This window comes from Argiope bruennichi, chromosome 8 (genome assembly GCF_947563725.1).
Source record: "Argiope bruennichi chromosome 8, qqArgBrue1.1, whole genome shotgun sequence".
NCBI classification, from domain to species: Eukaryota; Metazoa; Arthropoda; class Arachnida; order Araneae; family Araneidae; genus Argiope; species Argiope bruennichi.
The window spans coordinates 132,442,714-132,514,802 of NC_079158.1; the positions used below are offsets into that span (position 1 = coordinate 132,442,714).

At 32.3% G+C, this 72,089-nt stretch overlaps 1 long non-coding RNA gene across 1 annotated transcript; it reads right to left on the bottom strand.

Moving 5' to 3' along the window:
* Window positions 1-31,291: 31,291 nt before the first annotated feature.
* Window positions 31,292-59,147, bottom strand: LOC129980880 (uncharacterized). Its single transcript, XR_008785270.1, has 2 exons — window positions 58,899-59,147; window positions 31,292-31,550 (listed from the first exon to the last, which is right to left on the bottom strand). It is a non-coding gene; the product is annotated as an uncharacterized LOC129980880 (long non-coding RNA).
* Window positions 59,148-72,089: the final 12,942 nt, after the last annotated feature.

Genomic DNA, 72,089 nt, shown 5'->3' on the forward strand with positions numbered 1-72,089 from the left:
TCCTTTAAGTGGCGCTTTAACTAAAGATACCTGGGTGGAAATGTCGAAGACTGCACATAGAATTAGCCCCTTTGGGATGGACCGCTTTTTTATTGACTTTCTTCGGCTCGGTAAACATCAAGAGGTTATTTTCACGCAACTGAGCACATCCCCGAATAAAGCGCCGAGAGAAGGGTTTCCAAAGCGTGAGTGACGAGAAACGGCGAATGAAGTATCTTTTAAAACTGAATTTAAACTATGGAATACACAATGTGCAAAATAAACATTTGGGCTTGTTTCGATTATGCGTTGTTATACCCCATTCTAAGTTCCACTCTTACTATTATACCCACATTTTCTTATTTTCAGCATTTTCTTAAAACCAAATCTTTCTTGTGCAGCAATTTCATAAATTTGTCGTCAAAATCCTCTGATGGTTGATCTTTAATTTTCTTAAAAAGAAATAAATTTTTCTCAAATCCAGTTTTTCAGTTATTCAATTTTTTAGGTTTTTATGTTTTGTTCAGCATTATCATATACCTATCATTTTCACTCATTTGGTCAAATTTTAAAAAAAAACGTTGAGTTTTATTCCAAATGAGTGAAAAATTTCGATTTTTGTTATTTTCTGACTGCAGTTATTATCTGACATTAAGAAGCTCGCAAGTGTTAAAATTATTTAAAATTTTGAATCTTAATTATTTGAGAGAAGAATTTAATCATCAATATGAAACTCCCCATTCGTTCAACTCTTCCATTTGTCTAAAAAATGAGAGACACCCCCATTGTAAGAATTAGGGTCACATTCAGGATTCACTTATTCAGCCTGAAACTGTTTCTTCTCCCAGCCCCCCCCCCCCCTAATTCTATAACCTCAGGCCCGCGTTGAGTACACAAGCCCGAAGATGAATTCAGAGTCTTCCATGTGTTCTGAAATATGCTTCCACTCATTAATTCCATTCATGAAGAAATCACTCGGCTATGTGCTCGTTGTTTTTGGAAAAATAACTAACATGGCAGATAATCAAAATTCTTATAAGAGCAAAAACAATTTCTATTTTATTTTGATACAAATTGTTGAACTATTGGAAAATATCGGTTATGTTGTCTACCATCTCTCGTGAATGATCCATCAGATTTTTTTGGACTGGGTGCTTAATTCTTTCATCCCTAGATCTGTGATAATATTGGGTAAAACATCAAATTGGATAATTTCTCTCTCTCTCTCTCTCTTTTTTTTTTTTTAAAGTTTACAGAGTGATGAATTTTCTTCACCCGAGAACCTTAGTTGCAGTTGAATTCTCCCCATTGTCATGTCCTGAAAACGCTTTTCTTTCATTTTGACGGAGAATATCTTCAATACTAAATTGCGAAGAAATTTCTTGAAAAAATATGATAGAGATATTGTGTGTTAAAGCTACAAACTTTACAAAATCTTACCAAAATAACCATTTATCTTTCCAAAATAAACGAATTATCTCCAAACAAAAAAAATAAAAATAAATCATTATTAAATTATCATATAGTACATTTTTCTAATCTATTTACTAATTAAGTTAAGATTATTTATTATGTTAACTATTTTTCTAAATTTATCTTTCTACTTTTTCTAAATTTATTATGGAATCTTGTATTTTTATTTATAAGATTCATAAAATTCAATTTAAACTAATTTCAAACTGTAATTAATGTAAATTGACCCTTTGCACATGATAAAGTAATTCGATACAAAATTATTCATCTAATGCAAGGGCTTGCTGATCGTTCCGAAAAATAAATACAGTAGACTCCCGATTATCCGCGGGCGGGTTATCCGCACCTGCCGCGCTAAGGGTTTTTTTTTTTTTTTTCCAAGCAAAGAGAAAATGCTTCCAAAGCAAGAAGCAAACACAAATGACTGATTTCTTCAAAAAGGTGTAGTTTTACAATTATGCTTTTGTAACTACATAATACATTACAGTATTAAAACAGTACATATGTATTCATTTTTCTGTGTATCCTTGACGCCTCCCGTAAGTACAAAGCACTTTTCTGTTTTCATTAACAAAATGCATTTTAGGTTAGTTTTGAGTGATATACTAAAATATTAAGCATTAGTTAAACATTTCCCGCTGTTTATTTTACGTTTTATTGTACATAAAACGATTTTTCAAAGTTGAAATGACTGTTTTCTTTTTTGCTATACCCGTTTTTAGCTTTTTTCGAATTATCCGCGATTTTTGTTATCCGCGGCGGCCGCGCCACCCAATTCCGCGGATAATCGGGAGTGTACTGTATATATAATTGTTTCAAGTTGAATATCAACGAAAAGTTAATTTACATCTTTTTTACCATTCTGCAAGTATTTTTAACAATCAAAATTGATAAATAAATAAATAAAACATCAAAATGATGCACTGTCTTGAATGGTGACCATGAGGTACTCTCGTATGCAAAGGGTTAATAGTAAAATATAGAAAAAAAGGGTTAATAGTAAAAATAGAAGAAACCTGTAGTCTTATGTGACAGCAGTTAATAGTACAAAAAAATTAAATCATCAGTACGTTTATAAATATAATTTTTGCTTGTCTTATCATCATACCTATGGACTGATTCAGAACTCTTTACTAAGAAACGAATTTCTTTCAGCTATGTCAGCGGATTTTTTTTTTTTTTGGCTTGTCTCTTGTGTGTACCGCTAAAATATGTGCGTTTCCTGTTTAATACTATTATTAAAAAAACTGTTCCTCAGTATTGAGATTTAGTAGCTTGGCTTGTTCTAATGAGCCAGAAGAATTTGGACGAAAGCCATTGTCAGGAAATTATGTCGAGACAATGAATTAATCATCGAAATAGTCGCAATTGATCCCCAGTTTTGCCTGGAAACCTTCAATTTTAAATGGTCAGTGTAAAGATTTTATCTGGTTTTAGCAATGGCGCTATTAATTACCCATTATTTACAAGATTCCTTTTTTATTCAATTAAAACATTTCTAAATAGATGAATAATTTCTTTGAATGAATGCATGACTTGAATAGTTTAATATAAATATCGTTTATGAAGTTAAAATTTTCAATATTTTAAAATGTCTTCAGTTAAAAAAAAAATGCGATATTCGTTTTCTCCTGACTCAGGGGCTCCTCAACTCAGGCTCCGGGGCACTGTCCCCGCAGTATTTACGGCTCTGACTGACAATGAAATAATTGCCCATTGAGGGATTAGCAATTTTGCCCTTAATATCACGCATTATAAATTCATTCATCTGCCTTTCAGAGTTTCTGATCCATCACGTTCAAAAACATCCAGAAAGACAGGCTGACAATTATTCTTCTTTTTCGATACAGATCAACAAATCTATAGATAAAATCACTTGTTGGATTTCATCTACTTATCTCCTCGCATTTTAGGCATTGTACTCACGCGGACACGGACGAGTAAACAGAGAAAGTTAGCATTGGGGAAATTTGCCCGAAATTTCCTAAAAATTTTCATCTCGTTCGTTAAATTCATTCCGTATTTCAGCCATCTGATTCAGAAACGGCATTTTCACTCTCAGGGTGATTTGAAGATGCGGAGATCTCCAGGTGAGATGTCATGACGATTTCAATGCTTCCCTACTGGTACATGGTATAAGTGAAATTAAGAATGGTTTTTTTATTTTCATTTCGATTCTCTTAAGACACATCCAGTGCTCCTACGTTTCATTTCACTCCTGCAGACTTAATATTCTATGAAAAAAAAGTATTTTTTTTTCTTCAAACAAGAATTTTAGTTTAATGTAACTTGCAGAAAACACCATTGATTGATTGTGTTATTAATATTATCAAATGAAAAGCTAAGTGCATTTTCAGTGAATTAAATATTTCGTACACTATGCATCAGCGGCATTTATTAGGTGCCTACTTTCTTAATGGTACAGGCCATTATTTTAAAAACCGAACATATCTGGTTTTTTATCAGCACAGTTTTCTCATAAAATGGTATCGATGGAAGAGAGTATTAGGCGTTCGGTTTATTCCAGTCAACAAACTGATTAACCGAGTTCTGTCACTCGAAACTCTTCCTTTACAGAATTCGAGATTTTCAGTGATTCAGCATGATTTGAAGAAATAGTCCAAATGTTCCTTAGCGATTTTTATTTTTTATAAATTCAAAGAACTAATCTGCATTTTTAGTTTTATGAAGATTTCTTTGCTTAAGCCTTTGCGAGTACAGAGAAGCGAACGGAATAAAAGGGCAAAGAGCAGGAAATAGAGAGACCACGAAAAAGTTTTCGGAGTTTATCTGGTTTTAGAAAGTAATTTGTCGACTCAGCGTTCCAATTCTGTGAGGAAAATATTATTTCGGGAAACTTGGAAGTTAAAGTGACAGTGAAGCCCGAGCTCGAGTGATTAGAAATATATATATATATATACATAGTTTGATCGATAAAGTCCAACTACGCCCTTTAAATGCAAAAGAACATCTAGAATTAGAACGTCGTCCGGAGAATAGTAAAGTGACTATGCTAGATTCAATGTGAAAGTACAGAGTTCCCAGAGGCGAAATAAAGAAGTTACAATAAAATAAGGAACATGAAGGAATTAGGCCAAAAAGTCCAGTTAGAAAAATGTGCTCTAAACCATAATTAAAACTCAGAAAAAAGTTTCATGGAATTATCTGAAAAATTGACTGAAATATTGCAATTGAAACTATGAATTTTCTGTGATATGTAAAGGGATTCTTCCTAAATTGAAAAATATATTCGTTGGTTTTATTATAAAGTTTTTCGGATTTAAGTAACGGCGAAGTTAAATTTAAGCAACTAAGAAAAGGAAGAAAGACAATTAAATCTCCCTCTCTCTCTGTTTGTGTGTGTGTGTGTGTGTGTGTGTGTGTGTGATAATTCAGATTTATAACAAATTCTTTTTTAAATTAAAATTTAAAAATTTTTTTCTGATTTCTTTATTATTAGCTTCGTTAGTTGATCCTTCCTCAAAGAAATTAACGGCCATAAATTTCTATTACGAATAAAATACGCCGTTTTATTAGTTTTTTTTTTAAAAAATTGCCGAATGGAGATATATATATATATATATATATATATATATAAAATATTAAAATGCTTGCTAATAATAATGCTAATATATATATAATATTAAAATCTTTACGATTGAAATGAAAATAAATCACATTTGGAGAATTATTGTATCATCCTAATGAACAACTTTTGTGCTGGAAAGTTTCGGTCATTACATTTGCTTAGAAGGTAGAGCTCAAAAATGATTTTTAGCTATTTAATACGATGTGTACACATAAAAGCGAAGTGCCGCTCATTCATAACGACATTCCCCTCATCATTAGGCACAGATGCTGGAATGAAGGCAGGCATCTGTTTCTTGGATAACAGGTGCTGTCTAAGACGGTTTTCAAAATTTCATTTGACTGAAAATTACATGAAATTGAAATGATTTCTCTCGATAATTTCGGAACCTATTATTGTATCACACCAAATCGTTTTTATTTCCTTTTGTAAATTTAAATAAAAAAATACTTTTTCACTGATATCAATTTATATTCATGCAACTTGTTAATTTAAATTTAATGTTTTCAAGAAAATTTTGTAATAATACTGTTCTTGTATACAATATACGCGCAACGAAATATACGGAATACTTGTATATGCGTGCAACGAAACAAGACTCTGAATAACACTTTTGAAAATGTGTGGGTCAGTTGGACACAAAATATTAAACTTTTGTAAATCAGAAACATTTGACTTTTATTTGTTTGTTTTTAACTCATGCTTTGACATTTGCATCATTTTTTTAAAATTTTAAATTTTTTTAAATATTTCCAAATGTAATTTGTATCACAAATTCTTTTATTGAAAAAAGATTAAAATGAATTATATTGTTTCGTTCCGTCCTTTATTCATACACTTTTTTTTTATTGAATCCCAGTAAAAATATTGTAAATGTTTTCCCTTTATATCTTTTGTAGATATTTTCTCGCAACTTATATTATTAGACCTCTATTACGAATGGCAAATGTTGAAAAAAATATTATGAATTCGGCGAAGAGACATTTCCATTTCCTAATGTCTAACCATATTTATTGTTTTAACGAAGATTAAATTTTAGAAATAAGAAAAGTAATTAAAATATAAGCCATCTATTTCTTGACGTTGTATTGATAACTAAGCGATTTTTTTTTTTTTTTTTTGACGAAATCAGTATGCAAATTTCAAATGAAGCATGCAATTGTTGCTTGTCCCTGACCGAACATTTCTGCTCTTTCTTGTTTCTTAATATCTGATGCATAAAAGTTTCTTTTGGATTTTTCATTGTTTTTGGAGATAAAATGAACCTAATGTCGTTTTTTTTTTTGTCTCTCTTTCTACATATACTTATTAATACTTTCTTTTCCTTTCAAATTTCCCAAAAGGAAAATTTCACATTAGCATAGTTATCTTTTTTGTAAGGTGTCAAAAAGAGTGTAGATTCCTCTTTATGTGTTTATGTATTCCAATGTTTTGTTTTTGTAATTATCGTGTATATTTCATATGTTATTTATTTATTTATTGCCTCAAAAGCCATTCTAGGTCGCAGTGCGCCAAATGTATGCTCTCAATATATACCGGATTATTAAAGATGAGTTAATTAAAGTATGAAAATAGGCGACTCAAGTAAAAGAGTTTGATGAAATAAAATTCAGTAGACTTTATAAAATTCAGCAAAAAAATTAAAAGTAAAATGTGCAAATTTGATTCGAATACGGAAGTAAAAAGGGACAGTGAAAGATAATGTCCTTCCAAAAAACTATCACGCAATTTAAAACCAATGATAAAATGAATTACATACATGTAAAATTGCGAATAGTCTTTTAAAAGATGAAAATATTTAGATGGTATATCACACTTACCAAGTCTGATAAAGCTAAGGACAATGAATTAAAGAAAGAACTCTGTGGAAATTAAATAAAGAACATTCGATCATAATGAGTTTAACACTTAAAACGACACGACATATGGTACGCATTCTTCTCCTATTTCTTCAAAAATGAAGGCTTAGGCATGAAACGTGTGGATCCTATGCAGAAACAACTAATGTGCATATTTCAAAAAAAAAAAAAAATGTTAACAAACAATGGTTTTTTTTTCTTTCTGTTCTTTTATATAGTGTATTTGTTAATACTAAGTGCCATTTATTTTTTTTTTTTAAAAATTGCAATGTTTGGGAACTACTTTTAAAATTATTTAGGTACATTGTAAAATACAGAAATCATTTTGAAGATGGATTTAATTTAATTGTCCTAAATCTATAAGCAGATTGTGCATAGTTTTAAACAAGTTTGTAAACAAGATATTACCTTATTTAAAAAAAATCTTTTTAGTAAAATACATCACATGTAATCAGTGTTTGCTTAGGAAATTTTAGGAATTCATTTTATTTTCATATATATATATTCGAAGAAATTCCCTTTGTTCAGGCGGTATGAAACGTTGCTGCAATAACGAATGCATACTCTGACGTCTTAACTTGGCAAAAATATTGAAAAGAAAGGGGCAATTGATGGCGTACTTAAAAGTAATTTTTAGTTTCTTCATTTCTCATGCTTTGATATTCTAATTGAAAATATTTTTGTATTTTACAATTTAATTTTATTACTTTAATTTATATTTTCAAGCTATAAATTCCTAAGGTTATTTTTTAACAATTTGAATGTTAAAAAGTTTCGCATGAGTTTTGAAGCCGATGAATTGTCCTGCGTTTTGTTCACAGTAATTCTTTCTTTTAAAGAACTAGTTGTTTCAATTTCAAAATTTGAAAAATACAAATAAATACTTATAAAAATATTTATATACAGAAATTTATCAAAGAAATATTCTTCCAAAAATAAATTTAACTAAAACATTTTGGTATTAATAATTTAGCTTTAATTAAGAAAAGGTAAATATATTTTAAATAAGTGCTGATTTACTTCACTAAAAATAATAGTAATAATTACAATTGAATATTTATACTTTGATGAACAATTTAAATTTCCTTTCGGGGAGTTCTTTAGCATTTGATTTGATAGAGTCCATTTAATTAGCAAAATGTCATTCATTTAACTAAAAAATATTGTTAAATATTAAGAAACCAAAATGTTCAATCAAATGATCAAATTTAATGAGAAATTAAAACTATTTATGCATATTTTTGTTAAATAATGATATAAAAACGTTTTTTCCAGTTTCATTAAATTACACTTCATTTGAGAAGTTAGTTTTTTTTATTGCTTGTTATTCCATCGAAAAATTCTTACCGTCCAACACCATAACCATAGTTAATTATTACAAATAATTATTCAGAATAATTAAATTACTTATTAATCAATTAAGAACCTTTTATTAAGTACTAAATTAATTAATAGAATTCATTTGAAGATTTATAATAGAAATTTTGTTTTTCCCTCACCTTACGTTTGAAAATTTCTGCCACCACCTCCCAGTGAAGCCCAAACCTTACGGTCCATAGGGGTCCAAGTCCCAAAGGATCTTATGACTTTTGTTGTTCAGCCTACTGTTTTAGCCGTGCTGAGGTCCATGTGCAGTGATTTGTTTTCCCATTAGTGCATTAATTTAATCTTTAATTGAAATATTAATCGTATAAAGAAATAGCATCTGCTATTCTTTTGATTGAAAAATTAATTTATTTGGATTTAAATACTAGTTATTATTTTTTAAATAAAATTATTTGGAGAAAATAGCACCACCTATCTTCTTGATTAAGAATGAATTTATTTGGATGCAAAAAAATTATTTTTGGTGTCTTAAAAAAGTTATCCTTGTTAGTTTTACACTGACATATACATATATATTCACAATTCGTCCAGGTGAACAAGGCAGAGGACAAGATGGGTGAATTCGTCGAAAACCGAATTATTGAGAGTGAAGGGAATAATTCAGTTAGTTGTGTGCAATAATATATTGTATAAGATAAGATTAGGGGGTTTATTGCATATTTTAAATTAAAATGACAATAATTGACAGTCAAGCCATTCTATTGTAGGATTTCTCATTTTGTTAATTGAAGTAATAAAATGAAATAAAAATTATTTCATTTCCCAAATTTCGCAAAAAAATTCAATGTTTGTTAAAAAAAAAAACTCATAAAAATCTGATTGTGATAAGATTGTATACTGCAATAAAATCAAAAAAGCAATCATTTGTAAATAATCATTTTGCCAATAGATAAAACAGTACATTAATGTATAGAAAAACAGAGCAGATCAAATGCATATATATTATATGTACATAATAATTAGAAAATTATATGTTACATAACATTTAGAAAATTTTTGTAAAATTTGAATTATAATTCTGTTTTGAATGCTGTGCCTCTCGGTACTTTTGCTCTAAGATGTCATGTCTCAGGTTAAAGTACCTAAATATGACTTTTTTCCCATGAAAAGTATCTCTTTCTTATTGTTCATGCTGCTTTCACTTAACAAAATTCTCCAAATTAGGCCTTACCTAAATTTTAATAACAGATCGAATAAAAGACATTTCTCATTTAGTAGCATATCATATCTAATACAAGAAAAACAAGTGATATAACAGGCTTCAAGAAGGGCATACTTTTGAAAGGAAATTGCTGTGCACTTGCAGAGAATGGGAAAGAAATAGGACGATCTGTTTGTCAATATCAACGAACACTATATTTGATATCCGAAATACAATTTTGTAAAATCGAGCTGTTTAGGAACACGCATCGGTTCTAATCCATGACATTCTTCGGTACCACCGAAAAATCAAATATGTTTGTTTCATTTAATATTTCAGTAGTGCAGTTTGCTGATCATTCTAAAAAAGAGTTTCAGTGGATTCCATTTTCCTTAGATAATAAATTATTAACTATAACTTTCATACTAATCCAATTCAAAGGACAGATTAAAAAATGATTCCAAATAGTTTGTAATAAATTTAAATAAATAAATACTAGCATTCCTTTTAATGCCGTATTCAACTTAAAAGAGAAAAAGAAAAAAAAGGAAGATTCTCTTTTATTAATACTACATTGTTCAGGCCGAGTCAGTGAGGTAAAGTCAGACACTATAGCGCAGTTGCGAAATATCGATGAATTTAAAAGCAGACGAAAAAAATCGTACACGAAATCCAGGAGAGAATTTGTAAAACAAAATGTCTGCGTAGAATGACAGCCAATTACAAAAATAAATGTTACGTATTTAAATAAAGATAAACAACAGAAAATAATAAAATTATATATAATTTTATTATTCAGAAATAATAAAATTATGTATAATTTTATTATTTCTGAATATGAGTTTAGCAGTTTCTTCTCATGGTTTGAAACTATCAGGAATTTTTTAATAAATATTTATCTATATTCAAATGTATTGTTGAACAAAACTACAGAAATTATGAGTTCTAAAAATCTAGTAGAATGGAAAATTTCGGTACAGTTTTCTAAATGCTTATAAAATAAAGTCTCTTGGAATGAAGCACCAAATCTTGATGAACTGCAGTAAAAAAATAATCCATGTAAAGTCATTCTTATTATAATTTTCTTAATATTATAATGTTTTCTTTCTTAATATTATAATGTTTCTATTGTAATGTTCTTCAAATTACATATTTTTTGTCATACAAATTTCCGATTTTCTCATCTTTAAGTGATTAAATTTATATATAATCATATAAATAAATAGTCATTTAAGTCAATCCGTGCATCACTCATTTTTAAATGAAAGAAATTTTCTCGAAATTCTTGACGACAAAAATTCGAAACAGACGTTAAAAAATAAAAACCTCAATCATTTTTATTTTTGAAACCGAAACTATGCAAAAGAAAAAACACGTGAAACCCTTCAAAAAAGCAGTGTTCTCATTCTTTTATATATATCGTTGCAATCACCGGTGACCCACCTTTTACATGCAGTCAATTACCAAGAAGGTAGGGACCCTCGCAATCAAATTAAGACGAAAGAGTTAAACCCTCACTCTCTCCGACTAACCACCTGTCCAGAGAGACCGGAAGTTCCGAACGACGCGCTTGCAGGCGTTCATCCATAATCGTCCCCGATGCCAAGAAAGGAAAGAGCCGCAGTGCGCCACCTGCGAATGCAAGTCAAATGAGAGGCAGTTTAGTTCAGCTTCGCCGGTCAATGTGGAGCTGAATATCATCTGTCGTGTGCCTTCATTTTGGCCAGGTGGCACGTGGCCGGCACGCGCCATCTGTATTAAACGGGAGGGGAAAGCCAAAAGGTGGCTCACGATCTTTCTGCCGATGCCTTGTCTCGAAGATGTTGTGTATCCTCGGGGCAATCGGAGAACCACACATGCTGCTTTGTTTTTCAAGACCAGCTCTATTTTAATGATTGCTTTTTTTAAAAATCGTGTTCAAGACATTTTGATTGAGTTTAGACTGGTTCAAGCAGATGTTGCAAGAGGACAGAGTACGCTTATTGCAGGTGAGGTTTATGTTGACAACGAGAAAATCCTTGTAAATTAAAGAGTAATGAGGGCTCCAGGAAGTCTAACGTTAATGTCTGTTGCATCAGGGATACTGAAGGATTCTTATTTCATGCACGTAATGGATTGCAGATGCGCAGTGTCTGCTTATTGGGACTTGCCTTAATAATTTGTCACTGTCAGTCTGCAAGACATATTTTGGTGCACGTGACATTAATATATTCCGAAACTATATCCTAGTTTGATGGTCACTTAACATACCAAATATATAATACAAAAATATGAATTGTTGAATGTTTTAGGCTGAAAAATTTAACACAGTTTAGAAGATTTAAAATTTTGTTAACAAAAATACTCAGAAAATCTTAAAAACCAAAGAAAAACATTTGCACATTAAATCTTCACAATAAAAAAGTTTTTTATTAAAATGTTTTTCAGATATAGAATGTGGCAGGCTGAGTAATTGGGGAAGGATTTCAATTAGGCATTCAGGATTCAATTTAGGCATTTTAGAGGGAGAACCTTATCTACTTTCTGCAGTTTTATCTGATAACATTTGATATCGTTACTTGCAATTGTGTTCAAGAAAAAAAAGAATTCAAAATTTTCATAAATTTGATTGTATTTGCTTTAGACCATTTACGGTAAGACTGCCAGAGCAACTTGTAATGAATTTGGACTGTTTTGTGAAAGATAGGGACCAACTGCTTTTCAATTTTCAGTAAAAAACACTCGCATTCCTATTCCTTCGGTAACTTTTCTTTTCTTTTTTTTAGCCAACATTTAGAATGTACGTGATTAAACTATGAGCATCGAAGCTTATCGCTTTTAATAAATAACGACATCATCAAAAAAAATTTTTTTTTTTTTTTTTTTTTCCAAATAGAAATATTTTTCAGAATTGAAAATAAAATTTGCACATAAATGAAAACATTCGATTATAATGAGCATTTTTAAAATATAATAACTGCACAATAAATGTATAATTAAATGAATTGCGGAAGCAGGTTTCACGAAATGAAGCGATGCAATGTCTTATTTACCAGACATTTGTGAAAGATTTTAACTTCCAATTCAGCTCATTGTCACTTTCGTAAACTTATATTTCGTTCATTGTCAATAATAAAAAATTATAGCAAATTTGTACTACCCTCTAACCGTCCCTTGAAAGGCACTTATAAGCGTATTTATCTAGAGGATGACCGAAATTTAATTTCATGTCATTCATTTCCGTCAATACCGTACTATCTGTCTACACGTCCCAACATCGAAATCAGAAATTTCACACTGGCCTCTCATGGCACACCGTCTCTCTGGAAATAATGTCTGCACGAAATTTTTTTTAAGGCTATCCGACTCTTTAGTTCAAAATATCGTAGCATGAAAATACTTTAGGTCACAATATCATATACTATATATCACATATTATTATACTGTCACGAAATGGTGAGTATAAACTCGAAAAGTCAAGCAATAAATATTGTTGTAATATATATATATTTAAAGATATTTTGAAAATTTATCAAAATCGGAAAAAATATTTCGCAAATATAAAATTAGTATTGATAAAAAGTCATTTTCAGAAATTTTAAGCTGGTATGAAAACGATTTATGCGCGTTAATGATCTCAGATTTAATGTTTAAGAAAACGTCCATTTTTTATTGGTTTTTGCCTTAAATTTTAAATATTCTTTTTTTAATCCGGTCTTACCTTTCATTTTAATTACTTAAATTCAATTTCAAATTTTAAAATATTTTCCTAAATTTTAAATTTTTAAATACTTTTTAAAATCCTATCGTGCCTTTCATTAGCGACACTCACTTTAGACTTTAGGGCAAATTTGACACAGGGGTGGGTGGGTTGCTTACTTTTCGGTAGCAAGATAAATTACAAACTGTGAAAACTGGAAAATATATATGTAGAAACAAAGAGACGTATAAGCTACGTTTTTTGATATAAAACATATTGATAATTGATATACGATCCTGACTAAAAATTTTAATTTGTCTAATATCAGTTAAAGCATGACGAAACCAATACTGATATGATATGATTAAGACAACATGCATATAACGCAAATCATGTGTTTATGATTTCAGAAATGCAATCAGTATGGTTTACAAGTAAGCATAATACCAAGTAGTTAAATATGAAATATCTCCATTACATTCTACACACAATTCTGGTAAATGTTGCAAAATAAAATAGTTTTGTGGTCACTTTTATAACTTTTACACAATACAAAAAGCTTGTTTTCTTTGTAATTGAGCCAGTCTTTTCAGCTGCAACGCTTCTTTCATTTTGTGACATTACTTCTGCTATTGCCTTTGTAAACCTACCTCTGATCCCTAGCTACAGCGTATGGTTTAACAAAGGTAAAGCCAAGTTATTCTAAAAATTTCGACGATTCTATACCCAATATTTTGAAGAAAAAAATCCTCTTGGTCATCAGCTTGTTTTCCGTTTCACATTGTAAGTTTACTAACAGTGCATCGAGAATGTTCATTTTGCCCCTTTAGTTGCATTATATTCGAGAGCGATGCTATGTTTTTTTTTACGAACAGCATTGTTTATGGAGATTCGTCATGATGAAAAGTGCTCCGTAATAACACTTGTTCTTTTTGGGTACAGAAGACACAAGCGATACATCCTTAGTGAAGACAAATATGGAGCTTTTCACATCATGACTTTTAAATTCCAGGAGGAATGGTATTTTTGACTTTTCGTATAAATGAGGGTAGCGCCGCCTCTTCCTTGTTTACTACATTAGGAAGAAAAACGTAAATGGGGATGCAATAACTGTAAAAGGATTGTGCACGCGTGATATTAGTATCTCCAAACAAAAAAATTAAAAATGATGCAATGGAAGAAGTATGAATTTACAATTTGTAATAGTAAAATTTGTTTGAAAAAGGAATTGTTAACTGTCAGTTAACGAATATAATTACTTATGAACTTCAATATTTTAAGTATATTCATACAAATATAAGCATTTATAAGATATAAAAAAGTATTAAACACAAAATGAACAACACTATTCACATGCTTTGAATGCAAATGTATGTCATTGTCTTATATATTTATGTAAATAATGTAAATGTCTTATCTATTTTACAATATAATATTATTATATTGCAAAATATATATGAATATGGTATATATATTATTTATATATCAAAATGTTTTACAATATAAAATTATTAAAAGCTACAATGTCATATAACCATGTACGTCAAATAATAGTTTAGAAGATATTTTCAAAAAATGTTGTGTCCGGTTTAAAAAAGATCCAGTTGTCGTGCCTTCTACACTATAGAACGTTTTAAATGGTTTTAGCTTGTCACAACATACAATTAATTTATAAATAATCTTCAGTTTATAAATATTCTCGTGTTAAAATGCGAATGAATGATTTACGAAATGCTTTCTTAATGAAATTGTTAAATGGCACAGTAGAATTAGTTACATGCTTGTAATTAATTATCTTACTGTTTTGCTTTTGATAATAAAATGAATACGCAATTCCAAATACTTTCCGAATATCAAAAAATAAATGTTTCTTGATGGAGTTATTTTTTCTCTGTTATGTATTTATCAGAAAACTTTTAAATTATAGTTGGCTGCTGAAAGAAAAATGAGCGAAATTGGAAACAAAATAACAATAGTAAAAAAAAAAAAAAAAACCGACTTTTGATGTGTAAAGAATATATACGCGTGGTATTTTCTGCCGCGTGTAACACCTTCAAATCATAAATTAAAATTCATAACATTTAGGAAAATATTTAAAATGCTCACTCAAAATCGGTTGCATTTTATTTAATTAAAAAAAGGAAAATAAAAGAAAGAAATCAATCAAAGGAAATAGAAACACGCAGCTAGAAATATGATTATTTGATTCTGGTCGATAAAATGAAATTAAAAACATTTAGTATTATTTAGGCGAACGCTTTAATTGCATCGAATACGAAACACATAATTTTTAGATAATTTCTTATAGAAGATTGCCTGTTGCAATGGTTTCCATGGAATGATTTTGGAAATGTTCTCTTTTGTCATGTTCCTATAATCCAAACTGTGCTTTCAAATGGTGTGTGTGTGTGCGTGCGTGAGTGTTTAAGCTTTCCCCACATTATCTCATGGCATGATAACCAGAATAATTTTTATTGGGTTTTAATCAATCTGGAATATATTGCAAGGAGAAAGAAATCTCGAATGAGTTTGTAGATAAGCCAAACAACTCAGAGGAGGTGGCAATGACGTGAGTTTAGATTTTCACTTCTCTGCAGCTTCCCTTCGATTGAAGAAAGAAGATTACATCAAATTTCGATAACTGCAGTAGCAAGTTAAGAGCTGAGTGGTGATTTCTAATACAATCTATGTTGCCACATTTAAAGAAAGTAAATATAACTTTTGCTGTTCATTCCTTTCCCCAGTATGAAATTCTTTAAATGCACGCAGAATAAGGTGTAATTGTTCGAAGAAAACAGTTAAAATGAAATAGAGTAGAGAAATTTATTGGCAATATTATGTAACAATGACCAACCGTAGAAAATTGTGGTAGGTGCACGTGTTTTAATTTTTTGAATATGTTTTATTATAATCTTGTTCTTTGAAGCATTTTTATTTTATTTTCATTTCATTTTTTAAATTAAACCAAATTATTTTCTAAAACTGCATTTTCTTCGTGATGACATTCACCTCCTCTCCCCCTGATCTCGAAATTCTCTGTAACGGTTAAGAGTAGTCACTTACTTGACTTTTGTTTCTTTTAGAAATAGTGTACTTCTTTAAGCATGACTAAATATTGTGGTAAAGATTTAATTAATATTTGTCTATCCAAGAAGACGCTAATAATGAAACTGAATTTTAATGAAATAGACCAATTTATTTATATGTGTGCCAATAATATATGTCAGCTATGCTTCAAAAGAGTAAATGACGCCGTTACTCAGTTTATAATTATATTTCGATTTCTTTTATTTTATTTAGAATAATTTTTGGCATAATTTTATGCAATAAACATAATTTATGTCATTTAGGGGCCTTTTCAAAGGAATTTTGCTCATTTGCTATTTCATTTTATACATCTGTCCTCTGGTTTGATGTCTGCAGTATTATTGAGAGTATACTGTGTTAAAAACTTGCGGGAGTTGTCTCTCTAAGATTTTCTCATACTCTCTAATAAAGGTATGATTCCGCTCCTGCCACATAAAGTTGGCAGAGATATTGGCAGAGGTAGCAAGTGATTGGCATTATATTGGTGAACAACAGAAGCGAAATATTGACCTTTGGTGCGAATGCAGCAGTTTTAATGAATCTATCGTGTGATTGCTGACGATTTTTTGGCGATTCATCCTTGACATTTAACAACAAGTATCCAAAAATCAGATTTGTGCTTTAAATGTATTATTTCGCGCCGGCTCTAACCAAAATCTGATATAGAACTACATTTGCACTCGCAAAGTCACACACCAAATACCATGCATTCAAGTAGTTGTTTGCATGCGTGTGTGTTTTTTAATTTATACTTCAGATATTTAAACTGTGAACCAAATTTTATACATCTATCTCCCTTTTTTGTAGTCATATTTCGACAGCCATACAGACAAACTTTATTTGAATGGTTTTTGCTCAAAATTTGATAGCAATCTATAAGCTTCATGCGAAGACCATATACCGCATTTAATAATCTAGTTTATATAAACTACATTTAATTCGATATTCTAGCTCAAAGCATTCTTGATTCATCTTTGTTACAGACAGATATAATGCCAAAAATTTGTTTAGTGGAGATTCATCAATTCATTTTTTTTTTTTCATTAACTCTAATTTTTTGACAACTGCAGTACTTTCTTTTATACTTCGTCTACGAGAAAGTAAAAACGAAAACTGCCTTTTTTTAATAAAGTATACCAAAAATAAAATAGTATATTTGCTTTTACGCCAATTAATAATTTTAATTGAAATATTCAAAAGTGCAACAGAAAAGATCTAATATTGATTAAGAAAACAGACAATTCACCAATATAATTGATAAATCAAACGATGTTTTAAAATATTATCATAAATCATTTTTCTCTTCATTTTACTGAAAGAAGAAAAATTGTAAACTATAGTTAATTGCTACAAATATATTTAAAGAGTAAGCTGCTCATTTTTAGCTTTTAGCTTTCTCCGTTTTATGCAATCGTGTGCCATTTTCTTAAACAAATAAGATTTTCAATAAAAAAGTTTAAACCTTTTTGTATTTAACTCTTATATCTTAATATTGTTTATTTTGAAATAATTGTTGTATTATTCGACAACAATAAAATAATTATCAGTAATATGCGATGTTTCATCGTTTTTATCTAAAAGTTGCAAAAAAAATTTTTTTTTAAATCTATATTTACTTCCTAATTAGTCAAAAGGAATTTTTTTCCAAAAAGCCGTTCCAAAATTTATCATTGTACACTAACAGAAAGTAAAAAAGAAAATTATCTTTCTTTGACAGCTTAAAAAGATTGATGCTAGATTTTTAAAAAAATGAATGTAACAATTGAAATTTCGTATTATCTTCTGAATAATCTTCTTATCTTCTTTCAACTATTCACAAGAATTATTTTTAGAGCTCCTTTAGAATTTCACTGATAGATAGTTTATATCGTTTATAATTGTATTTAATCTTTGATTAATTACGCTAGAATGGTATCGAATTCTAAGCGAAATTCAGTTTAATTCTTGCACTCATAAATACAACCTTCAGGAACAATCAGTTTTCTGATGTCTGGATTCTTCTATTTACGTTTTTGATGTCCGTAGACACAGGAGCTAATGCAATCCTGGTGGGAGTGGATTTGTCCTAGAAGTTGAAGAGACAACTTGTTAGCAAGCATCTTGGTATTTCCTTGCGGATTGCTGCTGATAAAGTCTCCGTGGCTGGAACCGCTGAACCCTGAAATCTCGATCTGGACCTTCATCAAGAATTCGGCTTTGTTGTGGATCTGAATACGAGTATTATACGAATAGAAACCGAGGAATCTCAATGTGCATCTGGACAAATTACGTCGCCTCAGAGGAACCTTTCCCGCAAAGGTAGATGCTCTCTTTAGAATATCCCGTATTGAGAGATGCGGGCAGTGTTCGAGTGACGAGAATGAGCCGGGAATAGGCGGAAATATTCCCGTGAAAGCTTTGGCGACGAAGGCGAATCTCTGGTGGACTTCGGAAGACATTGTTGGACCATCCTGAAATTTGGTTGGTTGGAGGGAAAAGGTTGAAAGTGCCGGGGCGTCAGTTCTTGCAGAGGGGAACATTATTACGAATCTGTAATGTTGCTTCCCAGCATGGCTGGTTCAATCGTTGGGAAAATCGTTTTACGATCAGCTCTGTTAGATGCTGATTGGATGCCAGATCAGTGACATGCGTGTTTGGTGATAAATTTGGGACCATTTGGCATAGATATAACATTTATAGTGTAGACATCTATCAAATTTTGAGCCAAACCGAAATAGGGTTTGACCGTCTGTTGGTCTGTAAATATATAAACGCGATAAATCAAAAACGCAATGATTTAAGTATATCAAATTTCAAGTGTTGATTTTTGTCAACTTTCTGTTTCAAAGAACTCATCTAAATCACAGATTCGATTTTCAGGTACTCTTAACTGGCATGGCAGGGATTAATCGCCGAAAACCACACGACAGATTGATTAAAAGAGCTAAATCCAGGCCGAAATTTATTTTATATTCATTTTAATATTTCGTAACAATTGTAAGGAGGGCGCTCTCCGGGACAACACCTTTATTGGCGAGAAAGTTTTGGGAAGACCACTCCCACTGGTTGCATTTAAATGCGGTTTTCTCAAATTCTCAGGTAATTTTTCAATTATTCGATCGCAATCATTGTCCCTTTACGAATGCTTTTCAAAACTCAAAATTTTCGCAAACTCTTAGTGGAAAAAAGCTATTCTGATAAAGGAAAGTTGTAAATCCCCGCATTTTATTGGGAAGAAAAAAAAACATATAATTCATAAAAAATTCATTATGTTTATTTAACAATCTCTTCAATTCGACTGAATATTAAAATGCATGCTTTTATCACAGAACGCCCATTGGCGGCAATTTTTATGACTATCTTTCAGCCAAACATCCTTTGCATCTCCTCCAAAAGTAACCTGCATCCATTGGAGATGAATAGTTGCAGCTCTGAATATTTTGACGAATTTGGGAGTGTAATAACTGCCGCAAAGCAGATTCCTATTTCTAAATCACATTACTCTAAAAATATCAAACTGAGCCAGCATTCCTCATATTCTCTACCTCTCCCCTGTGAGAAGGTGTAATACAGAAAATAATCTTGTTGGCACTAGATTTCCCTTTGCTTATTCGTTCTGCGCATAAAGGATGAAAATTTAGGGCGTTCAGTAATTGCCTGCACGCTTCATAGGGAATGAAGAATCTCGTAGCTTGAGATTTCAAAACAACGCACTCTTGAAATTTCAAAATACAATGAAGTTTAAAAGAATGAGGCGGGAAGGAATTGGTGAAGAGTAATTGCAGTTCCGAGCTGATACATTGGCACTCTCTTTCCAAGGCTATGAAATATCGAACTTGCAATGAAAAGAAGAGGAAAAGACGTTACACGTATGGCAGCAAGTGAAGACTTTCAAACGATTCGCCAATCAATGTTCATGTCCGTCATGACTTGATTTTCTGAATTTCCTTTGTTCACACAGGAAATTTTTAAAACTCCAGGGACCTTTTTGTTACAGTAAATATCAAAAGTTTTATGTAATCCGGTTAAGAAATACGAAATAAGAAATTTCGTATTAAGAAATACGAAATTTTCTTATAAACGTATAAAAATTTAAAAATATTTTCATTTTTTAAGATAAAAATGTATGTTTTAATCTAATATTAACCGTACTGCGAACCGTTGTTCGCCTACCATCTATATTTTAAAAATAATTAGCAAAATCAAAGAGCATGCCCTCAGCCACAAACACCGTAACGATTTTTCAAATGTTTGTTTTATACGAAATAATTCTACTAATGGTCGCATGAATTTCATATTGTTACTGATTCCACTACTACTAAGTCCGTAAAATCACCGGATTCGCTTGTAGTGGGTATATGGTGTGAAAACAATCAGAAGGCCTCAGTAGAAAACAACAACGACGTTTATTTAACATGAAGACACTAATACAAAGACGACAAATATGCATAGCTCAGACGAACACAGGAAATACACACTACAACAGACAATAGTAATTGGTAGTAACAACTCCCACAGCACACAAAGCGGTCAGACAGAATTCAGCAAGAGAAGGAATCTTCGGAGATTCAATCTACGGTCTCTAGAAATGGCTGAAATTCTCTACTGTCTCCTCGCTTTAGCTGCATTCAACTGCCGACTCACTACTACACGACTGGATACACCACACACAACATGACGCTGCTTCTACAATAAACGGCAGGACTCGGCACACAGCAGTTCAACTCCACACAACGATGCACTATTCCGCCCTTGCTTCATTATCCTCTCGACGACTCCTTACTTGTCAACGACTCCAACTCCTTGCAGCGCATGTGAGTTGGTTTGACGGGGCTTCTAGCCCCGGTAGGAGCTTATCCACGGTAATGGTTAGCTGTAGAGGGTTGACAGTCATTCTGTTGGCTTGACCATCTTCGTCGAGCTCTGAAAGGGATCTGAAGGCTTGTTGGATTTGCTTAAATAGTATTGGCCAGGATGGAGGAGGAGGTGAGGTGGCGGGTGTCAGGACTCTTTCCTATTGGTTGCTGCAGAGTGTGACATGCGGGATTATGCTGCCGTTGGATTTTTGAGCACGAGATATTGGTGTCTTGTGAGTTAACCACTTAACTGTTTTATTTTCTTTACTATCTAATAAGATGACACCTTCCATTTTGGGAATATTTTCTTATTGTGATTCAAATGGAAATCCATTGAACATTTGATTTACCTATGTAATTCGAAGTAATTTTAATATTGAATTATAATCGTTATGAATGCTTTATTTTTTACTTACAACTATCAAAATTCGATAAATCGATGCACGTATGGCGTACGGGCAAAACAGTTAAGTAGTTAAGATTTAGCTTGTTTCAAAAATTTGAATTGATAAAAAATCATTAAAATAAGGAGGGAAGAATCTGAGATTATAGTAGAATATTACGGGAATATTTCTGTACTTTAAACTTGGGTATACTTGGGCATTTTAACTATTGTATCGTTGTCGTTATTATCCATGGTTTTGAAAAAGTTTGTCGCCAGCACTTTAATAAATTTTTCGAGTGAGGGTAGTCTAAGTCATATTGGGGTTTGTCGTAAACCATTTCATTTTACAGAAGTTTCTGATTAGATTGTTTTGCCGGGGTTCTATTATTTTTAAATTTGTCTCGGCTACATATTCCCGCATCGGGCATGCATAAGTTAGTACTGGACACAAACAGGCAGTGTAAATAAGTATTTTGTTTTGGATACTCATTTTAGAGTTTCGAGAGATTAAGGGAAATAATTTACGAGTTAGGTCTCGAAACTTTTCAGTGGTGTCTATGAAATGGAAATGGGGTTTCCAAGATAATTTTCTGTCTAGAATTATGCCTAATTCTTTATACCACAAGATAGTTTGAGTTTTAATGTTAACGGGGAGGGGGTTATTTTTACAGTTAGTTTTCTTGAAAAATATGGTTTCAGTTTTACTAGCATTCATTTCAATTTTCCATTTTGTAAACCAGTCCTCAAGAGACTTAAGATGTCTGTTCAAAGCCATGGTGATGAAATTTGGACTTTTATTTCTAGCTGGTATTGCTGTGCCATTAGCGTACATACACAACACGGTGTTACGTTGCTTGGGGATGTCATTAATAAATAGAGAAAATAGAATAGGCCCTAGTTTAGATCCTTGAGCTAGACATGCTTGGATGGGTTTGATAACAGAGAATACATTGTTAATTCTGATTTTGAAAGATCTATTATTGAGGTATGATGTGATAATTTTGATTCAATGTGGGGGAATGTTCTAATGAATGAGTTTGTAAATAAGGCCGTCTTGTCAAACTCTGTGAAAAGCTTTCTGAATGTCTAGGAAAACAGCTGCAATTTTTTTGTTTACATTCGAATCCTTCTTCAATAAATTCAACAGTTCTGATTAATTAGTGAGTGGTAGATAAGATTTTACAAAAACCAAATTGTTCTGGAGTTAGAATCTTTTTCTCTTCCAAGTAGTTATTTAGTCTATTGAGAGTTATTTGTTTTGCAATTTTGCTGACTGATGGGAGTAGGGATATAGGTCTGTAACTACTTGGTTCAGTAGGATGCTTTCTAGGTACGGTTCCTTGTAGCTTGAGAGTGTCAGCCTTTTATAGTTTCCGGGAGCATATTCCCATTCCCTACCCCGTTTCATGTATGGAAGAAAATCGAGAAATAGCATTGGTTCGCTCCTCTGGTGACGTCGTGCTTGCTGTCGCTTAGATTTTCGCATAACTTGGATTTGATGCATCTTATAACTAGATCGTATAAACTGAATGAATTCAATTTAATCTTTTGCAATGTATGTTATATATCTTAGTAAAGCATACATTATTGTTTTCATTGTCTATATTTTTCATCATAATTTTCCGTTTAATAATATTTAGAATATTTTCCTGTTACTTAAATAAGAAAGTATTTTACTGTATTTCAAATTTATAAAATGTTATTTATCTTTATGTATATGGAAGTCTATGCATCTGTGTCTCCACATCTTCTCCTAAACACCTTGGCTGATTTCAAGCAAACTTTGCATACTTATTCTTTATGACAGGAAAAATAAATACCATTCATTTTTCAAAATACAAAGAACATTTAATGAATTAGTAATTCACTGAAAATTTATCGCTTTTCAGAAGTCACTTCGGAGAGAATTATGTTACAAGAAATATTTTAATATTTAAAAATTCAGAATTTTAAATTCCCAGTAACATTAAATTCATTTCCGTGCAATTTAACACAGTTACATCATTTTTGAGTGTCTTAAATTTTTTTTTGAAATTTAATGAAGACGATTTTAAAATACGCGACAGTAAGATTCTGGTTTATTCTGCCACTATCTTTTTGAATTTTATATTTATCTTTGGTAATTTTATTGAATTCAAGTAATTAATAGTTTCTAAAATGCTGAAAGAAAGGACGAATTTCATTGTTTTCGACAATTTCATTTTCGAAATTTGAAGGCAAATTCTCAGCTGTTATATTTATACGAATATGCTCAAACAATTCCATTTAGTCCAAAAATAATGGGTAAAAAAAAGGATAGATATATATATGTTACGGCCAAGAGGTTTGGCCGAAGTCCGAAATACTTGCAATTAATATTGTATTTTCTACTTTGGCTGGCCATTTCGCGAAGTGGCAGGGAATCCTTGGCCAAAGCCCGATGTGATAACCTATACTTATAAATAAAGTCCAATGTGTGTTTGTGTGTGTTTGCGTTTGTGTGTATTAGGGATTGCAATACCGGACCAAAATTACAATACCGGTATTCGGTATTTTTTAGATCTTAATACCGGGATACCGGTTTTAATACCGGTATTAGAAATTTTAGGAAAAGAAAGAAAACACAGGTGTTTGTTTGTTTTATTTGACAGTTTTGTTAGAAAGAGTAAATATCACAAAAAACAATTTGTAACTTATAAATTATAACAGTATATAAAGAATCACAAAGAAGTAAAGGAACAACTTATTTATTTAAATCAAAAAATTGTAAATATCACTATTCAGCCTGTGGTACTAATACAAATTTTGGAAATGTGATCTTAAAAAACATAATGCATCCATTGTACTGTCATTAAGCCTGAAAAGTAATTTTGTGCAAAAATTACTAGCTGTCGAAAACGTTCTTTCAGCATCTACGATAGTTAGTGGTACTGTTAGCAATGTGCGATATACTTTTTCCAAGTATTTACCTCTAAATCCCTCATCGTCAAATAAATCGATTTCTCGTCGGATGGTTTTGGATATAGCTGATTTCTGTATTGTATTTTGGTTCGTTGAAATTTTCTTATTCATCACTAATTCTAATATTTGTTCAAGAGACAATTCCTTTTCACTATCGACAATAGTGTCATCATAATCTTCGATAACTGAACAGAATTCTTTTGAATGTGGATAGGTTTGTGAGTAAAAAATGTTAAGAAAATTTACTATAAACTTAATCAGGTTTGAATTGGTTATTTTCTTTTCTTCTTTTTCATTTTCATTTTTAAAATCATTATAATTATGTAAATACCATAAGACATTTTCTATTTCGATATGCCTTTCTTCTGTGCGATTTTTGAATGTAATATATAATCTTGAGATAGTGATGTGTGCTGTTTTAGTGTGATGTGTGCTGTTAGGGGTAAACGGTGCCAACGTGTTTTAAAATCTAATATTAACATATATTCTGTTTTATTTTCAGTTAGTATGTATTTTAATAATATGTCATCTTTTGTAGAGGAACGTTTAAATATCTTAACAATTTTTCGAACTTTATAAATTATAGGAAGCAATTCTTGATGGGTTAATATTTCATCCTCATTAGCAATAACTTCTTCAACAATTACATTGTTATTATCTTCATTGTCAATATGACTCTCACTCTTACTCTCTTCAAAGTTGGAATCCGAAGTTTCTATATCCACAGTATTTGGATTCTTCTGTTCTTTCTTATTTTTTTTTGGTATAATACATCTATTATTCCTAACTGAATTCCATGAGCATAGCACAATTGCTGATTTGCCCCAATCAACTTTCCAAATTTTTTTCATAACTGTTGCTCTATTAGTCATTATGAATACAATTTCTTCTTTCAGGGATAATAGCAAAAACGTATACAATTTTGCTATGTTGGCGATCCCTGAACATATAGTGGAGACAATTTTAAAAATTTCTAGCAAATACCGAAAAACCGGTATTTTAACTTGTTAATACCGGTATTACAAAATTGTATAAATGGCTCACAATACCGGTATTCGGTATACCGGTATTGCAATTCCTAGTATGTATGTGTGTGTGTTTGTTTATGTGTATGTTGACGCTCTACAGTCCAAACCGTTTGACATACAGTTATCAAATTTGACATATATATACCTTGGAGGTCGGGAATGTGCACCGTGGAGCGATTTTTTAAATTTTTTAATTAGAATTTTAATTAAAACTAAGCGTAATTTCGGCGTTCTGTCGCTATAACCATAAAATAATACAGCACAAAATTAATTTTTGCATCAAATTAAAGCTTAAAAAATTATCTTTTTAATGATACCAACGTTTTAATTTATAAATTATGCTTAGATTTTTAACGAATTTTTACAGAAATATTTTAACCATATTTTTCAACACTATATTTCGCTCAAAATAAAAATAAAATTTAATCTGCACGAGCAAGTCAAATAAAAAAAAAAGCTTTTATCAACGTGTTGCCATCACATTGATAGAAGTTTAAATTAAAAAATAAATCAACTATTATTGCAAATTTAATAAATAAAATTGTAATTTTCGGCAGGTGTCTGTATAAAATGAAAAAAGATATTTTCTGAAAAGTAAAAGGAGGAAATTTTTCTATGAGCTTTGATAATACCAATATTATTAATTCAATAAAACAATTTAATTTAAGGCAAATATAGTTTAATATACTTATAATCATTCTAATCAGCGACCATCAGCTAATTTGGGGCATACATTTGCTCTGATTTCAATTTTTATATTTAAAAAAAGACATGGTTAGCTTCAATATAAAGAGCTTTTATATTGATTGCAGTTTAACATTCCCACTTTAATTTAAAGTAGAAATTTTATGGATACTGACAGAACATTAGAGAAAGTAGTACAATGAAAAGAACTGTTTAAGGCCTACATAAAAGTATGACTGAATCATATAATACCAAAATATGAAGCTCAAAAATATTTTGCAGAAAAATCTACTAAGAGAAACAAATTACATTAATTGAAAATTTTAGCGATCATTAATACTGGCGAACCGGCTGGTCGCCAAAGGCGTCTACTGGTGAATAAATATAATTATATTTATGAATAAAATATAAATAAGGTCATGTTGTACGTGAAATTCGACGGATGGCGCCAACAAATAAATGTCTTTAAATTATATTAATAACAAAATTATATTACCTTCATATTTGTTTTAATTAGCCCTTATATTTTCTATTTGTCTTTGCAAAAAATTTCATATTTTTGAAGCGACATTTCGGGAGACAATGTAATCTGGGATCTTTAACATTAGGTCCATGGAGAGAAAAAGACTAAGGATCACCCTTAAAGGTAATTAAAAACTGAGTACTCAATTTGCCTTTGTATTCATACATGATATGCAACGCCTCTGTTCAAGATATAATTCGTTCATTTTGACGGGCGCAAATCTAATCTTCACGTTATCACGTTGTTACAGCATATATGTTCACTGAATAATTTCTATTATGGTTTTAATATGAGAACAAAATAACACGAGATCATATTTTTATATATTACAAGCTTATTTTTAACTCAGAGGTGTCACTTATATTTGAACTAGTTTCTGAAACAGTTATACTTAAAAAAAAAATTAAAAGACGATTATAAATGCCGCATCAAGGAGTCGTGATTATTCATATGAAAAAAATATTTTTTTGAAATTATTCTATGACTTCGATTGGTGTGTTTTGTTGTAGGATTTCTCCGTAGAACGCGCAAAGAGAATTTTTGTTTTAGAAATATCTTTAAACAATGAAAAAAGGAAGAATGTGGACGATCCTTTGCGAAATATCAAAGCGTCATGAGCTTTCATGTGACAGCAAATTTTTTGAAAGCTTTTCAAAGGTTTGGTTTGGAGAATTCTGTCAAAAAATGTCACCATAGGAAATGCATTATGAAGGGTTCTTTTAATTTCTTTCGGAAATAAGGGTGGTGGAACTGAATGAACCCTTGATGACATAAGTAAACGTCATGAGATTTCGTAAGAAAAAAGTTAGCTAAAGCAGACCAGTGGTTGGATCCCTGTTGATTGGCTCGTAGGTTTTCCTTATTATTTTCATTTAGTAACAGCTTACTCGTACCACGGGACGCTAGAAAGGCTTGGGGAAAGGGACATCGAAGAATGGATTGGAAAAGTCGATTGCTAATTTTGCTTTAAGTGAGCTTCTGGAAAATGGACAGTTGGTTTCGCTGACGCAAGACCCTGCGAGCCAATTTTGAGTGAAAGTAGGAGAAAGTTACTATTGTTAGGAGAACCTCCGGTTCTCAATATGCTTCAACAAATGCTAGATGTTGTAACGTGATTTGTCTCACCCTTTTTCTACGGTACGAAGTGTTCCACGTTCCATTCTAAAGTGGTATCCCTACAAATTCCACGCGGTGCAAAAATTCATAGAGAGCAAGCGCATTGCTTTGTTTCCCAATTTCTGGCCATCATAGCAGTTGACAATTCATGTCGTGGAACATTTTGCGGTCGTATTAGGCGCATTTACACCAGACGGATTTATCAATATTCAATTCGAATATGGGATACTAACGCTATACATGATCAGTCCCTACATTCTGACTGCGTTATTGTGTGATGCAGTTTTACTACTTATTTAATTCTTGGCCATTTTTTTTTCTTTGAGAAAAATACTCTTAAAAGGTTTAAAAATATGTTCCAACATGGGTGTCCACTTATGCAACAGCAATTTATTCCTGCTACAAGAACGAAAAATTTTCGGAACTAATGCCTATGCAAGATGGTGCAACACCCTACCTTGCGTGACAAGAGAAGCAACTGCTTCGCGTTCTCTAGATTTGAATCTCTGTGATTTCTAATGTCGATATCCCCGAAATATTATATCTATGAACAAAGCATGCGAACTCTTCCTGAGCTAAAGGCAATAATAACACGCTTGGTCGCTGTAATTCCTCAAGAAACATTTTGCGCTGTTGTTGAACTTGCTATATCACGCTCCGAACACGTGTTTGACGCAAACTGGATGTTCATTGAAAAAATGATACGATTAAATAAAAGTTTTGGATTTTAATTATTTAATATACGCAACATTTCGAAATTTCAATTATCTTTTATTGCAGATTTCGTTTCTGAGTGGTCCAAATAACGTATATACAGCGTGTTGCCGAATTCGACCGACAAATTCAGAGGGGTAATAGGAGGCATCAAGAGGATAAAGAATCACCATACAACGCGGGGTCCCAAAAGACGTTTAGGGGATGAAAATGGCAAAAATATAAGGAGTCGGCGAACTTTTGGAAACTGTAAGAAATTAATAAAAAAATAACAAAAGGTGTTTCAACTATGAATTTTTTTAAAAGAAAGCATATTCTTGAAGGCTATTTTTCATGTAAGTAACGTGCCGATTTGATGAACCAAGGGGTCGTAAGTTATTGAAAACAAAAAAGTAGTTTAGAACACTTATCTGCAAAAATATTAAAACTTTAAGAAAAATAAAAGTTTGAAAATATAAGGAATTTTATACTCCTTCATTTGATATAAGTCTGTAGTGTGAAAATTGAGGAGGTTTTAGACATTCAAGAAAAACTAAAATGTTTGCCAGGAAACATCGCTGCAACATTGGTACCGATGTTTACAGAGGGTGTTGCCAAACTCGAAAGGTAAATTTAGAGAAGTGATAGTAGGCATTAAAGAGATTAAATATTATCATAAAACATAGGGTCGCAAGAGAAATTTTTTCTGTGAAAAACGCAAAAACAGACATCGAACAGTCGATTAGCCTGGCGAAGAGAATGGCCCTAAGAATGCAAGGATTTGGAACAAGGTAGTCGAGAAGAAGAAGTTTTCTCGTATCTAAATTTCCCATGCATTCGAGGAATATAAAAGCTGAGATCATTGCTGCGATGGTTCGAGGAATATAAAAGCAGCTTATATTCATTAAATAGCAGTGCAGAATCGATAGTCGATAAGTTTCTTTCTCAAACAACATGTCAGATTTCACGAATGACGAATATGAAGATATATTCGTCATTCGTGAAATCTGACGCAATTAATTTATGACCGTAATGGATGACTAACACAAAGAATATACCAGTAGTAATATCCAAGTAGACGTTGTCTACAACACAGCATCTTTTCAAATATTAATAGACTGTTGCGGGAGACAGGATCCTTCAAAATAACGAGGCCAAATGCAGGTCCCGAAAGCCTCAGTGGCGCAAAATACCTTGTTTTCTTGCAGCACTCCTTCTGGATTTACTGCAGGAAATACCGGTCATTGCACGCCAGAACATGCGATTAATGCATGATGGTGTCCCAGCACATTTTTTGAAATTTGTGCGTAACTACCTAAATGATACATATCCTGGGACTTGGACTGGACTTGGCGGACCGGTTGATTGGCCTCCACGTTTCACGGACGTCGATCCCTTGGGTTTCTTCTTCTGGAACCATTTGAAATCTCTTGTTTATCAGACACCTTTGGATACATTGAAATCTCTTGTTTATCAGACACATTTGGATACATTGAAATCTCTTGTTTATCAGACACCTTTGGATACATTGAAATCTCTTGTTTATCAGACACCTTTGGATACATTGAAATCTCTTGTTTATCATACACCTTTGGATACATTGAAATATCTTGTACCATGGATCGTCGTCGCTGCTGGAGAAATCGTAAGCCCACCTGTGATGTTTGAGCGAGTGCGGTTGTCCTTTAAACGTCGGTGTCGGTTCTGTAATGACCTTCGCGGCCGCAACATTGAGCAATTTTTACAAAAGTTTCTCATCGTCTCCTTTCTTATGTTAAAATGTCTGTGCTATAAATGTATTCTGTATCTGTATTCCAGCAAATAAGTTTTCACCGTCATTTGCGACTTCATATTTCTTTGAAAATTCTTATCGCCTTAATGCCTACTATTCTCCTAAGAATTTTTCGATAGAATTATGCAATATCTTCTGTAAGCATTGATGCCGATGTTTCAGCGATGTTTCCCGGCAAACATTTTAGTTTTTCTCGAATATCTTTAAACCTCCTCAGTTTTCACACTACAGACTTATATCAAATTAAAGAGTATAAAATTCCTTATATTTTCAAGCTTTTATTTTTCTTAAAGTTTTAATAATTTGCAGATAAGGGTTCTAAACTACTTTTTCGTTTTCAATAATTTACGACCCCCTGGTTCATCAAATCGGTATGTTACTTCCATGAAAAATAGCCTTTAAGAATGTGCTTTCACTTTAAAAAAATTAATAGTTTAAACACCATTTGTTATTTTTTTTTATTAATTTTTTACAGTTTTCAACAGTTCACCGACTCCTTATATTTTTGCGATTTTCGCCCCCTAAACGTCATTTGTGACCCCATGTTGTATGGTGATTCTTTATCTTCTTGAGGTCTACTCTCATCCCTCCGAATTTGTCGGTCGAATTCGGCAACTCCTGGTAGAATTAGTTTGTTGAAGGAACCATTAATGTCAAATTTTGTTAATAAATTTAATTGAAAATAAACAGAATCAATTTTCTAAGGCTCAAATGTCGACTGTAGCATTTTATGTAAATTTTTGTTATCGAATTCAATACCAAACAGCACAAATCGATCGAAATTAAAATTCAATTAAAACTAAAGTATTAACTAATAATTAAACTTTTAACATATTGAAATATTGTATTGTCCTTGAAATTACACAGCTGTATAAAATTTCAGAATTCTACCTTAGGAAACGAGAAAAAAATCAGTGAGATAATCTGCTTATAAACATCAGCAATATAATCTTGCATCTATTTAGAGATAAAGTAAATCACTGGAAGAATGCAATCAGCTTTTAACTCTCCAAGCAAACTACTTATCGTAGCATCAGGGCGACGGAGAAGCCACGCATAAGAAGGAAACTGAAAGATACGAAAGTGAGGATTTCAAAAGGACGAAGTTCCAGAAATGTTTACTGATTTAAATACAGTTCTTTATATTCGAACAAAGTTTTGCTTCATCTGTGCTGCAGAGGATTCAGTCGACGAACTGCCTATCAGCCTCCTCTTGGCAGTGCTCCTTGATTTTGAGGAAAATGTAAACCACGACGCCCAACATCACGGCCACGAAAAGCATCACGGCCAGCAGAGCGAAGATGTACGGGAGGAAGATCAGGTAGGACTCGAACATCAGGTCTCTTGAATTGAATCACTTCCTAGAAAAGCGGGAGTGTGTTGAGGATAAAATGCAAAATGTAAGCGCGAGTTTGTAAATGCTACAAGTTCATTCAGACTTCATGAACAAGGGTAAAAAAAGTAATGGTGGTAAAAAAACTAATATCAGGCACAAAAAGAGGGGGAGAGAGGATTGAAAAAAATGGAAACCTGAATGGTTTTTGCATCCGTCATCTCGGAATAAAGAGAAGGACAGTCCTCAACAATGGAGGTGCGTTCAAACCACGACACATCATAAAAAGGTTATTTTCTGATAACCATGCCAATACCAATACAAATGAATGTGATAATTACAAAACGAAACGAACTAGATTGATAAAACTTGGTAGAGTCGTCAGCAAAAAAAATGGAACACCCCTCTCAATTTGTTATTCATCATCGCATTTTCATAAAATTGGTGCTCCTGCAAGGAGACTAAAAGGATAGAAAGGTTGAGATAGACAAACTGATTAATCAAGTTAATTGTTAATTAACATAGTTAATTTCCTACTATCTTGAAATTTTTCCATTAAGGTAATCGAGATTTTTCAATAATTCTATTCAGCAGGTCTTTTTACGTATGCGTATTAAAATTCGTTCCGAATTTCTTAGTATACTTCATTTTGTTTGCTGAAAACTAAGCTTACCGGGAACACTTTAGCCACAGCTAGTTAATATAAAAGTGAGACTTCTTTCGCTTTTTTATCCCAGGTATTTCCCAGCAGCAAACAATGTGACTCCGGCTTATTTTTAATGTGAGTATGGGTTTTTTTTTTTTTTGATAAAAATATTTTTTCTTTCTATTTAAATATTGAATAATTTCCATTACTTTTGAAATCCATTCACCATTTTGTCTTTTTTAGTTTACTTTTCCCTAAGAAATGAACATGCATCTTAATTTTTATGGTGAAGGAAACGGGACATTTTTTTCTTTAAAAATCGCTGATTAGTGAGATGGATTGAATTTTATGTCAATGAAATGATTGGTTTTTATTAAAAGAACGGGCTTTTATTTTCAGGGGAAACAATTGTTAATCGGACAGAAGATTTTTAAAGTTTACTACTTTAATGCTACTTTGAAAATGACAGAGTGATGGCCATTCTTTCTGTTACCCAACAGCTGACATAATCGAGACAAATAAATATAAACTAACTGAGCGAAGCACATTATCGTGCTGCAATATCTCGAACTAGAGGTTCGAAAACCATATATATTTTCATATTTCTTCATAAGAAAAAATTTGTTTCAAAGAGAAAATTATTTAATAACTCTGAGGTTTATCATTTTAAGGATATTTTTAAAATATCATTCACTTAATTAAAGAAATTTATGAATGAGTGCTCGACATTGAGTCTATAAATAACAGGTGCTGATTTATTTCCTTTTTCTAGAGTTCATTCATTGACTGAATGGTAGGAAAGGGTGCGGATTTTCTTGGATTTATATCTCAGTTACTTGCAAACGATAACTGATGGTAATGAGCAAAAATGAATTAAAAATACCAACGGTCAATCTATTCTGCAATCTAATTTCATAATGTCCAAGTGGAAAGAAAATCTTCATTTTCTTTAAAGAAAGCAGAATTCATGTTAAATTAAAATCGTCTGATCTGAAAAGAAATGAAATATTTCACTCACTGTGATTAAATCCATCAAATAATTGACAGTCTGTCGATCTATATATTCCGATGTGTGGAAACGGGGTGAGAAAAAGGTGACGACTCAGATAAAGGAATATTTTTTTTATATTACTTTTTCAGTAAAATCATAATTTTGTGATTTTAATCTGTTGAAACAAATCGTGTTCAAAATACATTATTTGATTTTTTTTCCACATATTGTGTGGCACGAAGTTCTCATTTGCGGATGGACTTTCAACCGACCATTTGAAAAATGTATTCAAACACCATTCTTCAACTTTCTCGTATACGAAATATACAAAGAGAAAAAAACAAGGTCATCGCGAGATTGAAACGCATCTCCTTGTTCCAGACTTCCTAGAAAAATTTTTGCAATTACGTCTACCCGTGAATACGGTAACTCAAAAATGCCTTCAGCTGGACAGATGAAAACTGGTAAGCAGTCTTTATTCTAAATTTTGAAATTTTTATCAAATTTTAAACGAAATATAATCACAGATAGTTTGTTTGTTTGCCTGATTATGAGTGAACATGATAGCTGCTAATTGGAAAGAATGAGATAGATAAATTCGGTACACAGTTTTGAAGTCTGATTAAGAAATGCATACGCAAATTCATCAACGGGCTAACTGTCTATCAGTCCGTACCGCACGCATGCAAGCTCATCTTCTTAATTAAATGAAATTTATTGTGCAGTTTAGCTAAAATTGTAGTTCTGTGTTTAGTTCCAATTTTTTTAAAAAAAACAAAGAAGTGTGAAATATATGCTCATTTTTTTAAAATTTATTTTACACTTCGTAATACGAAATGCAATTGTGTAAAAGATTAAAAATAAAAATGTGGGTCTTTGGTGTGAATAGATCCTTCAATACGGAGTGTGAGAGGATGCTTGAGGAAGACTATTCCCTCTATTTTCCTAAAACAATAAATAATTTGCCGACATGAAAACCTTTAAAAACTTCAGTAAAATTTTCGTCTACAAAATCAATTTTTCCAAAATACCCAAGACATTAGTTTATAAGGATTCGGAAACTCTTTAAAGGTAAAGAAAGAGGCATTTAGAATCTATTTATTTTTGCAATAGAGTCCTGAATTGAATAATGTGGCGCACTTTGTCAGTGAACTGGGTAAAAGAAAAGGAATGCACCAGATAAAGTATCGCACAAGTTTAATGAAATAGAAATTCACGAAAGCATGATATTTCACAAGCGGGGTAGGGCACGAGTTGGAAATTTATATTCACCATGGCGTTTTGTATAATAACTTTAGGGTATTCATTTATCAAAACATTATAGTGCAATAGATAGATAATTCTGCGAAAATGCTCCTCTAACTTTTAGCGTAACGTGTGTACATTAGTAATTTCTCGCCTTCGCTGAGCATTAGGCTAAGCAGATGTTAAGGTTCGATTTTGGAGAAGTTTTCCTTGCACTTTTTTTAATGAAATGAATAATTTGTAAATACTTTTGAACTTACTTTATTCATTTTTATGCACATATAAATGCTTATTCTTCTATTACTTGACTTATAATTAATATTAAAAATTATTATTTTAATTTAAAGCTATATTTATTTTTAAACTAAAAATGAATACAAATATTACCTACAATCACTCACATAAAACATTTTTTATTTTGTAATTCCAGATATTCATTCAGCATTTAGAATTTCCCTCGCCCATCAACATTGTTTCACGAAAGTCTGCGCCTCAGGTCCAGTTATTTTTGACATTGATTAGGTTAGCTGAACCTTTTGATCATTCGTTGTATAGAGATCCTAGCGGGATTTTTTCAGTCTTCGATACATTGGCATAATCTATATTCACAGACATTTTCAATTTACCTTCTACGTTATATTGAATTAAAGAATGATATAAGATTCTCTAAACACAGCATCGTATTTTCTTTGAGTTTCTATAACAAAAATTATAGAAAAATTTATATTATTCCTGTTGACATTCTTCCGAGAAAAAAATTTCAAAGTGTATCACAATTTATGAAACATTCATCCCACCGTCGTTTCTCGTTATTTCATAAACTTTCTTTTTAGCGCTGTTAAAAAGCATGCGTTTTAGTTAAATGACTTCATTGGATTTTTGTTGTTGGACCCTCTGCCTACGCATTCGAAGACTCAACACCTGCTTTCTATCGTTTGCTTATGTATTTAATAAATCATCATTTATTCTCTTACATTTCTGAGATAATTACAGTTTCATTGTGTCGAAAGAGGTAATTATTCGTATTAAAATCCAAAAACCTTAAAACATTTAATGGTTTTTTTAGATCATTTATAATGGCTAAAGTTATGTTTATTTTAACGTTTAAAAATTAAATTCCTATTATAATTCAAGTGTCATGTGAATTAATATTTATTTTTGCATGAAAAGCTAGCAACGCATTAATTTAAAAATTATTATTACTTGTAAAATATAATTCAGTTTGAAATAAATTTAAAAAAAAAACAAAAGTCTCCAATATCGAATCCTGGTTTCTTGAAAGATAAGCAAATACTTTAAACGGTGGGAAATGACTCTCATGAAAACTTTGCTGAAGATTTGAGAATCATATTTTCAAAATTTGTTAGCTATTGTTCTTAATATTTTATTAAATGAAAGTCCAAAAAAGTATTCTCGATTTCATGCCGAACTCGATTTTCCAAGCCACGATTCCCTGTTTCGGGTGTAAGAATAATCGCAGGGCAGAACGAGTAAAATCTCAGGCGGCACGTCTTTTGGATATTTACTCAAAGCACTCCAAAGGCCTGCTTTTATCGAATCTGTTGTCTAGTTATGCAACTAAATTGTTAGGTAGCTCTAAATTTGATTGGCATTTGATCTTGTCCTTCCCTTATCTTAAATCCCTGACAAAAAGCTCCGCGTTGTAATACTCATTTCTTCGATATGTTTCATCCCCAGTATCCCTTTGCTAAAATGATGTTCCTCTGTATGCCCGACTTAACATTAAAGATTGGAAGCAACTTTTCAAGACGCCATGCGCATGCGTAGCACTCCACAGGATAGAGTTATTAAAAACTCCTCTTGTAGTTATTTCGCTGTTTGGGCGTTATAGTAATTTTTAATTAATATTTGGTAGCCCAAAATTTGGTCGTTTGCAAATAGTAAAAATATATTATAGACATAAAGTAAAATCAAATTTCGAGATGGAAAGATCATTAAAAAAACTATCTCTTGAATGCGTTCAGTAATTACTTCTATTTTGAAACCCTCAATTATAATCGATATAATTTTAAATAAACTGCAGTGGAACTATGAGGAACCAAGTAATCGATTTTGTCAATCTTTAGTAATTTCCACATTATTTCTTAATTCCTATTTCTTTATCACTTAATTAATTTTAAGAAACATAATCTAGGCACAAAATTGCATGATATATTTTCAGAGTTCAAGAAATAATGTCATCGTTTAATCGGCTTTATAAAACATCATTTCTAGTGGTTAATTAATTCTTCTTTACATAAAAATAAAGGATATGATAAAATTGACATGGTAAAAAAAGGTTGCTGCTTTTGAATGAATAATTTAATGGTTTTGGACATTAAAATAAATTTAAAAAGTCAATAGAAATATAGGTGCACTATAAAATAGCTATTAGTTAAAAATTTCACGTCATCACATTATTAGCAAAACTAAAAATATCAACAAAATGCGTTCCTTTAAAAAAATAAGTGTGAATAGTCAAATATAGTTTGTTGAAAAGTCCTAAAAATGATTTTAAAGAGAAAGAAAACTTGCCTCGTATGTAATTTCGGCATTCCCAACAAAATTTGTAATCCATTTTTTTTTCATGCACAGGTAAATTTTGTGTTTACAGTGATACTCATGTCTTCGCAATTGTAGGTTTTTACTGAAATCACGTGTTTAATGCTGCACGAAAATCTGCTTTTGCCAAAATCACAGGCTGACTGAACCTCAAGCACAATGCGCTGTTATTTATCAAAAATATGCGAGTCGTTTCAAGATTCTTTACAATCCACGTGCCTTCAAGAGATGACAAATAAAGTCAGAACGCCGTGCTTATCACTGAAATAGGCCGAATGAAGCCTCCAAGACTCTAATAATATCCTGCGATATTTCAAATCAACGATTCAAAGAATTGCATCGCTCTTAATGAGAGCAAAGCTAAATCATTTTAATTTGGATTCTGTGACATACAAATATTTTTTTTAAACAAAAGACAGTTTCTCTCGCAATTTCAGGGAATGTTTTTTTTTTGTCCCTCATTCTGTAACAAAAATCATATAATTGCAGCATGCTTTATAAGATGAATAGTTATCACCGGAGCCCTACTCAATGAATTCATTTCTTTATTATTAAATCTGCAACCAAGACATATATCTTTCCGCCTCAGTTCAACATCACTTTCGGGTGATTTATCGGTGTTCAGTCTCAAACGTTTTTGAACGGCCATCCAGAGTAGAAGCGCATTTTTGTGCCCTCATCCCTGTGGCATGTGTAGTTGTTCGAATTTTATGCAATTCCAATACGCAGATAACAATCCTTATTGGCACTTTCGCTAACAAGGAACTCTCAGAGACATTCCTTCAATTTTTCTTCTTTTTTCTTTAAAAATTAAAGAGAGGATGAAATAGCTAGCGTAACTTACAGATGGTTATGATTAATATTCCGGCTTTTTAGATAAATTTGGACTATATGACAATCCTTATTGACATTCCTGCAACAGAGAATAGGACATTGACCATATTCTTTTGAACTGTTTGGAATAGTCAACTCATATAATAAATAGGCACAATTTTAATTACAAATCAATATCGTGTATCAAAATTTTTTTCAAACAGGAGTTTTTTACTAAGTACCATCTAAAAATGAGTTGAGTATAAAATTCTGAAAACCTTTAAAAATAAAATTATATGCATTTTTGCTTTTTTTTTTTTTTACTTATATATACAACATCGTCATGCAGGTAAAAATCATTTAAGTCCAACATTTTCGATTTTGAGATTTATACCTTATCCACATTTTCAATTGATTGTCTACATCCTGGTATACATAGCTTTTATGTCCCTTTGAATTGCTGAGTTACAGAGCTGTCTATAAAATATTTTTTTTTTAATTTTTCATAATGAATCAAAATGTTTAAATCGGCTATATCTCAAAAGTACAGTTTTCGATTCGTTTAAATCTTCAAACAAGGTATTGAAATTTTAGAAGTTTCCATTGACACGTACCTTTTACCGGAAATCGAGTTTCATCTCCGGCGATTTCAATGGCACTTTGATAAATAAAACCAAAATTTATCCAATTATTAAATTAGGATTGTGAAGTATTTTTCTTTCAGGTTATTATAGCGTGGCAACGCCTCTGTCAATACTTTCAAGCAGAAAAATACTTCATATTTGCATCACAGTTTTTCAGTGAATGTCTTTTTCGGTCGTTTCTTTTCCTTCGCGCACTGAATGTTCTCGTTTGATGTTACCCGATGCACGAAAATTTTTTCAGTCACTTCATCAGTGAAAGCTCAATTATAAAAAAGTATGCGAGTTTTTCTTTCTTATGTAATATTTTTTCTTTCAATTGTAATTTCCTTAAAATGGAAAATCCCAATAAAATAGTCCATTTTAAAATCGTTAGAAGGTAGATGATGTTTTTGGCATTATTTATGAATATTTCATTGAAATTATTTAAGTTTAATGGCACAAATGTTATTTTGATGGGGTGGCACAAAAAACTGATACTGAATCATAAGTACTATTTAAAATCAATTGGTTCTTGAGGACCTGTTTATTTTATTATATATCACCACTTATTGATCACCTGCAAACAAGAAATATTCACGAAATGTCTAATGGAGTTTATCAATCTTGTCATAATCTAAAAATCGCCAAATAAACCGGGAGTCATAAATAGTCACAAGCACCAATAATTCTTAATTAAAAAAGGAAAAATATATTACTTGTTACGTGTATCAAACTGTGGATCTTTTGGGGCGAAATTTGTCAAAGGACAATCTGTCTCTTCGTTCTTTCTGGGGCAGTACGAATGGAAAAAAAAATGAAGAATGCAAAGAGAGAGATAGTTGAAATTTGCTTCAAGGTCTTCTTTCCAGAATTTCGGACCTGATCATGCTTTTGACCGTTTCGGTTATGTGATTGATTATTGGCTTTTTCATCAGTATATGGGGTGAAACAACAGACAGAATGGAAACAACAGACAAATGATGAGACTGGTGAATGAAATGTGTCTTTGACATCCCAAATGTAGATCTGCTTCGATTGAATAGCTGAGATATAAAAGGCTCGAACTACTTTTCACTATTCTATCGTGCCAAAAGGAGGAGGGAATATCCCCTCTCACAAATTTTAACCATGCACCCACGTTGCTTGAAGGCCGTTTAGAAAATTAACAGCAAGTAAAACTGAACTAACCCGATTCGCTTTCAGATGAACCAAACTGATTAAAAGCCGTGAGTCAGTCACTCCGCTTCACCAGCGGACTCAAAGCACGGTGGCAATCCATTGTTGGAAGGCGGCGGCAGAAACTTGTTTGCTCATCTTGATGTTCATTCCCGGCCCAGTTAAAAAAATTATTAGTAATCCCCCCCCCCAAATTTTTTTGAGGGGGGGGATCTGAATTTTACAAGATGATGAGTTCTTGGAATTCTGGAATTTGTTACTTTTTTTGAACTTGGTATTTCAGGGTTAATGAAATGTGTCTTTTATCACTTTTCTCGAAGATTGCTTCAGAGCAGATATTTTATTCCGATATTAGTAATGAAGGAGCTGTTTTGACAGAGAAAAAACGTCATTGAACGTCGCCTTATTCAGAGATATTATTCATTCTCATTAAACAAGTTTCAAAGCACAGTTTTGGGAAAATCCCATGCAAAATCTTATTTAAAAAAGTGCTATAGGCAATTTATAGGTAAAACGTTTTTCGAAATTCTTTACATTACTGGTACCCGAATCATTAGAAGGTTTATATTTTGATGCGCTGAATGGCCGCTTAACCGCTTAGATTATGCTGCGACATTTTTCATGTCTCCCTTACCTATGAAAAAAGAAGAAAAAAAAAATATGGTTTTTCTTTTCAGGCCTCTTCTCAATGGATCCCGAAACTCCTCGGTACTGTCCAAAGCTGCTGCAAGCCAAGCGCTGGCAGATGTGGGCCTCGGTCTAATAGGAGAAATCATACAAGTCATCTGCCTCATCATCCTCGTCATCATCAGCTACTATATCATCTACAGGATTTACGTGATTCTGAAGGAACATTGTCATCGAGCGGCAATGGAAGAGTTTGAACCAGCCATTTATGATTGACGTTTCTAATTTTTGGCCATTTTATATGAAAAAAGTGTGTTAAAATATTAAGGAAAAATCGAATGCATTAAAAATGAATTAAACTATTAAATGTAGCTTTTGACTTTTCTATGCTTTAACTAGCTTGCAGGATTCCCTTAGAAATATTTTTTCTTGTTGGACATTAGCTATTTGGGCTCAACTTTCACTCATCACCACATCTACTGACAAATCGCCAAGACGATTCCATTCACTTTCTGCGCGTCTAACTTGGGTATATGTGTTCCAGATTCTTTTATATTCTTCATTAGCCGACTAGAATGACGACAGGATTCAACTCCGCCTTCTCTAGAGACGCTGAAATCCCTGTAAGAAATGACCCGACGTCGAACTACGGTGGACTCTCGAGATTCCACTAGGAGGATCGAAGGCACGTGAGAATATTTGTTCAGAAAGACGGCATTTTGATGAAATCCTAATAAGCGCGTAAAAATCCCAATAATGAGCTCTGCCCCCTTGAGCCCCTTTGCGAAGGGGGAGTCAGTGTAAAGCATTTGAGTAATGAACAATTCACGTGAGATTTTCATGCAAAGAATTCTTGAAAGTTAAGATGGCAAATAAATGGGACATATGAAAAATTCAAGTAAGGGCAAAGAAAACAGTTCTATTATGCGTGCTTCGTTGTATAGTAAAGAAAATCCTTACTTGTGTCTAAATGACATGTCATTGACAAACAATACTTAAGATACATTGATTTTTAGGCTGAATATAGCATGAGATCTTTGGCGATTTTAGATCATTGAGACATGAATCGCTGGCATGTGGCTAATGCACAAACATCAGAAAATCAAACGTGTATTTTGAGCGTCTTATTTCAAGCCGGATGAAATAAAAATCTGGTTTGATTCCAAATCTGATTTGGGTAAATATTTTAGATGTTAAATTTCATTTATCTTGCTCTTAACTTTTTGCAGTTATCGTGCATATATACTTAGAAATATAATGTCATGGAAAGCTACTCATTTTGTATTGTTTGCATCTTGCTCAAATAGTTTTTGAGTTGTCGTATTTACAAGCAGGAAATGTGTGCTTTTCATCAGAATTACAAAAATGTGCATTGCTGACTCAGGAAGAGCTAACAAATAGAAATTTGTAAAAAATTCGAGTTCCACTGTTTGAAAGATTCCTATATTTTCTCTTTACACAGCTCCTATGCAAAAAAATGAAGTAGCGGGGACGATCCCTCCCCCTCAAACATTTCTCGTATATTCTCTAGTGAAGATGTTATTCCGGAGAACCCTTTGCATGGCCTTGGCGTACGATAGTTACGAAATATTAACTTTTACGCGTGGATTTGGCCTTCTACTGAATCCATCGTGTGATCCTTGGCGAGTACTTTTCTTGATTCGCCTCTGCCTTACGGCGAACGGTGTCCGAAAATGAATTTGTATCTTAAATGCGTTCCCCCCGACCGATTGAAACCAAAATTCGACGCGGAACTGCATTCGTAGTCATAAAATCACATACCGAATTTGGAATACTTAACTCATTGCGCTCTTGAATGATCGCGTTTAAATGTTTTTGAAATTACAGACCGACAGACGGTCAACCTCTTGTTGGATTCGGCTCAACTTTTGATAGCTGTTATATCTGTGAACCGAATTTTATCCGTCTAGCTCTCTTCGGTTTGTAGTTATCGTGTTAACTTATATTCGAACAGACGCTCTTCCTCAGAACGGATTTTGCTGAACATTTGTATGAAATCTTCATATTTGGTGTAAAGAAATTTATCCCTCTTGTGCAAAGCGTTTTTGAGTTATCTTCGTCACAGATAGGCAGAATATTTTTTTTAAATATATGTTTTCGAATTCAGGGATGTGTAAAACTTGGAAATTTGTCAAAATCTCGAGGCAGATTTTTTTTTGATGTTTATACTGCTTTCTCCATACTTTGTATGCGAGAGAGTAAAAAGTGATAAAGTCGAATAATCAAAATCTGGATGAACATTGCTCGGTATGATTATCTGTTTAATGCTGAATGTACCAACACTTCGTTGATACATCGTGACTCTGTTGGAAAACGGCCATTTGATGCGTTAATATGGTTTGCTTAGTATTAAATTTATCTCTTTAAAGTAAATTTGTGTTTTCTATGAGCGTTTGTTTATCACTCAAGTCAATCTTATCTTTTATATTATATTTGACGGTAGCCACAGTCAGCATACATGGAATGAATATTTGACAAGTTGCGTTGCCATAAAACCTCACCTAAATTTATTTTTATGTAGCTTTTCTTGAAATACAATAATTTGGGCATTTTGCAACAAGAACTGTTATCCCATAATCTCAAAAAGTCGCAAATTTCAATGAAGGAACAAACATTTTTAAATTGCGCTTCTTAAAAAAAGCTTTTTTGCAGCAAAACATAGAAAGGCGCAGTTTGGTGACTAAGATAAAGTTTGTTCACAGGTTTGCTTTATGAACTGATTATTTCAAAAAGCGGAGAAGGATCTATTCAAATTGTAATTGAGATAAGGATTTTTTCGTTGAATTCTACCTTTTAGTCCAACATCTTATTATCTTCTCCTGATTGTTCTTGAACTGACATAAATGCCAGCATCATTCAATTGATTTCTGATGGTCGCTGATGATATTTTTCTATCTTGAAAACATGGTCTTTTTATTTTTCTGTCATCAATAAATATGATGCACCTTTTTCAGCCATTTCCTGCTTTGCTTTTTATTGAATTTGTCTTTTGATATCGTAAACAAAGCGTTCGGACTTCAGTTGTAGTCACTGAACCACCCACTTGTCTTGCAATTTCAGCATAGGAAAAACCACAGTCATGTAACACAATAATATTAGTTCTCTTTCTAGGGATACAATCTATTCTTTTATTTGATGTCATTGCTTCGTGACTAAATATTAGAAATATTTACAAAAATTCTAACTATATATTAAGATGTTTCACAGAATTTCTCACTTGCAATTTGATTACATAAAAAACAACTTTCCGTCTACAGAAAAGAGCACAATAATGACTTGTTCCAATTTTAAACATGATGACATCTTCTGCTAGCAGTTATTAACATTTGATTGGTTCCCAAAGCAAGAACAGTGATTTGTCAGGAAAGTTAGAAAATTACAATCCACTTCATTACAGTGTTTGTATTTCAGATTAAAGTAACAATAACTTTTTTATATTGCAAATATTTGAATTTTGATTTTTGTATTGAAATCAGCATTTAATTCTGTTTAAAATGTTATGCAAGAGTGCCTTTTATGAAATGTAACATTTTCTATAAGCATGCAAAGTTAAAAAAACATAACGATTTTCAAAAGCGTCCACAATTTTGGCCATCACTGAATATGATAGCGATTTTTCTACACTCGCCGACCCAGGTAGGGATCTTTAAGAGGAATTTGTTTAGGTCAGCAATTTTTTATCCCTTTACTCGGAGCATCGGAACCGCTGACGAAAACATTTTTGCAGAGATTTCTGTTGCATTAATTAAATAGAAAAAGTGGAATGGGAGCAGGAAATAAGAGAAAGAGAATATTTTAGAATGAAGTTAATATGTGCTGAATTGAGCTAAAAATTAGGAAATTAATGAAGTTTAAATTAGATTTTAAAATATCATTACATACATAAACTTTTCTTCCCACTTTCTTTTAAGTTTACATATTTTAATTTTTCAATTATTCTGAATTTCTTTTTTGGATTTGATTCCGTAAGCTCTTCCTGATCTACGTGTGAAATCGCAATTGATGGAATACTTTCCGTTTCGCAGCTCAGATAACCATTTTCTACATATATTCAGAGTTTTGAAGATTTTAATTTTTTTTCTCTTCTTCTTATCAAATTCTTGCATGAGAAAGAAAAAGTTCCTGTTCTATACGAAATTCGTAGTTTCCCAGTACGTGCTTCTTATATTCCATAATCCATAATCTCCACCAGTCACTCGGAAGCTCACTTTGAATACAATGATCTACCTGAGGGATTTATTTAAGACTAGCCACCTTTGGAGACCAGCTGGTTTGTCAATCTTAATGTTCGTTAAAATTTTAATAATTAAATATTTTATTCAATTCCTACTTTAATAACTTCTTCATCAATATACTTTAAAACTTCAAATTTTGATAGTCATATAATTCACTCATATATTATAAAGGCCTTCGGTCATAACGTAATATGTATCTCTCTAAGTTTCTGTTAGCCCAAGTAGAATTTATGATTTAAATTAAAGTGTAAATGATTAATCTGCAATTAATATAATAATATTTTTTACTGAAACAAAGCATTTTTTTATAAAATGATTACTGAAAACAGAGTCACTGAGCGTTTAAACTTTATGGGCACTAAAGAATATATATCTTAATTTATGTAATATCTCAAGAATTTGTCAACAAAATTTTCTCAGATTCATCATGAGCAGATCGATTAATGAACAATGTTTAATTTTAAATGCATCAAACACTAAGAAAATAAACAGAATCGTTTAAAATAATCGGTCGAAAACAGGTTAAAACTAAACTACTTAAAAAACGATATACTTAAAACTATAAGCATATACAAAAAATATATAACTAACATAAATATAATTTAATTACAAAAGAACACAACTAACCTAAAAATAATTTAAATCAAGTCCGAATCCGTTGAAAATCCATTGAATCCGTTGTCATCAATCAGAACACAATGCGCATGTGTTAAGAGCATAATGCGCATGTGAATTTTCAACACCAGAACGCAAATGCGTGAATTTTTCTATGTCGGTTGGGGTAACGCTAGGCAGATTAGAAGTTTTTAATTTCCTTTATTCTGTTTTATTTTAATTCAAAAGTACTTCAGAATGATTCTGAAAGATAGATTCATTAACAATGTTTAATTTTAAATGCATCAAACATTAAGAAAATAAACAGAATCGTTTGAAATAATTGGTCGGAAAATGTTAACCCTAGCCTCATTAATGTGGGGAAAAAAAACCGAGCTCTTACTCATTTGGAGGTGGGTAAAATGAAGAGATTTTTTTTGGCGGGAAAGTTAGTTTTTAATTAATAATTAAAATTCAAAAAAGGGACCCCAGGTGCATATTCCCGACCTCCAAAGTATACATGTACTAAATTTGGTAGCTGTAGGTCAAACAGTCTGGCCTGTAGAGCGCCAACACACAGTCATTAAGCTTTATATAAGTATAGAGGTCATTTTGACACATTTTCATTTTAATAGAGTTAAACTTGTAAACAAATTTTATAACAGTCGATTCATTTGTAATATGCATCTGTAAAACTCGCCTTTCTTCATCATCAAATTTGAAGGATTAATTGAGGACTAATTTACACCAACAGTAATTATAGTTGCCATGTGTGAAATATAATGACTGCCGTGCTCTTTCGATTATGACCGGCAGAAAAGGGTACATGCATTTATTTCTATAGATATTACACCTAACGGTATACTTCCGATTGCAAAATTTCATTAAATTACTGTGAAGAATGTTTGGTTTCGGAGGAGATGGTTAGTAAAAAGGTTTTTAAAAAAATGAATTTTTGCACTGCCCACATATTGTGAAAGTGTCAATAAGCGATTTTTTTTCTCTTAAATTTATATACGCATACCAAATCTGACTCTTCTATCTGCGATATTTGCAAACATGAACGCCGTCTGCCTGTCAAAAGTAGAATATGATAGACACACATCGTCAGCAGGCAGTTGCAATTATAGTTACAAACACACACACACACACACACACACACAAATACCCCACATCGGCATCGCACTGGAGTTTCATTTAAAATACAATTACTAGGAATATTTTATGAAGACGCATAAGCAAATACACAAAAATAAAGGGACTGAATTAATGACATGCCTCTCACGATTCTTTAAATTAAAGAACAATTCAGAAATACATTATTTATTCTAAGTATCGATTTATCTTTTATTAACAAAAATCGTAAATTATTACACTTTGTATTATAAATTTTCCATCAAATGTTTCTGAAATTTTGTGCAAATTACATTAATAAATAATGACTTTCAGTATTATTTATTTAAAACCTTTAGGAAACATCACAACAAAATTAGTAATAATCTAGTCAGACTACTTTAAATACCGGGTGTGCCATAAATTTGTAAATACTTTAAAAATTCATAAAAATTGAAGGAATGAGTATACTTTAATGCGGTTTGCGAAACTGTTATTCTCATGAAGAGAAATTTTTTTTCATACAAAAAAAAAAAAAAAAGAAAAAAAGAAATAGTTTAAAAATTTGTCGATAGAGGGCGCTAAACACAAGCAAAACATACAATTCTACGGGAAAAATACTTTTATTTGCATGCAAGCAATTGTTTACATGCGTATCACAACAGTACTACAATACTTGTTCTATGTGTCCACCATCACCACAAATAACAGTTTGGAAGCGGGAGGCAACACTGGTAACTGCATAATACAGCATATCCGGATGAATGCATGGGATTTCCTGGCGAATGGCTTCCTTTAGCTGCACTAACGAAGTTGACCTATGGCGGTACACCCGAGACTTAAAGTAACCCCATAGCTAAAAATCAAGGGGTGTTAAATCTCGTGAGCGTGGGGGCCATTCATGTGTAAAGTGACGGCTGATTATCCGTTCTTCAGTAAAAGTTCTTCTCAAAAATGCCTTCACTTCGGTGTCAATGTGAGGAGGTGCCCCGTCTTGCATGAATGTCACTGTGTCAAGGACATCGTGTTCCAATAAGGACGGTATCACTTCCTTCTGTAACATTTCCAAGTAACTTGTTCCATTAACTGAACATGTCTTCCATCCTGCTTTTTTACAGGGCTTTTCAAAGAAAAAAGGGCCTACAATAATGGATGCAGTGAAACCACACCAAACAGTAACCCGTGGTGAATGCAGGGGCTTCTCAGTGTAAGCATGTGGATTCTCATGTGCCCATATTCTACAGTTATGGGTATTAACTGCTCCATGCAAAGCAAAATGAGCCTCATCTGTCCACAATATTTTCAGCAGCCATCGCGGATCATCTCAAATTTTTGCCAAAGCCCAATTTGAGAATTTCAGTCTCTTAGCTGTATCATTTGGTAAGAGCTGATGTAGCGATTGCAATTTGTATGGGTACAATTGCAATACACCATGAAGGATACGATACACCGAAGTCTTTGGTATACCAGTTATTCGTGCCACTTCTCGTGCGCTACTGACTGCACTTGTAGACTGTTCCCTTAGCGTGTCCATTTGCGAAGAGACATCGGGGGTACGGACTGTTGTTAAACGAGGTGCACCACTGCGTGGCCGATGACACAAACTTTTCTATCTCAATTATAGTAATAAATTATGAAATACCGGGTGTGCTATAAATTTGTAAATACTTTAAAAATTCATAAAAATTGAAGGACTGGGTATATTTGAATGCGGTTTGCAAAACTATTATTCTCATGAAGGGGGATTTTTTTTTTTGATACAGAAAAAAAAATAATTCAAAAATTTGTCAATAGAGGGCGCTGCACACAAGCAAATCAGTGGAAATATGCAGATTAAAGTCTTATGAAAGGCAGAGTGAGCGATTGACACATCATTTCTAAAGGTTTGCATAAGGTTTGTATTAAGATGTTGACACTGGTGGATAAGGCACTATTGGTAAAGTTGTTATATGTCAGCAACGAATCGGTGGCTGAAGCCTTACGAAAGTTTAGGACCCAGAAAAGATTGAAGAAAGGTTCAGGTCCGATCACTCCTGCTAGACTTGTTTCCCTAGTACGCCGTTTCGAAGAAACTGAAAGTTTGTGTCATCGGCCACGCAGTGGTGCACCTCGTTTTGCCATTCGCCACGAAATCTCATGCATTCATCCGGATATGCTGTATGATGCAGTTACCAGTGTTGTCTCCCGCTTCCAAACTGTTATTTGTGGTGATGGCGGACACATAGAACAAGTACTGTAGTACTGGTGTGATACGCATGTAAACGATTGCTTGCATGCAAATAAAAGTATTTTTCCCGTAGAATTGTATGTTTTGCTTGTGTTTAGCGCCCTCTATCGACAAATTTTTGAACTATTTTTTTTTTTTGTATGAAAAAAAATTCCTCTTCATGAGAATAACAGTTCCGCAAACCACATTAAAATATACTCATTCCTTCAATTTTTCATTCCTTCAATGAATTTTTAAAGTATTTACAAATTTATGGTACATCCGGTATATTATATATATATATGAATTTTTACCACTTTTAATATTACTATTTTTACTTTAACTTTCAGTTAGAGGAATTAGTTAACTTAATCTTTCAATTTGAGCTTTTGTCAGGGTGATTGCAACACATTGATAAAAGCTAAATTTTTTTCATGCAAGCACAACGACCTCGAGCCTCTAATTTTTATTTTGTTGAAATACATGCTTAAAACATTTTTATCTGATTAAAAATTGAAACAAATTATATGGCAAAATGATATATATATATATATATATATATATATATATATATATATATATATATTAATTTTGAGGTGATGTAAAAATCATTTTTGTGCTATTTTACTTTCGACAGTATAACAGTACAAAATGTTTTTGGTTAGTTATTTGATTTTTAATTAGTTAAAATTTTAATTAAAATTGTCTAAATAAAAGGCGCGCATTTCTACTCCCCATGGTACATATGCGTAAGTTTTATAGCTTTAGGTCGAAGGATCTGTCCTGTAGAGCAAACACGCAACCACAAATGCATATTCCTTTCTATTATAAGAAGAAATAGAAAGTAAAGCATCATCTTGGAATATGCATTTCTTACTTCGCTGGTTTTTCAAGGGCATTCTATAAAAGTCTAGTAAATTTTTAAATAATAGACAAGGAAACATTAATCATTTCAGACTTTGCAGATCTGTTTTCACCAGTCTCTATATTGCCGGATTTCAAACTTTGTGGTAATATACATTTCCAAATTTATATTTAAAAAAATGATTTCTTACCTAGGTATCTTAGAGCTTAGCAATTTGTTTTATATAATTTTTTAATATTTACAATTTTTAATTCAAATTTTTTCTCTCAGAATAATAACATTTTAGAAAATAAAAACCACACCCTTCGACATCCCCCCCCCCCTGAATATCTTATCCGGTAACATACTTGAATACAAACACAAAGTTCTCAACAACTTAAACCAATAAAATTACGGTATGCATTTTTTTCTCATTTTTGATACTTTTCATCATAGTTTGATTGGACAAACCGTAGTTTTGTGCATAGTGAACTGCAATACAAGGGTTGTAAACCTTCACCCATTTTTGTGCAAATTGGAGATGAATGTAGTGTTAATTGGGAAAAGTTGTCTCCAGTTGTGCGGAAACTCAATGCACACTTCGGGTCTCTTTCTTCTTACTTGCTGAGCTCTTACTGATTGCGATTGCAAAAAAATACGGAAGGAAGGAGGAAAATTTTTCCGACTCTGAAAAACGTGGAAATGACTAAAATCTCGAGTCCGAATTTTTTGAAGTTTATTACACTTCCTCTTTTCCTACTCCAGTAAGAAATGGTCCCGTGTCATAAATTTCTAAGAGAACTATAAAATGCAAAGAGAAAATAAAGAAATAGCCCGACTGTGTAGCTAAACGCCCTTTGTTGGAAATAAAATTTGCTGATTTCAAAAACATAAATTTAGGACCAGGTGCTTCCTTGTGGCCTTGCCTGCCGCCAGATGGCATTCACTAATCTTCAAGTTCATCGAGTGAAGGCAAGGTGGAAAGAATCTACTAGTCGAGAGAATTCAAGATCTTAAAAAATCCACCGGATAGCAGGTGGTCGAACGAGGAAATGAAGAAGCACATCGCTTTTTGTTCATTAAATAAGTATTAATGGAAACAGGAAGTGTTTGCAGAAAGTTTTCATGGGAAGAATATTTAAAAGTGAATAATAAAATATCGCCCAGCATTTCTACTGGATTGTGAATTGAGACACAATGCGATAATGAATATCAGACAGTTTATTGGGGGGTGGGGAGATTTATCTGGTTTATTTTTTAAATAAGTGACCGCCGTCTGAATATTTCCATTCAAAAAAGTGACCGTCTGAATATTTCATCTCTATAGAACTTGTTTGCATGGGAAGGTATACAGGAATGGGGGTCGTAGAGATGCGGGTTATTTTTTTTAAACCGTTTTCCTGGCTTTTGAAGAACGGATCCGGGCTCATCTACATAAATGATGAAATCTGCAAACAATAAAGCGAATTCACATTGCACAGTTTGCTCGAGAGGAGAAAAGACGTTGTTGAGTGCAGACGCGTGGCCTTGAGAGGACATTACCAATTTTTCGTAAATCCTGAGCAGGTTTAGATTCAATGCTAAAAGTCTGAAAATCATCTTCTGAATTAAAAGATTTTCCATGCATTTTTTGGGTAGCATTAACTTTTTTCATCTCATTAGTTGAGCCTTTTAGATAAAAGAAATAAAAAGAAAAAAATTATTTAAAAAATAAAATACGCAAATGAAGCATTAATTAATGCCATTTAAAGATAATCTAAATTAAGTTCTACCATTTGACAAACATTTAAAAATATGTCAAATGAAAAATTTAAAAATTATTTGTGTTCCTTCTTAACGAAGAAATGAATGGAAGAGCTTGCTGTCAAAATTTTCTTTGGAACAAATTTCTTTATTTGTATTTTCAAAATTTCAGAAAGCTCCGTTCTCTTTCCCTGCAAGTGCATAATCAATAAAACAATCTGACAAGAAAGGGAAAAATAGCTTATGAGATTCTAATTGCTTCTTAAATCCTTTGGGTAGTTTATTGCTGTGAATAAAGATAATGTTTTAAATATGATAATGTTTATAGCCTGGATCTATCTATAATGTACAATACGCACAATTCGTTTACAATTTCCTGCAGGGCAGACCTTTGGAATTGTCAAATGCGGCCCGTAGTGACTTTTTGTGAAATAAGTTCTCATCAGGCAATTTTTTTTCAAAATTTTAATCCGATTATTAATTACTTAAAAATTAATTTAAATGTTAACATTTCTCTGCTCAATAACTTCGGGATATATTGTAACATACAACCAATTTTACACCATTTTAAAATGAAAAAAATAATTGATAAGCTTTTCAGCGATATCGATTTTATAGCTGTGCAACTTTTCCTCGTATTTTAATAAATTTATTAAATATTTTTGAGTATATTTTATATCAGCAATTTTTTATTACTTTAATTACTGCATTTATATATACACTCGTTGCAACGACAATAAGTATATTTTTAGTGTTCATGCTATCACCGCTATATAATTAATATAAAATTTAAAAAAAGAAACGTAAAAAGTCTTAAGCATTATCATACTGCAATATGTCAAGCAGAATCGCCTTTGAAATTTTTGGAGAAAAGTGCTTGATTATTTTCGATGGTGCCGAGATTCATGTCAAGGCTAGAAAAAGAACTTGGAAGGAGAGCACCGCCAATTCTTATTTTTAAGATATTTTCAGACTGAATTCTGATATATTTTAAGATTTCGAACAAGCGTGGCAAGCCCTTTTTTTTTTTCTTTTTTTTTTTTTTTCATGAGTAAGAAAAAAAAATTTTATCTGAAGAAATTCAAAAAATGAAATATGCAACAACTTTAGTGGAATTACATAACATTAACTCCCCCCCCCCCCAATTTCGTGTTTCTAAACAATGTTTCTTTGAAAGTGCCAGTTACGAAGAAAAGAAAAATATTTGAAAAAGTTATTTTAAAATTGTTATATTTTTATAAACAGATTTAGTTAAATAATTTCAAGTCATTGGATATTTCGTATTTCAGTTCCACTTAATTCCTTAAGCGAACGACATTTATTCTCTGCCGAAATTAAATTCTTTTTAAAAAAAAGCGATAGTAATAAGCACTAAGTTTTCTTTATTTGCCGGATTTTAGATTTTAGCAGTTTAAAATAATCGCACCCTGGAAAGACCAGATATTACTTAATTCGCATTCACTTCGAAACCTCAACTGAAGGGCCAGGACATGCCAAATGCCCTCCTTTAGGGTGATTGGAAATGGAGGGATGCAGACCTGTGCTCCCCGACCTTGGCACAAGATTACTAGGCCTGCCTCAGATCTCCGTCATATTGTTTTGAAATGGAACGTAAAACGTAAAAAAATGTTTGTCATGTGACTGCATCGTCCAGCAAATTAATTCTATTATTCTTGAACTACGAAATTTATTAAAAATACAATTCCATGAACCAAACCATATGCAAACTTCTATGAATTTAGATTGCTGCCTTTTTAAGTTATCGCATTCATAATGTCCGCGGACATACTGTTCGACGATGGATTTCATCACAATTTTAAGATTTACCAATCTTCTATTCTTCTGTTACGATAGCTCACGAGATTTTATGAAATAGCTCATTCCAGATATGAGCTACCTTTTACAAAGACAGGCATCATCACAATCCATGCAGCTCTCGAGATCAAATTGTTTTGAAGATCACAGGGCTTTCTTCTTATACGAGAAAATGAAGCTCATTCTGCTTCAATACATTTGTACTTTATTTCTTAAAAATCGTATTTCAGGATAAATTTTAAAAATCATTTGCAGTACATGTTAAAAACACATAACAAATCATATTGTGTGTTTAATGCGAAAGCAGCGCTTCCGTTGGATATCCTCAGTATTGCGCAACTTGGTAACACCAAAGGTTAGCATAGTAGACTGAATTAAAAATTATTAAAACTTGGGAAGGAAATATATAAGATTTCTTTTATCTTATTGATATTAAAAACGTCTACCCCATCTGAAAATTGTTTTGAATTTTGTTGTTATTTATAAAATTATCCACAGCTTGATTTAACAGTCGCCGTAAATTTAAATCCGCCGTTCAAATGTCTGCCTTGCTATTCCATTCAGTAAACACATATATCAGCTGCTATTCTCAATGTTTTATAAAATTTTGTATCATTTTTGAAACATTATTAAAAATTTATGAAAAAGTTAGTTGCTGTTTCTAAAAATCATTTGCTTCGTTCTTTATTATTAAAAGTCCTACATTTCAGCTATTTCTAAAAATCGTTTGCGGCAATCAATATTTTTCCGATGAACTAAGAGATTTTAAAATAGTTTAGTGCAATTGAACGCGAAGGACGTTATATGCGCTTCTATGAATCTAAAGCAAAAGAATAATCTCAGTGAAATTAAATAACTTTTTTTTAACTTTAAATGCACAGTTTTGTTAGGCGGAGCAACACTTATGTGGAATTAAACTCTGTTCGAATATAGAAATAATCTTTTCAAGTATTTTAATGTTCTGGTTTGCAAATTGTTGCAATTTCCACGTCCACATATGCTTCCCCATCGCTTTTTCCTCATCGTCTAATTCAATGAATTTTGAATCACCCTGAATATTTTTTATTTAGTTTCTGAATCTGCAGAAAGAAACAATCCATCGCAATATGTGGTCATTCAATGAATATTTCAGTCATGAATGAACTAACTATTTCGTTAAGCAATCAACTACTGCAAAAATAAATAAATTGCGACATTGGCTCGTTTGGCCGAGCCCCAAGGCTACACTTTATCATTACAGAAGATTTTTCTTTTATTTTAGTTTCATTTATTAATATGCCTCTGCAATTCTCGTTCTCTGACATGCGTCATAAACGTCTGAATCGGCGAATAGCACGTTAAACGAATCTTTTTAAACAAGACATTAAATAGGATTAAATAACTTGTCCAGATCTACGATATTCTTTCTCAGCTGAAGATGAAACAGATTAAAAAAACAAAAACAACTGAGATTTGTATGCATGTGGTTTCCTTTTTTCGCCAAATTTAAATATCACAAATACTAGTGGAGAAAGAAAGGAAAACGTAGACAATCTAGTGAGCCAATACTTAATCTTGCCAATGGACAAACTATGAATTTTAACAGCAGCATCAAGCGAAGCATGTAACTGCTACACAAGGGATCCCTTTCAAAGGCACGAGTTTCAGGTCTTTTCATTTAAATAAACAATTGTTCCGTCCTCGCTTCAGTGCTGAATGGAGAGCCATAAAAGCCATCTCTCACGGAGCTGGACTCCAGGCGCCAGCCGAGGAATTTTATAACTGTTTGACCCGCAACCATCACTCCTGGCATAAAGCGATATCAAAATAAGCCAGATATCTGCATCGGACCCCAAGATCTCGAATCACATCTTTTTCGGTCGTCGCGAGTCATTCACTCGGCTAGGAAGTTGAAAAAAGCGACCATTATGTCAGAAACTGAAACGGATCTCGCCGGATGTGAAATACGTGCTCTTTTGTAACGCTTTGTCTTTCGGGGCCTCTGTGTCGGAGAGGGATATGGAGCGCTGATATGCAAATATCGCCGGGATATGTTTGTGGGTCAAGCATACATGCTCAGATTTTTGACCTTTGGGCTAGACAAAAAGGATTGAAATCTTTTCAGACGAAATGTATGCAGATCATGCACGCTCATGTGACACACTCGGATCGATCGAATTGTCTCAGCATCAAAAGGCTTTTAAAATAAGGTTTCAATTAAAAGTATTCATGATCACATAAAAGCTTTGCTTGCCCTTAAAATAATTCAGATATTTTTATAGCAATCTTGATCTTCCAACAGTTTTCGTCCTGGAAAGAGTAAATGAACTACACATGCAAATGTTGCTACTCTATATGTGACGAGCCCATAAGATAATCAAAAGTCATACTAGAGAAGAATACTAATATTTCTATATTGCCATTTGCTCTCATTTTAAAATATAAATAATGACTACAATTGAACAGTCGACACATTATTTAATCAGACAAATCATCAATTAATTGAAATACTGCAATACAAAGCGGTTAAAAATATCATTGCAATTAAGGAAATGAATTTACGAAACACAAGATAAACCGAACCAAACTGAAAGTGGAGGGAGAGATGGTAGGAGTCAGGAAATCAAATGAGACAAACAAACTTTTGAGCTTTAGCGATCCGGAAGCTGCTAAATGCACATTAAAACACGGAAAATTCTTGATTCCGCACTTTAACGGTTAACCTGCAAATTAGCTAGGTAATCTGTACATTAAGTGTTTTCGGGCTTTAACGGCAGCATATTTATTCAAATCGCTATCTTCCCCTCATTCGTCTACTACAACAGGCTCCGGCCCACCCTCCTCCTCCTCCTCCATTTCTGGATCACGGGCTGTCCTTTCCTAAGGGAAAAAATTTCGAATGGCATAGCACCTGATTTCGAGGGATAAACTATCAATGTAGTCAGATTCAAAACACAATGAATGAATTCAAATTCCACTGGGACAAAAAAAAAAATAGTTCTGGATAACATTGTAAAACAAGATTTTATGTGGTGCAATGGTGCAAACAGTTAAGTGGAAAAATTCTAAAACCCGAACCAACGATATTTTTTTATTATTTATTCAACGATTATTCAATTTATTTATTCAACGATACCAATTACATTGTTGTTTGACTTCAAATATTGTTTTATTATAGTCAAGCTCATTTGCAAACAGAATAAACGTATTATTTGCTAAAAAAAAAGAAGCAATTGTTGTCAAATAACGCAATAAGATTCACGTAATGCAAATAGCATTGCGCCCATTAATGAATCTTTGCGAATGGGATTTATTTTGCACTATCTCATTATATTGTGAAATGTCTCTTTACGGCAGCGAATTTTACCTATAAATTAAATTTTACCTAAAAAAATTTGGCATGTGATCTTTATATCCAATTGCCTACTTGTTTACAGACAAGCAGGCAATTGGATATAAAGATCACATGCCAAATTTCACCTATCAAACTCGCTGCGGATATTTATTTGTAGAGTTGCGCGCACACCAAAAAACAATCAGAATATATATATATATATATATATATATATATATATATATATATTGTGTGCCGGGATGTCTTGTTTGTTTATAATTAACTCGCGTTTAACATAATAGAAGGATGGATTTCGTGAAATGATCTGTGATTTATAAATAGAAAAACGGAATTTATTCAAGCAATATGTCACGATTTCGGTGGAAAGGAAATTATCCTTTCCATAGCATTCTGAAAGGGGGAGAAAATGTTTCTTTTCCTTCGCAAAGCAGTGGCGAAGTAATGGCACACCTTTTCGCCCTCACATTCTAGTACAGGTTTTGCAAGTTTCACAACACAATAGAACTTGCGCCTCTCGGGGCGAGCCCAGCTCTCCTGCATAAAGATCGCCACACTCGGGAATACCCGCCTTGAAAAGAAGGGGGAGATGCGTTTCGTCAATTTGTCATTCAATTTCACAGAATCTTCAAATCTTTTACAGAGAACAGGATACTGACAACACTAAATAATAGTTTAATATTTTCTACATCTCTACTGATGTAGGGATGGATAGATGTTTTGGTAATAAATTTGCCTGCTGAATTCGGTCCGTTGTGTTTTTGAGGAATCAATTGCTTTCCCGTTTAATCGGAAAGACAGATAATCGATCCTTTGACAGAAATGACCTTTCAAAATCTTGCACTGACTAACAATTCTGGCGACAAAATCATATGTCGATTCGCTTTATCTTCTTGCGTGCTTCTTCGTGTCATTACGGTGTTCATAGGCATGTGGACGAGCAGAACTTCACCTGATGAATTTCCTCACGAATGACAGTTTGCTATTCAGATAGGGTATCAGATTTCTTTCTTCTCTCCTGTTCTGGTTTCAACCTATCGTATTGACAAACAAAACGACTTTTTCGGGCTGAATCGTCGATAGCTCAAATCCCAGTCTTTTAACGAAATGTAAAAATGGAAATTAGGTACAATTAAACTGATTTCGGTGATCTCTTTTTACTTAAATTTATTTATCTGTGCAGACACATTTTGACTGCGGTGTTAGAAATCAGAAACAATCCAATCAAAAATACTTTGCTCATTCGCAGTTTCATCACCAAATGTTGAATAATGCGACCTTGAAAGTGTTGCATTGGCCCAGAAACACAATATGACACAGAACAGTCTCCTAAAAAGTGAGCTTAATAGTCAAAAAAAAAGTTTAAATACTGGTAATAAGTAAACATTTTATGGGCATTTTTTAAAAAATGATTCTTTTTTTTTTAAATATAGCTTAGTTGAGAACATTAATACTTTGATACATGCACGGAATCTACATTTGATTTCAAAGACAGAAATTTTACTTCTCGATCTGGCCAGTTTCGACTATCTGCTGCATCCATCTCTTTTCTTTATTAATATTTTTTAACAAATCATTCAGAACTGCAGACACAAATATCTCAAAGACTGCAGGAATCTTCAATTGAATGTAATTATTGAACCGGGAAATACAAAACCCACAACATTTATTGCATTTCACATTTAAAACCTTATTAGACCATCGTACTAGTGAGAACCATCAAATCTGGATTCCAAATGGATACTTTCCTTGTAAAATGTAATATACTTTTCCCTGGAATTTCATAACATTATGCTCTTAAATACACAAATATTTAAAAAAAAAATTCAATGGGTAACGTTACTGATTCGTAGTTAACTGCTCATCTCAAGATAAGTTTTGAATTGGCGAACTCAGATTCCTAAAAATTGTCCTTAGTTCAAGATTGTATATTTCTAATAACCATGGTTATTTAAATAATTGTAGCAATAACTGCATTCACTATTGTTTGATATGATTTTACAAAAATTGAAAATAAAGTATGGTAATCTACGAAAAAAAATTCATCCTTAAGATCTTCATTCATCTCCTTCAGACCTACTTGAATCCGAAAAGCACATATTTGGAACATTCTCTGTCAACTGTTTTTGAATTTGATAGCGAAGAAACGCGACAAGTTAGAAGAAGGAAATTTAGTCTCAACATAAAATAATGGAGGAAATTCCAAAGTTCATATTCGATGTTTTTTTTCTCTACGAGATTCGAGAAATCAAAATGATATGGATTTCTTTTGGTTTAAGAACAAATAATTAATCTCAATAATAGACTCGAGCCAAACTTGAAATCTGAAGAATCGACTCCCACATCGAACCTACTCTATGCATCCTGTCCGTGCAGTATAGTTAATAACGGTTCTTGCACAACACGCAAATACCTCCTGACAATTGAGTGTTTTTCAATTGGAAATAATTTGTTTGTTTTAGATTTGATTAACATCGTACGAGATCTATCACGTGACGTGCATCGTTTTATCGGACGATGATGACACGTGAGTTAATATCCAATCCACATCAGTGGGACTCCAAATGGGACATCGAATTTGAAACAAAGATCATCCAACTACAACTCCGAGACTCTTTAATTAAAAGTAGAATACTGAGATTAAAACTATGCTTATGGAGGCTCTATTTATTAGCTAAAAATTACTTCATTCATTTTCATGAAAGAAGTTACATCAATAAAGTTAAATTAAAATTTTATTTCAGCATACAAATCTCATTTCAGTTGTTTATCAGAGGAATTAAAAGCCTACCTGCCCTTGACTTTCCCTAGTTCGAATCATTTCTGAAAAAATGCCATCAAATGTATAGGTTTCCAGCCCAGAACGGAATTTGTAGTGATCTTCACCAGTAGAGTTCTACGCATTCTGAAACAGAAGTTCTAAGCTGTCCGCCAAACTGGAGGTATAGACAAACAATAACAGATGGCTTAGTCGTTCCGGTATCATTAACAGTCACTGCAGCTGATCACAAGCAAGCGAGCACAATGAGAGGATTCTAATGTGTTAATTCCCATGCCGCATGACTGCTTTGACCAAAAACCCTCCAATTACTCAGTCAGAACAATACCGCAGCGATCCTGGTCCCATATGGCAAATAAACGATGACGTTCGCGCCATTTCCTAGAACCGCTTACGTGAAATTGTCGCCAAGTGACTGGAAAAGTGAATTTTCTCACGATGGTTACATTTTACTTCTGTTTAGGAGAGAGGCGATGTCTAGTTTGCAAAATGCAGGAAGTGGTATCCTATGCTAGCGACCATTAGTGTGGATTAAGCGTATAAGCCATTCACCTTGAAAATTGATCACAGCTTTATGGGTGTTTTGTTTTCTTCCTGGTTCTTGAAGTCGGTGGTTAAAATTTGTGTTCGCTAAATACATAATTCCTCTTATTATTCGATACCATTCACTTATTCTTGAAATTTTATTAAAAGCTAATAATTATTTTTAAAGTATTCTAATACGCCTCAAAATGTATGTAAATATAAAAAAGTACTATTTGAAAAATGTAGAGAATAGAAACCATTTTTATGATAATTTTCGGAATTTATTATTGCTTGCTTTAAAATAAATTTTTAACAAAAAATTGTTTTACCCGAAATTAAAACTAATTCTCACTTTAGTACTCTTTAGCCCTTTATTCCACATTTATAGATCACCCGCATACTTCCGTAGAAGTCAATAAAATACGTTTTATGAGCATCTTATGAGGATATAATTGTTCACGCAGTGTTCATGATATCTGAAGCAAAGCTAACGATTATTGCACAGCCAGGAAAACACAGCGAATAGATCCAGATAACATTTAACCATCATTTTGTTTCCAACAGTAGAGAAGAAAGAAGTTCTGTTTTCAACCAACGTTAGAGTTAGAACCTCTTACTATTTAAATAGAGTGTATCCTAAAATGTATTTTGAATGAACGATGCTTAAGCAATTAATAAACTGAATATATTTGCAATTGAAAAATTTATATTTAAATCATTAATGGAAGGCTTTGTTCTTTTTTTTATATTAAAAGAGTTCATTCCTTATTTATTTTCGCAAAGGATAGTTCACTCAACTCGACAAACGCTGATTCTCCTTTCAAAGTGAGACATTCCAACTACGTAGTTTGACGAAGAAGTTAGAAATCATCAGCTGTTTGGAGCAGCTTGCGAATTCATCGGATCTTTCTACAATGAGACTCGTCTGAATTTACAATAAAAGTTAACGTCATATTCATCTCCAAACAGACCTTTTAGAAATAAGAATTGCATCATATGGATAGAGAACTGTCAAGACGTGAAGGCCTATCTTGATGGCACATGAGGAGCAAAAGGCAACAGTGCACTCACTGGATTGCATTTTATTTTCATAGCTCAAGACAACTACATTCACTGAGTTGAGGGCATCCAGCGAAAGAGAATTCTTCCAAATACTTAATGAACATTCGCCGTTTTAACAGTCCATTTTTATCAAAAAAAAGCCAAGACAGCAAATTTCTATATTATTTTAAGATTTTAAAATTCCTACATTATTTTAATATTTCAAATAGTTAAAAACCTTCTAAATATATATAAATTGATTTGAGTTGTGAAGTTTTGATGCACGCTATTCTTTGTTTAATTAACAGTCCTTAAATTTGTGTCTTGCTTTTCTGTATTTGTTGTATGTAAATTAATATATATATATATATATAATTGAAATAGTTAATAATTTGAATAATTATTAAATATCACTTAATTATTTAATATTACTAATTTAATTTACCATCATGCCAAAAATCATACTGTGCATTTCTAATCAAGTGTAATAGAAAAGTAATATTTTACATTACGTAGGGTGGTTAATAAAATATAGCTTAAAACGCTCTTGCGGTTGTTTGACGCCTTCGTATTACTTTGAAATAAAACTGAATATAAAATTTATTACTTCTTTTCTAAAAATTTTGTACTAAATTATTAAAAAAATTTATTGATCTTGTTTAATGTTCGTGAAACTGGATTTTTTAAATTGAAATTTCACTCATTTCTTTAAATACTTAAAATATGAGATGTTGAACTTTTATGTGTTTTCAGTGTTCAATATTTTCAAACCTCACCAGTATTCAATTGGTTTTAATTAAATATGATTCCATAAGATTCCATAAGACCCCATATGGTAGCGTATTTCAAAAAACTGTCTTCGGTAACTAGATAATGATTTTGAAATTAAAGATTAATTCTTTGTAAATGAATAAGATAAAATAAAAAATCTTCTTTTTAATGGATGAATGAATATTCCGTTTTAAACGACTCATTTCGTGAAATTTATTTTTCTTCCGAGAAATGATCTTTCAAACCCCTAAGGCGCTAACAGTCTTCCTCATGCACAGTGCTTCAACAGAAGTCTCTCAAACGCGCGAGTAATCATTTTCTAATTAAATTTAACTGCAGATCCAAAGGATAGCCGCTGATTAGGAAGCTCACTTTAAATTGAAAAACTAACGAAATTGAACAGTCGTTGAAATTGTCTCAAAAAACACGATCTTTTATTCACTCTCATGGAAAATAATATGGATGATTCCTTTATTTTTTTCTTAATTAAAAAAATATATAGTTAATTCTTTCTCTTGATTATGATATCATGTTAAGAATTCTGTTGTATATAAACGCAAAGATTGTTGACGGAATTTTTTTAAAATTGCAATGGAGAATTATTAGTATTTTTGCAATCACCTCAAAAACTAGGTTTTTTGTTAGGTTCAACTAAGTAACTGGATTGGTTGCTTTAAGGAAACGAATCCCATAATTGTGTTTTTGTAAAATAAAATACCGTCATATTTATTTAAATGTCCACACATTCATTTCTTGACAATGTATTTATTTTTATGTATTTAGAATAAAACACTTCCTACATTATATTAATATTCCATATAGTGCCTTTATTTAAAGTTGCACTCATGTATTTAAATAGAATCATTTTATATGCACTGATTCAAAAATAAGAAAAGAGTTTAAATTACACAAATACATTCAAAGGAACAAACGTATAATTTTTTTTTAACAGAATCTCTGTGTGTCAACAAGAATTCAAAAGCTTTTCGATAATATAATAATGATATTGAACTGTTAAAAAAAATCGAAATTAAGCGGTGAAGATTGTGCGGTAAAGAATATTTTGGATTTTGAATGCATCGATAGTCAAAATTGGCATCGAGTCCATCTATGAAAATTTTTTCAAATCACATCAAAATTTAGACGAATGAAATTATTCCGATGGCCGTGCTCGTTTAAAAATTTAATTCATTCATGTGACCTCATATTCGCATGCCAATAGCAACTGTAGATGTCATTTAAAATCTAAATACAAGCCATTGGTCATCGTATAACTCAAGCAGTGGATTTGAAAATGAAATCGATGATCAACCTAGACATGCATCATGTTCACTTAAATAGTTCCTTGGAACATTAGAAATAATATTTTCATCACCGAAAGATGGCAGAACCAATTTTCACCATTAAACATTTAGAAGACGAAATGTTTTTACAATGGAGTTCATTCATAGCTGTCGGTTCAAAGTATGAAGGCAATGATTGCCATTTCGCTCATGATTGCTTTTTTAGAAAGTATTATTTTATTGAGTTTTAGTATTTTTAATCTAAAATGTATGTCAAAATGAGTAAGAAATCGAAAACGCTTTTCTAGGCACAAGGGTTTCTCTTCAGCTCAAATATTTCTTTTTTTAAATAGTAGATATGTTTCATGGAATATTTTCTTAGTTGTGATAGAATTGCTTACTTATTTCATGGTTTCTCTTATTTGCCCGTGCAACTCTTCTTTTAAAAAGTATTATTCGGTACTATTAAACGAACTCTAAAGATTAAATAGATTAAACTTAATCAAATTTTCTTAAATACTGTAATTTACTGTTTATTTTTTTATTTCTTTATTGTAAATTCTATTGAGCGATTTAGAAGCTTTTTATAAGGCGTAACGTTAAACGTATTTTCTAAACATATGTCAACAGAATGGAAATGAACATATGGGTTTAACGAACGGCGCATTCTTCGAATGCTCCCAGTGTTTTTGGTTGAAATGGAAAGAGGGATTCTTCAAATTAATATTCTAGAATATTAAAGCGTTTTATTTAATTAAAGTTTCTATGAACATGTTGCTGCACAAACGCATTATTTACGAAACGGTTATGAATAATATTCTATCTCAGAAACAAATTTTAATTCCAAATGTTTGCTCCTATACTTATGAAATCTTTTTTTTTAAATCATTTGCATAGGTTTCTAACCAAAGTAATTCGATTGTGCAGACACCCTGGACAGGTGAAAGAAGACCTGACAATTTTATTAACTTCGTTCGAAGAGCGCAACTGCAGGTATACTCGATAAATAGCAGGTGATACTCTACTGAGAAATCTCCGCCCCCCTCCCCATCCTTTTTTCCCGCCAATCATCTTATGACTTACAGCTGCTATAAGAACAAAAGTTACTAAGTATTCAAGGAAGTCAAATTTTCCCCCAGGTATGTTTGCATCAAAACACAATTTACCTCACGAACAACTTGTGTTATGACAGGGCTCTTTCAGAACAGACGCACTTTTTTTTTTTTTTTTTTTTTTTTTGTAATACCGGAAATGCGACTTGCAATTCTTTCCGATAGATTTGAACCGAAGTGACTGACGTTTTGAGTGATAAATAGCTAAAGTTCTGTTAACTTTTCGCTAATATTGAATTACATCGTTGTTTTCGTGTCTCGCCAAGCCACTGATTCAAAACTGCTGGAAGTAAATAGATTTGAGTTTAATAATAATTCACAATTTATGTTCTTTTATTGTTTTTGTAATTTTCAGGATGAATTGGCTATCTTAAACATTATTATATTTTAACCCTATGCTGCTCGGTTTGTCATTTTTTAAAAAGCAAAACTAATTTTAACGTAATAAATGTTAAGATAAGAAATAGAGATTATTGAATAAGAGAAACTAAATGGAAACAAATTTTTAATTAATATAATTAGGTCAAAATCATTAATTGTATTCATAAAACTTATTAACTAAAAGTACTTCTTCTTCAAATAAACAATGAGGTGAATTAAGAGATGACGCTCAGAATTAAGAGATCTCTGTATACAATGTAGAATGACAAAAAAAAAAAAAAAAAAAAAAAAAAAATGAACAGAAAGTTCTCGATTACTCTTAAACTGAGTTATTCAGGACAGATTAAAAAGGTAGGAAAAGTCCATGGTAATAAGGACACGTTTTCTGAAAGAAATGAACAAAATATTTATTTCATTTTAAAGGATATTGATAGGAAACGAAACTATGAAATTCCTTTTATATCTGTAACTGATCAATATTGTTATCCCGAGTTTGAAATCAAGAGTTCAGTTGCATCTATCCATGAAGCTCATCCACCCGGGCTCGCATTTAGAAGCGAAGACCTTTTCATATCGTACAGATATTTTGCCCCACATTAATGCGAATCAAAAAATGCGTTTATGCCATTTTAGAAGCATTTCAATTACAAAATCTGTGCATTTTCTCATAGTCAAAGGATCCAAGCGTATTATTCGCAAATGAATCTTTCACATTGAAACGGGATATAAATATGTAATGCGTTGTACAAATAATGGGTTCTATGAGCATTAAAACCAAAAACATTCATACATAACATAATGGGTTCTATGAACCAAAAACATTACGACTGAATATTGATGTGACAAATGAGCTTGTTTCGTTAAAACCAAATTTCGACATGTTTGACTTTATTTCTTTCAAGCTTAAGTCAAGTTCAAATTCCAATAAATTTCTGTATTTATTTACTTTTTTAATCAGTGGTATTGTGAAAATCCAGGATGTAAGTCCAGTTTGTGCAGTAGCTTCTGAGGAAAAGGCCCCTGACCACCCGAGGGCAGAAGTCTGACTTCTATACTCTGTTTCACCCTAACTTGGCAGTAGTGTATATTCTAGGCTAGCCGAATCGCAGTCGTTGTCAGGGGAACTGGGTTACTTTAAAGTACAAAGTTACTAGAAATGCAGATCGTTGGCGAAACTTTATCTCGCAAATTTTTCACCAAATAGTAAATATTTATTTTCTTTATTATATTATCACTTTTTTCGGAGAATTAATTGTTTCCTTATTTTCATTATTTTTCAATATTATTGATACATTATTTTAATAAATCATTAATGTTATTTCATTTCGTTTCATCGTTTCTAAAAAGAAAACCCTAAATCTTTCAATATTCTGTAAAGCGTAGTTCGGCTAATGTTTTTCGAAAAGATATCTGTATCATCGTTCACATCTTTTAAAACTTTATCTAATGTTGGGATCTCATTTCTACGAAAAAATGCATGGATTTTTCGTCAAATATGGGATAATGTAAAATCATCATATTTTACAAGACCTGAATGTTTACCTACTAAGCCAGGTCGCTTCTTTCCAGGGGTACTTCAAGGACTGGATGCCTTTATTTTTTTTTTTCAAAAAGAAAACTGTTCATTGCGAAACAACTGTAAGGTGCGAAACTTTATCGACGATTTGATTGATGGAATCTTGAGGGTTTTCTCGGAGTCGAGAATAAACATTTTAATATGTTTCTGCATGCTTCACTTTTTGTTGGTTTCACTCGTCTTGAAGGTGTGCACAGCTTAGTCGGTGATAACACTTTCTATTTTTCAGATATTTTAGAAGTGAATAAAAATGACAAATCGAATAAATATTCAACAATCAAAACTAATAACTACTAATGTGATTAATAGTATCAAAAATATCAGCTGGTAAAAAAGCGAGAATAAAGAAGTACGAAAGATGATAACGGTTGCGAACTGAATGAAGCTGAGTTGGCGGAAACGTAAAAGAAAAGCGCGCCAAATATTTGACCTTGAAGACCGGTTCTGGCCAAAGTGAAATTCATTATGTCAATCTTTTAGTTTCATTCGTTCGCTTTATTTACAAAATACTTAACAGATAAGCACTTCTAACTTGAGAATAATTTTAAATACATACTGATCAAAAAAGGATTTCAGTAATTTATGATATTATTTGATGAATTTCCGCGCATTTTAACTATTTTAAAGTCGGAATTCATGGGGAACTCTTTCCCAACGCGGAGCGTCACATTTTCTACCTTTTACAATACTGCCAAGTTAGGGTGAAACAGAGTATAACTCATATGAAAAAGACACTCCCACACTAAAGTCTGTTTATTTTCTGTAAGCGGTTCAATGTCACATTTTCTACCGCGTAACTGGTACCAGACAACCAGTCACGAGGTAGAAAATGTGACCTTGAGAAGTCTATAGAAAATACACAGACTATATCTTGCACAACCCCTCTTTACAGGGGAGCTCTTTCACCCACCCCACAGACAGAATACAGGGTAAAGAACAAACATGCACAAATCAGGACTCGAACGCGGGACGACCAGGTCAAAGGGAAGACGCGCTACCTCTAGTCCAAGATGCAGACATTCATTTACGTATATTTATTGATCGCAATATCGGAAATACGCTTTATTTTCTCTAAAATTATATTCATTATAAAAAATATTTTCAATTCAAATATTGAATCATAATTTATATAATGATTTTTTGTGAATGAGGAAATGAATTATGTGAATGAGAAAAGTGTGGGAAGCACTGGGGCTGTTTTTCTGCTGAAAAGATGAGTTTGGTTAGAGATATGCTAAGAGATTAAAAAGAGCTTTTTGTGTACATACAGTATCGAGGTACAGCAAAACTCGAGAGAGAGAAAAAGATTGTTTCAAATGTTTAGTATCTAAGACCAATAATGCATGAGATACTAGATACTCGAAATGAGGAATTAGAAAAGAATGATGGGAAATTTCTGAGATCAATATATCTAACAACAATTGCAACCAAAAGGCCTTGAAAACAAAGCGGTTTAATGATAAATTCTGGTTTGAGAATCTTTGTCTGGGTCCAAAAGTTATTTTTTAAAAAAGATTTTGGTAGGTGATAAAGGATATATTTCAATAAGGAAAGGAACCCTAATACATTCTTTGTTTCGCGGGTTAAATCTGATTAGTATGAACACATTTTGTTTTTATAAAATCAATTCAAGAAACCCAGAAAACAATTTATTTTGTGATATGGAAACTTTGGGCCAATCTTCTATATGTCACTACACGCACTAGCTAATTCAGGCTCATGAATCAAAGAGCTTCATTAAATGAAAGTGTTGGTAACGAATCATCGGCTGTTCAAATGCTCCATGGAGCCGACGAAGCTGCAAACTGTATGGCGGATAAGCGTAAAGTTTCTACTTGTGGTCTAGTAGCCATTACTGAGGATCTTATCACATAAAACACTTGAAAGTGAAATAGCTTTAAGGGCATAACAGTAATTAAAAAAGTGAAGGTCATTTTTTAATTTCTTAGTGAATAATTTTTAAAAAATGGACATTTCTTAAAAATTGTCATTGATGATGATGATGATGAACATTTCTTATCAGCATTAAGGGGCTTAAAGGATATTTGCTTTAATAAACAATTGACATTAAAGAGGTTAAAAATAAAAATCGGGGCAGTTTTTCGCACAGGCACTCGAGGCCATCGTCTCATGTCTCGAGACTTAAAGGTATCTCAAAGTCTATTCGGCATATGTCGCAGTACTAAGCCAACGCCAAATTTTATACATGACCACAGAAACTTTCCTCCCTTATATTGTCATTAAAAAAATAAGAAGAATAGATGAAAAGAGCCAAATATGAAACATAGATATAAATAAGCATCAACGACACCACAGTGAAGAAATCGGGCTAATAAATAGTTTTAAAAACAATGATATTTAGAAAGTTTCCAAGTTATAAAAATTGTGTGTGTGTGTGTGTGTGTGTGTGTGTGTGTGTGTGTGTGTGTGTGTGTGTGTGTGTGTGTGTGTGTGTGTGTGTGTGTGTGTGTGTGTGTGTGTGTGTGTGTGTGTGTGTGTGTGTGTGTGTGTGTAGATAATTGGTAGAACCTTCAACTAAATCAATTATAGCCTTGACCCTTTGAGGCATGCTTTCCACAAGTGTTTGGATGGTGGACAGTGGTATTTTCTTTCATTCGGCTTGGAGAAGACATGTAAATTCTTTTACCGATTACCGATTTTGGATGGTTGCTGCAACCCTCAATTCGGCGATCCAACTCGTCCCAGAGGTTTTCTATAAGATTCAATTTTGGACTTCTGGCAGGCCAAGCCAGTCGGTTCACCCCATTGTCATCATAGCATGGGGTGAACCGACTTTGCTCCATGGTGGACCTCGCAACATCACAAGTGGGATTGTCATCCTGGAAATAACGATATTCCAACGAATTGGAATCAAGGGTCCATACCATGAGAAATATTCTCAGACCATAATGCCATGTCAACCAAACTTTACTGTAGGCACAGTACATTCTGGCAAGAGGTGTTCTCCACGCATCCGCCAAACCCAGGCTCTGTCATCAGACGGGTAGAGATTGACGTCAATCTCTACCAATCCAGAGAACCTGTTTCCTCTCATCTGCGGTGCAATTTTGACTTGCCTTGCGGTACCTCAACCGAGCAACGAGGTTGGATTTTATAATCAAAGACTTGTGGGTGGCAGCACGACCATGGAAGTCAAGTAAATGTGTTTCCTTGGGGATGGTATTTATCGAAACAACAGTCCCGAATGGTTTTTGGAGCTCCTGGAATATATGGGTTATCGATTTGGTGCGGGTTTTCCAAATTTCTTTGGATAGCACTAGTCGGTCTCTGTCTCTTTGTCCCGTGGGGTCTGCCAGGTCAAAGCATATTCCGAGATTTGCCTGAACTTTCACTTCTTAATCACAAAAGGCACTGTTGATTTTGGAATTTTTAACTTATTATATATGTTCCTCAAATATATATATATATATATATATATATATATATATATATATATATATATATGTGTGTGTGTGTGTGTAAGTTCAACAATATTGTGTGAGAAGAAAGCTTAAAAATGTCATATTTATCTAATGAAAGCATAACATTTGAGTTCATTCATTTGCTTCAACGCCTATTTCTATATTTCATACTGCGATCAGTTTTCCCCCAGTGTGAGATAGCAGGGTTTTTTCCCCTTCGATTAAATCAGCATGATCGGTGTTGATGGAATTCTGTGTTTGTGTCAAAAGTGTTATCGTCTTTCAAGTGAAATTATCTGTCTTCAGTAAGATCATTTAAATTGCTAAGAATAATATCACAACGTATTTATAAATCAGTGAAAAATTTTTAATGTGGGGAATTACAAACGGCAATGAAATATTTTGAGTGAAAATTCATTGATTATTTATTTTTTAATTTTCTCCAAATTTAAATCTAGCAGAAATCCGTGGTAATTAGTATTGCAGGCGAATTGTTTTACAATTTTAAAAACTCCAAGAACTAAGCTTAATAAAATTAATAAACCGCACTTAAATGAACTGCCATCCTTACATGTTTGAAAAAACGTGATGCAAGAATTCTATTATGAAAAAAATATATAAACAAGTCCTCCTCACCTGAGTAAAAAGCACAAAAATGTGATATTTCAGCATTTTATTTTTTCCAGTATCTCTACTAGTATTTATAATATTTTACTGCGATTATTTCCATTTTATTACCAGTTAAAAAATATCTCTTTAATACTATTTAAAATGTATTTTTGAGCTTTCTCTAAATTTCAGTTATTTTTTTGTTTGTTTGTTATTATTTAGCATTATGATTTCAATCATTATCGTTCAAAAATGCTTATTAAATTTTATTTTATTTATCAGAAAATATGTTAATAACCTTAAGAATGCCAATATGCTTTAAGAAATGTTTCTATTTAAATAAATTATATGAGTTATTCCTGTTTTATTTTACAATTTGCATATTTATATAATGTGATAATTGCATCATTCATAAGGGAAATTCGTCTTGCGAGTATTCAAAAGAGACAACAAAATCGGTATTTTTAATGGCTTAGAAGAGCAAGAAGATCCACTGTCCTTCCGGGTTGCGGGGTCCTTTGCTCATTTTAAAAGGATATTTCGGATTCCAATGAATCATGTTTTAAAATTGTAACTATTACTTATTTTGTCATTGAAAAATTTGTGAAAAACTATTGTGATTAAAACTGGTAACCATTTGTGTGGGTTAGGGGCTACGGATAAATCGATTAAAAATATTATTTGCCAAATTAAAAAATAAATAAATTCAAATTTTATGAAAATAATAGGACTTAATTAGAATGAATTGAGTGTAATCAGGCTCACTGCAAGTGAAACTCCGAGCGTCTACTTAAATAAAATTATGTCATAATTAATAACTATGTATGCATTTTCACAAAGTTACTGCGAGAATAAAAATCTTAAAATAGATTTTAATACTCTAATTAATTTTAAAATATATCGCAGTGGGCAACTAAATCCTCCAGTTTATCAAAAGAAGAATAAATATGTTCAGGCTTAAATCAGCCACTGATTCAAAAACAATCAGACAGATTCCATAAAAAATGTCATTTCAACTTACTTCTGAATATTCATTAGAATTTTTCATCACAGAAAAGTGAAGCAGCGTTTAAACAAATCAAACTCGATCATTGTTATGCCTTTCACGTTTCGAACCGGTAAGTTTTAGAAAGACAATACCGCAAAGCAAGAATTTTCAAACAATTTGTGGACAAGCAGGTCATTTTAAACTTCTTAAACGTTCTTTTGTAAACAAAACTAAATGGATATAATGATCAAAAATTTCTATTTTGAGATCTGTAGGTCAAGTCGTATTCGCTCGGCGCATGTTTGTGAGCACGGCGAGATGGAAGTTCAACATGTGATATTTATATAAAAATGGTAGATTTCTATCGAATTTTGGACGAAATACTTCAACGGAAAGTTTGTCTACCTGCCCATTCGCGAGCATGAAAGCTCAAAGAATTTCAAGCCAATAAATGTTTGCCATTGGATTTTATTAACGGGTTTATTTTTATTTTTTATTTTGAAAAAAATTTGACATTTCTCTGAAGTACTTGTTATAAAAATGGCTATTTATGACAAACATTTCAGATCAAAATCCACATTATTTTTAATAAATCAGACTAATTCAAGAGCTTATGGAAAAAAAATACAAATACTTTTCTATTTGAATTCATGGAACAAAAACAAGATGGTTTCTGTATTGTCGTTATTCAGAAACTATGAAAGGCCATTTTTCGATGTCCCAGATCGTGAGCCCTTTACACTCACGAGCACTGCTTTTTAATGTTCTGCAAGAAACGACTGTCATAAATATAAACATTTTTTTTTTCTTCTCAAAATTTAAGGATACAGGAATCATTTGTAATTGCGGAAAACTTTTAGACTAAGATTTTTTCAGATAGGCTAAAAAGTACTTATATGCCTTTTTCAGAGGTGTTTTTTTTTTTTTTCAGAAAATAATTCAATCTGAAATTTTTTCTAAATAATGATTTCTGTCCACACACACGAATTGCAAACATTTTCAATGAATTTTAAAAAATGCACGCATATATAAAGGTATGAAAAACAAAATGGATTTAGTAGTATGGATCCATTTAAAAAAGTGGCATAGTATTTGTCAGTAATAAAGAATATATTCGGGAGGAGAGGAATAAACGTTACGTATACAATAAGCAACAGTAAAGGAAATTGCAAAACAATAAATATTAATTAAATAACAAACATTATAAAATAATGTAAAATCAAAACGGAAACCAGTTTATTCACTTTATTTTCCTTCATCAATTACAGCTTACAAAGGATTACGCCTCTAAATAATTTAGCACCTGTTGCTTCATATTGCCAAAATTCACACCGGTAACACCCTGTGGGCTCAAAATTTGATGTTAAATGAAGCAAATGTAGCAAGTTTGGAACAAAAAAAGTGAGAACAGAAAGGCATCATTAAAGAAACTCCTAAAGAAGAAATGAAGACATCTTATCACTGTTTGCTCCATCGATGTACGACAAAGGAGAAA